The 60,948-nt window shown below is 38.3% G+C and overlaps 1 protein-coding gene across 1 annotated transcript; it reads right to left on the bottom strand.

The window, feature by feature from the left end:
• Positions 1-12,375: 12,375 nt before the first annotated feature.
• LOC136204271 (probable ADP-ribosylation factor GTPase-activating protein AGD14) lies at positions 12,376-34,753 on the bottom strand. Its single transcript, XM_065995503.1, has 14 exons — positions 34,442-34,753; positions 33,906-34,013; positions 30,003-30,064; positions 29,739-29,826; positions 29,593-29,654; positions 29,418-29,514; positions 28,799-29,254; positions 15,083-15,694; positions 14,846-15,010; positions 14,658-14,765; positions 14,468-14,542; positions 13,533-13,740; positions 13,386-13,431; positions 12,376-13,031 (listed from the first exon to the last, which is right to left on the bottom strand). The coding sequence occupies exons 2-14, from the start codon at positions 34,002-34,004 to the stop codon at positions 12,896-12,898; spliced, it is 2,214 nt and encodes a 737-aa protein (XP_065851575.1). The 5' UTR covers positions 34,005-34,013; positions 34,442-34,753; the 3' UTR covers positions 12,376-12,895.
• Between the last annotated feature and the right edge of the window lie 26,195 nt (positions 34,754-60,948).

Below are 60,948 nucleotides of genomic sequence, written 5' to 3'. Positions count from 1 at the left end.
GGTAAACCTCTTTGACAAGTTGAATATTCGAATGTGTGTGCATGTTATATGACCTAATGAACGCTTATATGTAAAATGCAGGATGCACTGTCTAAGAGAGACCAAGATCTGCTGAGCCGTGAGGAGGTGTTGAGAGATAGCCAAATTGAGTTGGCAGCAGTGTGGGTGCAGCTCCATAGGTGGCAGCGTCGATATGGGAGTCGTGATGCCGGAGAGGCTGTGGACTCTGATGAGGATAGCCATTAGGACTAGGATGTAGTTGTTGCCTAGTTCTTTTAGGATTATGAAAACATGGACTTTAGCACTTTATCATAATAAATAAAATACATTAAGTGTTTGTTTGCCATATCCGTTGAATGTCTTGAGTATGTTGCCATACTTGAGCTAAGGTCAAACTTGTTGTTGATTCAGATATGCAGGAACTTCAGAAGCGATTCTGTGAGTATGGAAAGACTATTTCCAAGGTTGAGTACTATACTCAATGTTATCAGAACCGGACCGAATATCAAACCGAATTTCTAACTGGGTCACGGGTCACTTGGTCGGATCGGATGACTCGGATTGGTCGGATCAGATGACATAATAAATAATTAAATAATATATTAATTATATTATATATAATTTAAAATTATATATCCATGTCTATAAACAAATAATATATACTAATTTTATGTATATAATATAAAATTATATGTTACATATTCATAGATTATAAAAAGAGAATTATATATAAAAATCTTAAAAAATTCATGTCAACCATCAATCTATATCTCCTCCTCTCCCTTCTTTTCTTTGCTTTTTTTTTTGTCATTTTATAAGAAATTAAATGACTCAGTAACCAAAAAATAATAATTTAAATAACTCATCCTCTACAGTTTGTAGTGATTCGTTAACCAGACACACCTATCTTCTTACTAGCTTGCTACTTTTACCCTTTTACCTAGAAAAACAAAATATCAAAAAAGACAAAAGAAAAAAGAAACTCAGCCAGTTGATGGAGAAGCAAACCAAAAAAGGGGAAGATGGTGGTCTGCAAGTCAAAGAAGGAGACGATGACGATCCGAAAGAAAAAGTTTTTTTTAAAAACTTTCTTCCATTTTTAGTTTGGATTTGTAAAACTAAAGGTTTTTTTAGAGAGTTTCTTTCATTTTCAGTTTGGATCTGTAAAACTAAAGGTTTTTTTCCAGTTTAGATTTGTAAAACTAACTCAATCTTTTTTAATTAAAAAATCGGGGTCACATTAGTTTCGACCGGATCAGTTTCCAGTTTGACCCCAGTCCATTCCAGTTTTTTACACATAAGGAAACTTGCTATTACCCAGATCGGAGATCTGGCCGGTTCTCGGTTCAACTAGTCAAACCAGTCGGTCCGGTTCGGTTCGGGTTTAATAACATTAACTATACTTATATCAAACTTTGCATGGAGAACCTTCAATGCTATGTGCCAGTGAGTCTGAATGAGAGTTTCTGACAACAGTTGTGAGCTACTGGGATGGGACTGCCCACGTGTTTAGGTTCACCACTCAGGATCTTTTCCCGACTTATGAAGAGTTATGCGCCATACTAGGAGTTTCTTCTGCACCGGTGAAGCCTCTAGCTTTACCAACTATTGACTACTCAGATGCTGACAAGTTAACTTCTTTTCTGAACACCCCAACTGAGCGAGTAATGACATTGATTGAAGAATCGAGATCAAGGCATGGCTTAAAGATGAGTATGATACTGGATCTGTGTATGTCTGTGGAGAGGACGGATGCCTCCTGGCCAAGATTGATGATACTATGTTATCTGATACTGTACCTCTATGTCCCTACGGACTTGATCTATGATTACAGGTTGGTGTCAATTGGTGATCAGATTCTGAGAGGTTCTTATCCCATTGCATTATCTCTAGCCGAGACTTTGATCTGCTTGGATCGACGGCGAACTGGAGTTCAAGACTGTTGGTCAGGATGCTCGGTGCTCCTCTTTATGAGTCCCACTACCTTCGAGCTCTACATTTTTCCTAAATCACCATTTGTGGTTGAATTAGCGAGCTAGCTTGACTTTTGCTTAAATCACCCTTTGCGGGTTTTCAATTTAACAAGCTTTGTGTCTCTTTTTAATTGTAGGTATGGCTCGAAGAGAAATTGGGCATTATTGATCCACCTCAAGCCCCTTGGAGAAAGTATAGCTCACGAAACTTTCTGTCTAGAGGCCTATCTTAGAAGACATTTACTGGATTGAGCCTTGAAGATTTCCATAGCTGGTTCAAGATCGTCACAGACGAGCAAATCTACTGGATGTGTCCTTGGTGGAAGATTACTCACGTGGTGATGAAGACGCATGCTGATTGCGTGCAGCTGTCTGGCTTGGACTAGACATGCTTCTATTCTCCGACCCGGCTGTGTGAACAGTTTGACTTGCCATAGGAAGTTCCATCATAGCTTATCGGGTTTGGTTGTCGGAAGATCCCTGATAGGTATATTACTCATCAGGCTGAGCAATGGAAGACTGTCCACCCCGTCGCGGTGAGTACCGAGGAAGATCACTGCGCCCTAGTGACTGACAGATATAAGATTTAAATCTTGATGCTAAAGAGTGAAGCCGACATTGAAGTTAGGCGGCTGAAAACCCATGATTTGCTTTGTAGCTAGGTCGTGTTGAATTGAACTGTTTGCTTTAGCAAGAAACACTGAAACAACTATTATATTGATACTTGTATTTTCAGAAATTGCACAATTTATTTAGATGCATGGCATCGTATGATAGGGTATTATGAATGCGTTAGCTACCTAGATGAGCTATTCAGTAAAAACAACTCTTTCAATAAATGAAAATAATCTCAGTACAAAGGTTTGTTTACAAAACCTCCGTTATCAGTCTGCCTTTTCAGGTTTTCAAACTGAAGATTTTCTCTCGATGCCCTACTATTGCTTAGCTCGTCCATCTGGATTTTCAAGCTAACAGTCGACTCTTTTTGTTTTGAAATGGCCATTTCTTTTCTTTAGATCTTCTGTGAAGCTCTTCTAGCCGTCGAGATTTCATACATAGTAGTATTTCAAACGATCTCTTGGTTGATCGGATCAGTGAACTTATTTCCGTCCATGTCCATAATCTTAGTAGCTCCTTTTGACAAGACCCTTTTGATAACATATGGTCCTTCCCAACCCGGTTTGAACTTTCCGTGAACATTCGTGTGAGTCTGTTTCAATTATTTCAAAACAAGGTCACCGACTTTTAAGGAAATGCTTTGGTGTCTGACTCTCTTATTATAGGCTCTGGCCATGCGCTGTTGATACATCTGCAATCTATCTAAGGCTTGAAGACGTGTCTCGTTGATCATTATAATCTGCTCATATTTGAGACGAACCCATTCTGTCTCCAAAAGTTCAGCTTCCATCAGTACACAAAGTGATTTGACTTCCATCTCAACTAGTAAAACAACATCCATACCATATAATAACGCACAAGGAGTGTCTCCAGTTGGAGTCCTGATACTCGTTCATTAACCCCATAATGCAAAAGGCAACTTGTCGGCCCAGTCGCGGTAAGTAGCAACCATTTTCTGTGGGATGTTCTTGATAGACTTGTTAGCTGCCTCTATAGCACCATTAGCTTGTGGATGATAAGGAGAAGACTTGTGATGTTCTATCCCATGACGTTCAAGTAGTTCTTTCGTTACTCCTTGCAACTGAACTCCATTGTCAGTAATGATATGATGAGGCATGCCATATCGAGCAAAAATATTCCTCTCAATGAATTTGGCCATCTTTAAAGTGGTGCTATTGGCGCATGATTCAGCCTCAACCCACTTAGAGAAGTAGTCAACTGCCACTATAATGAACTTGTGCCCATTAGAAGCTGACGATCGAATTTCATTGATGATATCTATCCCACATGCTGCAAATGGCCAAGGAGTAACCAGATTTTGAAGCTCAAGTGGAGGTAAGTGTGGATGTCCCGTATGTATCTGACATTCATGACACTTACGAACCCACTCAACGCAGTCTGACTGCATGGTTAACCAGAAGAAACCCTGTCGAAGAATCTTCCTTGATAAAGCAATGTCGTTCATGTATGGACCGCAGTGACCCGAATGAACTTCTTGCATAACCTTCCTAACATCTGATTCATCTAAACAGCGTAGGAGTAACCCATCAATGGAGCACTTGTATAACTGATTGTTTATAAGTCTGAACTGTACAACCAATCTCCGGATGGTGTTTCTATCAGTTTATTCCGCATTATCAGGATATTCATCCTTCTCAAGGAAATTCGATATATCATAATACCATGGGTTTTCATCCACCGTGAACTCCATAATCTCTGGGCAAGAGAAACAAGGTATAGTAGAATGGCCAATGATGATTAGATCATAGGTGCCTTGATTGGACTTTCCCACATCGAGGATAGGGTTGCTAGAGCATCAACCATCTGATTGTCTTCTCGAGCCACGTGGTTGAACTCGTAACTACCGAACATAGCCTTACGGTCCCAAAGAAGCTCTGAATAGGGTTTCAGGCTTTCCTCATGGACTTCCCATATTTCTTGGGCTTATTGGACCACTAGTAGAGAATCCCCAATAATACGGACATTACGTGCGCCCAATTTAATCAATGCCTCCAGTCCGAATAGGCAACTTCGTATTCCGCCTCGTTGTTAGTAATAGGGAACTCTAGACTCTTAGATAAAGGAATGATTTCTCCTTCTAGCGTGGCAATGATAACCCTGATTCTCGCAACGTGTTTGTTGACGACTCCGTCGAAGAACATTGTCCATCTTTTGATCTCAATAACATTCAACTGTTCGTCTAGAAAATCAAGATTCTCTACATAATCCGACTCGATGAGATGATTGGTAAAGAACTCTGCTACTGCTTTTCCCTTGATCACCTTCCTTGTGAGGTATTCAATGTCAAACTGAGATAATAAGAGTAGCCATCTGGATAATTTTCCAACTAGAGCTAGAGTTGAGCACAAATACTTCATCGGGTCAACCCTCGCTACTACTTGAATTCAGTAAGATTGAAAGTAATGGAGAAGCTTCTTCATTAGTCATACCATCATTGCACTAGTCTTTTCCACTATCGTATAACAGGTTTCATAATCTAGCAATTTCTTACTGAGGTAATAGATGGCATGTTCAGACTTGTCATCCTGTTCTTGAACTAACATTGCTCCCATTGAAGTTTCTTCAACAGCCACTTATAGGATTAGAGGCTTGCCCGACATAGGAGGTCGTAATACCGGAGGATTCATAAGATACTTCTTAATCTTCTCAAAGGCCAAGTGACACTATTCATTCCAAACAACTGGTTGTTCCTTCTTTAAGGGCTTAAAGATAGGCTCATATACTGTGGCAAGGCGATAGGTGAATCTACTGACATACTGAAGTGACCCAAGAAAGGACGGGGCCTATTTTTCTATCTGTGGAGTAGGCATTTCAGTGATTGCTTTGATCTTATCTGGATCAATCTCTATACCTTTCTAGCTGATGATGTGCCCTAATAACTTACCAGAGGTGACTCCGAAAACACACTTCTTTGGATTTAATCGGAGGTTGTACTTCTCAATCTGAGTTAGAAAGCGATCCAAGATGGTTGGATGCTCTTTTGTAGTCATGGACTTTACTAGCATATCATCGATGTAAACCTCGACTTCCTTGTGGATTATGTCGTGGAGGATTGTTGTCATTGCACGTTGATAAGTAGCTCCAGCATTCTTTAAACCAAAAGGCATCATCCGGTAGTAATAAGTTCCCCCATTCTGTAATGAAAGATGTCTTCACCATGTCTAGGACATTCATCAAGATCTTATTATACCTAGAGAATCCATCAATGAAAGAATATATAGCAGCTCTGGTTGCACTGTCAATCAAAACATCTATATGCGGGAGAGGGAAATCATCCTTTGGAGAAGCTTTATTCAGATCTCGGAAATCCACACATACCCGGACTCTGCCGTCATTCTTTACTACGGGGACGATGTTGGATAACCAATCAGATTACTGAACCACCTCTGTGAACTTGGCTGCAAATTGTTTGGTGAATTCCTCTTTAACCATTAGTGCCCATTCTGGACGAAGATGTCGTAACTTCTGTTTAACCGCCTTGGTCTTTGGATCTGTAGGAATTCTATGTTCTGATATCTCTCTATCAACACCAGGCATATCATCGTAAGACCAGGTGAAGGCTTTCACATGCTTTTTCAATGTCTTGATCATCTCGACTCTCTATTCGGAAGTTAAGTCATTCGATATGAAAATATTTTTAGGTTTATCTTTTGAACGGAGATTTATTTCAATTAAAGATGAGTTATGAATGCTGAATATGCCACTAGGTGGTTCTAATGCATGAATGATACCATCATAAGAGACATCACACAAATAAGCAAATTGTGAATTCATTGCATTAAACTTAGTGAACAGATCATTGTCAAAGTTGAATATAGAAGAAATATTAACATTAAATTCTTCCTCCATTATGGGAAGCATATATTCCTCTGTCCCAGGCTCAATCTCGTCTTCAAGGATTAGACATTCAAGATCCTCAGAGAGTTCTTTCATCTGGTCTTCGGACAATCTCTGAACCTCGTCCATAATAGGTGGGGTCTGATTAGCATTACTAGGAGCTTTAGCGAACCTCTCTACAACTTCAGCCATGATCTTATTAGCACTTCAGCCTTCTCCCGATTTCTGCTCTTCATATACAGTAGAGCACATAGAATCGGTAATCTCAACATGTCAATAAGAAGTATTCTGATCCGAATTACCCTTAATAACTGACTTCATTCTTTTCATGGCGCGCATGGACGTTTGCAGCATTTTGGAGGCCCTAGACAATTTTACATTTTGTATATTTTTTACATCTAGATTTAATATTATTTTAGAACTAATAAATACCTATTAAATTTAGATGAAAACATTTTAACAAATTAACTAGTTTAACGTTCTTCTTTGATGACTAAACCTAATTTTAAGATGCACTCTAAGTATATACAATGCAATTAGCTAGCTACTTGTTACTCAAAATTTAAAAAAAAAAGCTACATAATGCATCTTGCAATATTGCATGTCCGAAAATATTTCAGAAACTAGCATATATATACATTAGGTTTATTATATCATTTAATTCCTAAACTTGTTAAAAAAAAAAAAAAAGTTGATTGGTCCCTTAAATTTTCAAAGTGTCTCAATAACCTCTTAATTTGCATAAAATGTTTAAATAGCCCCGTCAACTTGTGTAATTTGTAATCAATTAATCACTTTATTACAAAAAAAAGTAAGTTGCATACGAAAGATGTATTGCACGCACATTGGAAAGTGTGCAACACACTTTTGCATGTAAGTTACTATCTTTTACAACCAAGTGATTAATTGATTACATCTTTGGCAAGTTGAGGGAGCTATCTCAACATTTTATACAAGTTGAGGGAGCTATTGAGACACATTGAAAGTTCATGGGGTAAATCAAGCTTTTTGGATAAGTTCAAGGGCAAATAATATATTAAGCCATATACAAATTAGACATAACACTTATTTGGCTCCCCAAACTAAAGTTTTAAAGTAATTAGGACCTTAAATTATTGAAATCATCAATTAGATCCCTAAACTAAGCAAAAATCATCAATTAAATTCACATCTTAAGCAAAAACCATTAATTGAATCCTTATCGAAAATCATTCGGTTGAACAGTTTCAGACTATTTTCCCCAAACTCCTTTTCACCAACACAAAGATCATTATAGTCCATGTCAAATAGTCATAGTTTCTGATTTTAGGATAAAATGGAGACCCACTTAATGATTTTTGCTTAGTTTAAGGACCTAATTGATGATTTTAATAGTTTAAGATCCTAATTGATTTTGAAGTTATAGTTTAAGGGTTCGAATAAATATTATTCCTATACATTTTTTTTTTGTTGATATATCAATTCTTCAAACACGCGGACCACATGCAATTAAATGGCAACACTTGTAATCATAATTTGTCCTCCAAGGCTGAAAAATGTATGTGGCTGAAAAATGATAATTGCAATTTTTGTAGAAATAGGACTGAGGAGAGAAGGCCGCGTGTTAAAAAAAGAGTTTTTTTATTAAAAAATATATACAGTGCAGTTTGCTTATAGGAACTCCCCCTAGAGCCGGCCTTGATGGTGCGGGACACCTTTTCCTCGATCTCTGGATCAAACTCATCCTCATTCATAGGAGTGTGACTAGTAGTCTGAAGTGGAAATGGAGCACTCTGGCTTTTGGAGAAGTCCACAATGTCGTTGAAGATCTCAAAACCCGGAAATACTATTCCATCTATGATTATAGTTCGGCTTCCCCTATGTAAGCTTAAGTTTCTGCTTTGGCAAAGGAAATGAATCTCCTCCCAGCTTGCTTGTCCCTTAGGGATCTTCTCCCGCTATTGGGTTTGAATCCTAAACCATGGTGATTACACTGACTAGTTTCGATGTTAAAAGAGGCGACATCTTGCTGTTCTTTGCCCAACCTTAGTCTTGGGAGAAAGTTCATCTTGAGCATTGCATTGGCTACCCCTGTGGGCATATTGTTGTCAAATATAGTAGCTACTTAGAAGCTCCCGTATGAAGGAAATTCTCCACCTATTGTAGCAATGACAGGTACATCATCAACCTTTATGACCTCAACCCCGTTAGGGAAAGGAATCTTGACCATCTAGTGTAGAGTGGACGGAACTCCCCCAAGCTTGTGGAACCAAGGTCTTCCCAACAGCAAAGAGAATGTGATTGGAATATCCAATACTGTAAATTCTACATGTGTCTCAATTGTTCCCGTCTTAACATCAGCTTTAAAAGTACCGATAACCCGACGTTTAGAGTCATTGTAACCACGGATCACAGTGTGTGACTCTTTCAAACTTTCTTCTGGTAAGCCCAAGGAACTTAACATCTTTTTGGGGCACATGTTGAGAGCTGACTCGTCATCAATCATAACACAAGGGACCAATCTGTCTAACATTTCAAGTCGAATGTAAAGAGGCTTGTTGTGATTCCTCCCTTTGGCTGGTAGATCGCTATCACAGAAGGATACTTCCATAGACTTAGTGCACATTTGATTATCACTTTTTGGTTCTGGGCCGCAATAAGGATGGTGATGACGTCGCACATGTGATATCACCGCGGAAGATCAATTTGGTGAGCTGTGTGAGGCAACAATAGAACCAACGACTCAAAAAATTACGTTGTTAGAAGCAAGACCAAAGGCAATTGAAAGATTCCATCTGATTATAGTGGGTATGCATGGAGGCAGTGGAAAATGGAAAAATTTATCCTTAACCATTTGTTAAAGTTAAACAAAAGTGAAATAAATATACGCTTTTTCTGATAATATAAAATAAAACAAATTAATTTATTGTAAAATTTAATTGATACATGATTTATCATGTAATTTCTTCTATAGTTTTTATTAACTAATTCACATTAAGGTTTTTATTCTTTAGTAATTTCAAATAAAGCTCAACTTTCCATAATAATAATAATAATAATAAATTTTGATATTATTACTCCTATTTAAAAAAAAAATTCACATTTGTTCAAATTACACATATTAAAGAAATGAATGATTTGCATTAAATGTATAAAACATAAACTAAATTACATTTTATCTTTTTGTATTAATAATTCTCATTGTTGTGTCACTCATTAAATTGAATCACTCTCCATTTATTAAAAACTTAACAAAAAGTGTAATTAATATTAAACTCATTAATAAGGATAAAATAATAAAAAGTTACATTAAAAACTAAAGCCGACAATAATATGAAATAAGAAAATTTGATCAAATGTCACAATTATTTTAAAATTGAAGGAGTATATCTTGAAGGCCTAGATAGCAGCCTAGAGGGACTTCCCCTAGAGTCGGCTTTGATTTCATTATAAAGTTTATAAACCCTTCAAACTAAACAAATTAAAAGTATTGACCCTTCTGAATCCATACATCTCTTTCAAACAAGTGTAAGGTTAATCCCTTACTTTCCTACCTTTTCCATTCCTAACTCCCATTTACTAACCCGTCACAACCTTCCATTGAGTCTCTTCCCCTCTATTTTATTTTCTAATATAACAATAGATAATAATTTTAATAATAAAAAAAATTAAAAACTGAGTATAAAAAAGTATCATCAGAGATATGATTATTTATATTAGACTTAATACATTATTTGCCCCTTAAACTTGTTTAAAAAGTTTGATTGGTCCTCAGAACTTTTAAAGTGTTCTGATAGTGCTATGAACTTGCATAAAATGTAATTAATTAATCACTCGGTTGAAAAAATGTAAGTTAAATACAGAAAATATATTATATGTGTCTTAGAATGTTATTACATAATTCATAAAATAGATTAAAACATATTAAAAAGAAATTTGGACTTGTTACTATAAAAAAAAATTTATTCTCTAATATTAGAATCGCATTCCCAATCCATATTCCAATATCTATAACATTTTTAACTAGTTGAATTTTTAGCCTTTAATTATTTGCCTTCAGCGGCTCAATAACCAGACCAGATCCAAAAAGAGTGTAAACATACTAGGCATTCTCATTAGCTACAAAAACAGTCCATCGTCAATGGTCAAGGATTTTATCTTTTCAATGGCATCAGATTTCACACTTTCAAATAATAAAAGAGAAAATTACAAAAATGGATCAAATGGGAGGCCTATTACATATTTAACCCATTTACTCAACTAACTACATATCTAGATTATTTTTATGTAACTTTCCCATAATACCCATAACCTTCCCACTTCTCCTTACACGAACGTTCTCTCCCCTCTTCTCCTTGGGTGCGCGAAACGGCTGTTGGCTCCTCCATTAATGATTCCAAGACTTTTGATCTTCTTTTAAATTGCATGAAATCTACACCATTTCTCCAAATCACAATGAATTTCTCTTTTTCCTCTCTTCATCTCTTGATTCTACAACTTCCTAATCCTAGAAAACGAAGTCATGGTTTCTTTCTTCTTGTTACCATCAAAGAAATAGTTATTCTACGTTATTTTCATCGTTTTTTCCAGTTTATCATATTGTTATTGTCGCTTTTAAGGGCGAAAGGCGCGAAAAATGTAAATATCTGCTGTTTTTTCTGCGTTTTTCCATGAATACACTTCGCGTAGTCAATGATTTCGCGAAGATCTTCGAAAAGAAAGAGCCTGAAACGCGACGATCTACTTCGCGAATCGATTAGTTCGTGAAGTCTGCGAGTAGAAAAGTTCATGATTTCACTCGCAGACTTCGCGAAAGCATCGATATGCGATGTAGATCGTCATGTTTCAGACCTCGCGAAAACATCGATTAACGAAGTAAAATCATCTCTTTCCCTGCACATTTTCATTCGCATACTTCGCTAATCCTCATTTCGCGAATCCAAAATCGTCTTTTTCCCTGCCTAACACGATTAATTTTTTTTAAGGTGGTCGATTACATAACATCCATTTCTGGAAGGCGATGTATTGGGCTACAGGGAAGATAATTCCTTCATGTATATGAAGAAATTTCCCTCAAGATTGGCACATTCACTTTGAAATGACTGATTTGGAGAGATTGTGTCAATCTTGATATGCACCATGGGACACGTCCATCCCAAAAGGTCTGGACTTCCTGTAGAGAGAAATTTCCGCCCAAATTAGTCAGGTTCACTTTGAAATGATTTGTTAGGAGTTTATTGTGGCAATCTTGTTGTAATTTTTGATAATGTTATGAATTTAATGTAGTTATTATGACAATCTTGTTGTAAATTTAATGTTATGATTTTAATGTTAGAATCCGTTGTTGTTTGACATTTTGTGTTATATACCACTTCACGAATTAGCTTCAAAACACGTTCAGACTTCGCATATGCTAATTAAATTCATCAAGTAAACCAAACATTAGCTTCACAGGCTTCGCATATGCTAATTAAATTCATCAAGTAAAACCAAACATTAGTTTCGCAGGCTTCGCATAAGATCGAATCTGCGAAGTCATACAGGAGGGAGACAAACGCGTGTAAAATTGAGGGTATTATGGGAAAGTCACACAAAAACAGTCTAGATATGTAATATGTTGAGTAAATGAGTTAAATATGTAAATGGACCTCCCATTTGACCTAGTTTTGTAATTTTCTCATAATAAAATCAATTCTTGGAAAAAAAAATAAAAAAAAAATCAATTAATAAAGGATATTGTAAGTTCAAACATTTAAAAAAAAAAAAGCCTAAAAATGAATTTAGACTTGTTTTCATCTTTAGAGCACAATTCGTTCTGCCAAATTTATGATTGAAAAACTAGTAATCTGATTACAACGAAAGGAAACTGCATAACAATATCAGGCTTAGAGAAACATGGCAATCTGTAAAAGAAAAATGTGGATTTTGCAGCATAACAAAATGCAAATACCAAACTGTATATATATATAAAATAAAAAATCATCGCACTATTATACAAACCCTGATAATTGATGACAAGCTTTTAAGACTCCAATTGGTTGGGTTGACCCCAGGAGGAAGAATTGCGGAATCATACAAGGGGGTCAATTGATGACATCTAAGAGGGGCAGACAACACACAAAAATGATACACAATTACGGGTGGCCAGGCCAGCAACAGATCACCCAGTAAACAACACATGCCCGATTTACACCACAGGCACACAAAAAATATATTAATAATAAAATAAACCTAAATCATCATGGAGGTTTCTAATTTTCAAATGATATCTGCTCCCTCCCTCTCTCTTTGGCTAATTAATTTTCAGGGCTATTATCTTACATTTGAATCTTACACAGGTATACCAAATATGAACTCGATGCTTGGTGCAGACTTCCACAAACTTGCTACCCTGCAATTTAGAGGAAGCAACAAGTTGATACTTCCTTCAATTAAAGAACACAACTGCATAGTGTTGCAGTTTGCCCTCAGCCAAAAGGGTTTCCTCCAACTGATGAGAAAGGCGAGCGCATAGCAGGGGCTGAGAATCTACCAGCTGCCTGCTGATCCATGTTCAATGCACCAAATGCATTTCCTTCAGCACCGAAAGCACCTACTTGATGCCTGCAAATTTTTTTGGATAGGGTAAATCCTAAAGTATGCACAAATATGCCATGAGCTCAATAAGCAAGACTGAAATATAATCACATCTTCCTAATCCAATCCAGTCCAGTCCAGTCCAAACATTTTAAAACTAGCCTCTAAACTCATCCTAATAGTCTTAAGTTTAAATTCAAAGAAAAATATATATTGCAAAAGCATTCAAGAAATTAGGGGAAAAGTTAAACAAAACCCAAAATAACAACAAATATGACCCAAAATGAATACTCAAAAGTTGACCCACTAGATGAAACACCTTCATGAAGGAAGATCCTTGTGAAGTACTATTCAAATGTTAAATTCATTGACTATACTTACCCAGAAATTGGCATGTTATTTAATACCTGTGGTGCCATGTATGCCCCTGAAAATCCAAAGCAATATTAAGTACATGGCAACCAAATCACAATAAGAAAGGGTAAACATTAGGGGAACATTTGACAGAAATATAAGATGCAACTTTACTTGGAGGCATAGCAGATGCATAAGAAGGTTGCTGGGGAGGCATATCAGATGCATAAGAAGGTTGCTGGGGAGGCATAGCTGATGAAAATGGTAATGATTGGTATGGGACCCATGTTGATGATGGGGCACCAAGGCTAGATGTATGCTGTAAGCCTGAAGACGGTGGCACATTTGGCAGGGCACCTTGCAAGGATGCCATAGAATGAAACTGCATAACAATGATAAAAGTTGTGGAAACTAGAAATAGTAACACCTATGATGTGATCTATATTAATTTCAAGCAACACAAACCAAGTGCTCCACTTTTTTACTGATCAATTAAGTAGACCAAAACAAAACATCAAACTTGGCATTCTTCAATGCCAACGAGTTCACCATTCAAATCATGCAAAAGCTACAACTGCTTCTCCTGTTAACAAAGTCCAGTTCATATTACTCATTCCACAAACTACAAACAAACTAATATAGCATAAAGTTGGCAAGATGTTAAGTTTCATGATGTATTGTCCAAACTGTCTCCAAACTACAGGAATATGAATATGTCAACAACAACAAGTAGTACAGGTATGAAATGATTACATTTTTGGGCTCCGTTTTGTTTCATGGAGACCTTGCCTTGAGAAAATATTTTCCATTCTTTTCAATTTAATGTCTAAATGAGTTGTCTTAATTCAAGGGTTGAAAAACAATTCATGACTCAATATTTACTATTTTAAATCAGAAGTTGAAAAATAACTTTATATACTTAATACAGGAAGGTATTTTCCATTCACTATCAACTTATTTTCTTTGAAGTTCCAAACATTAGAAAATAAAGAAATATTCCGTCAAACAGAGTCTTGATACAAAAACAAAATGTTTCCACTTCTTTTCAAAGCCATTAGAAGAAACATTAAATTCAGATTTTGCTTTTAAGATCAAATCAACTAACGTACAGTTTGGACTTGTGATGGTTCATTGAGATCGAATGGATTGCTTGACTTGGATGGCTGGACAGAAGTTGGCATTGGCTGCAAGACAAATAATATATAAAACCATAGGTACTATTTCATGAAATGGCTGCAAATCAGTAAAACAGAATAAAATAAACTCATTGACTAATTGTGGTTAGGTTGACAAACACACCACTGCAGCATTCATATATGGCATAGCATATCCCATACCATGAGGTGGACCAGCATGCCAACCTGGAACTGGCGCATGAAAAGGGGAACAGGTTGCAGCAAAAAGATCCTGCAGATAATTGAGGGTTAGAGCAAGACCATTTGATATTAGATGGATCCCCACACAATAATGATAGGAATCACCATTACCGCAGGCAGTTCTCTTCTTCCACTTGATTTAACTTCTGCAGCTGGAGGTTCTGATACACCAGCAGAAGCAACCCCTGGGATACGTGTTGAGACAATTTCAGAGGCTCCAACAAATGGAGTACTTCTAGCTCCTTGCACGTTACGAGCCACTGATGAATCCCAAGACTGCCACAGAAGCAACAGCATAAACATCGAATATATGACACCTAATTACTACGTTCTACAAAACCGCTGTACCTGAATGCCTGAAGCTCCATTAAATGGTGACGTAAATTGTTGAGCAGTAGACTGAACACTGGAAGCTAGAACTAGAGAAGGTTGCTGATGCTGCATGTTAGACCATTTCCCAGCTTCATTAACTTTGACAAAATGATTGCCATTGTCAGGCATTGGAGATGCTTGTCCAGGGACAACTAGAGAAACACCAGCAGAATGAAAGTTTAACGAGCCATTAACTGGCATCACTGAAGAGGCAGGAGTTATTAAATTTGACGGATTGCCCACAGAGGCAGCTATAGGGGCAACAGAACTGCCTGGCATTCCAGATATATGACCAGATGCAGATGCTGGCACTGACAATTGCAAGAGAACTGATTCCAATGGATTTGAAGCAGCTTGAGATGCCTTGTTCCCAGGGACAGCATCAAAAGAAGCCCAGTTATTTTCGCAGCTTGTACTTGCTGGTTGCCCAATGGACTGAGACATAGTTGTTTGTTGCACTTGAGGAACTGTGGTAGTAACAGTTGGTTCAGGATCATCATCAAAATCAATTAGACTTGCAGTATTCTCTACTTTAACTTCCGCTATATTTCCATTAGAGGGTCCCAAGCTATTAGAGGATGCAGTTCTCTGCAATTGAATGCCAAAAAACTGTGAGACCATATCTTCCCTCTTCCCACTTGTCACACATAATAAAAAGAAAGGGCAAACATGTATTTAGAGAAAAGAAGAATCAAATAGAAGAATGTCCAAACAAGGAATAATTATATAAGAATCCAGGCCAAAAATAAAATTCAGTTATATGCAGTCAACCTCTTTTGACAGGAATATTGTTAGCACAATTCGTGGAGATGATTAATCAGACAACTAACACCTTAGAATCAAGATGTTAAAGTTAATACAGCAGCAAATTACTCCCTTCACTGATATACAATACTTCAACTACAGCCTCAAAGAAGACTTTTACAGTTGTACATTAAGTTTTTGTGAGAACTCAAAAGCTGTTACGCAATCAAGCTACTGGGCCATGACCTAATTTGATAGTAAGTCGCATTGTGAATGAACATTATTCAGGTTAAGAAGAAAGTAGTGAACCAAATCAATATATTTGAGTTAGGCCCCGTTCTTTATCACTTAATTTCAGTAACAATCAGTTTAGTTCAGCTCAATTCAGTTCAGCATTCAGTAATTTATCATTATTTATTATAGGGAAAAGTACGAAAAAAATGCATGTGGTTTGCCCATTTTGCAAACAGAGGTATGTGGTTTAAAAGTTTACAAATAAAGGCTTGTGGTATGCTTTACTTACAAAACAAAATATTACAATTACACAGTTAAGTTCTGATTACAACTAAAGATATTTTTATCTTAAAAAAATTATTCTTACATATCAGCAAAACATAACCCCCGAAAAAAACAACTTTCTAAATCGAAACAATAAATAATATGGTGGAATTTTATGTTTTTTTCTAATCTGACAGTTTATGAACTAAATTGATATTTAAATTCATTTTACACCGTTTCAATTTGATTTTGGGATCCGTGTTTTGTCAATATATAAATATAATTGAAAAAAAAATTAAAAAATGCGGTTATTGTCATCAATTACTTAAAAGTTTAATTTTAAATACTTTGTTTTGTAAAATAAGCATACCATATACCTATATTTGCAAACTTTTAAACCATGGACCTCTATTTGCAAATAAGGTAAACCACGAGTATTTTTTTCGTACTTTGCCCTTTATTATATTATAATTATAATTATTATTATTTATCTATAATTTATCATTATTTATTATTATTATTATTATTATTATTATTATTATTATTATTTATACTTTATTTTTTTTTTGGTAGAAAAGGAAAAGAAAAACGAACAACAACAAACTACCCAGGAATTAGCCTAGGGAAGCTAACCCCAATTCTATCTTCTAAGAGAAGAGGAGAGATGAAACTAGGGGAAACAGGAAGGGTAGTAACGTCTAACGTCCCTTCATGGCCCGCCGCCGCCAAGCGATCAGCAACACGATTCTGCTCTTTAAAAATGTGTCTGAACTCTACGAACTCAAAGGAGGAGCAAACTTTTAATAGCTTTGATGAGGTTGCGACTGTTAAGACCCATAGAATGATTCTCAGAAATCATTTTGATTGCTTCCAAATTATCAGACTCCACAGAGAGCCTCTTAACACCCAGCCTTTTAGCAAGATTGATTCCAGTAAGAATAGCCCAGAGCTCCGCAGAAAAGGAAGAACCCAACCCTAAATTCTGGGAGAACCCAGAAAGCCAGGCGCCCCCTGCATCTCTAAGCACACCTCCAGCCGCAATCTTACCGTTACTGAGGCAGGAACCATCAGTATTCAGCTTCACAACCCCCTCTCTTGGCCTGCTCCATCCCACGAGATGGACATCACAACACTGAGAGGCTCTGGCAAGGGACTCTCCTTTGAAACTATCGATAATAGAGAAGTTTTTTCGAGAAGAAATCAGTTAAGTTTGTCATAAAAACAATTATCTCCAAAAATCTCCTCGTTTCTCCATTTCCAAACTTGGTGACAGATAATAGCAAAGAAAATGTCACCATGCTCCATGTATGGAAGCAACTTTCCTCTAACACCATCAGAGAACCAGTCGACCTCAGAATGTGCCATGAAGGAAGAGAAAATATGGTGTGGGAGAATTTTCCTCCAAACCTCTTTACTATTAGAGCAATCTCTAAGAGCATGGCACAAAGTCTCAACATGGCCTCTGCATCTACTGCAAGCTCCAGAATCAGCCAAGTGCCTTTTGTGCCTATCCGAATTAGTAAGAAGCCTGTCCTTAACGCCCAGCCACAGGAAACTCCTAATACGGAAAGGAACTTTAAGGGTCCAAATCGACTTCCACACATCCGAGGGAGGATCAGATCTAAAGAGAGAGAAAGCTTCAAAGGCCGATTTGCAAGAATAAACTCCATTGTTAGTCAGCGCCCAGCAGTGCCTATCCAAGTCTTCCTCTTGATTACTCACCTTCACTCCCCGCATTCTAAGGAGAGTCTCAAGGCTAAAAAAAGTATCAAACTTTGACCAGATCCAGTCCCCTTCCGAGTCAACCACATCGGCAATCCTCCAGTTGCGTATATCACTAGGCGGGGGGGAAGAACACACCTCAATTAACGGTTTATCCCCAATCCAGTTATTAAACCAGAAACTAATGGACTTACCATTCCCCACCTCCAGGCCAACTCCCGAGCAGAACTCATCACACACAGCACTAAGTCCTTTCCAGAGGAAGGAACAATTAGCAACTCTCTCTTTCGGGCCCCCGAAGATTTTTTCTTTCCGATACTTACCACAAAGGAGGCGAACCCAAAGAGAGGAGGGGTTTTGCCACATACACCAAAGGAGTTTCATTAATAAAACTTTATTATTGTCCTTTGCTTTCCTAATACCCAGACCCCCAGAATCTTTAGGCTGCCAAACCTCACTCCAAGGCACAAGATGGATCTTCCTGCCCTCCGCAGCTTCCCCCCACAGGAACCTACGGTTAATCTTGTCAAGATCATTAAGCACAGGATCCGGAAGCTTACAAGCCTGCATGATGTGATTGGGAGCAGCACAATTAACAGATTGAATTAACGTGAGGCGGCCAGCGAGAGACAGAGTCTTGGCTTTCCAAGTGGCACACTTCGAATTAGCTTTATCCAAAGTCTCTTTGAAGGAGCCTTTAGACACACGCTCACTGTGGAGGGGAACACCCAGATACTTTCCAAGAGAATCAGTAAGAGGAATACCTGAGAGATCACTTAATCTCTTACAGACTCTCTGATTCATATTCTTAGAGCACATCATCCTAGATTTCTGGATATTAAGCTTCTGCCCAGAGGCCGAACAAAAACAATCCAGAATATCCATAATGACTCTCAACTGCTCCTCATTACCCTCAAGAAAGATAAGGACATCATCTGCAAAGAATAAGTGAGTCACCTGGGGACAGAAGCTGTTGATCGCCACAGGGTGGAAACTCCCATTATCAATCGCATCCTGAATCAGGTGAGAGAGCCTCTCCATAGCAATAACAAAAAGGAAAGGGCTCATAGGATCCCCCTGACGGATTCCTCTGCCCGGGGAAAATTCCTCCGACATATCCCCATTGACCATAACTTGAAACACAGGAGAAGAAATACATACCTTAATTAAACTTCTCCAGCTGTCCGGGATTCTAGCTCTCTCAAGGCTCTCCATCAAGAAATCCCAATTAATTTGATCATAGGCCTTCTCTAAATCCAGCTTCAGAGCCACAATGTCTTTCCTCCCCTTCCTAATCTTCATCGTGTGGACCATCTCTTGGGCGATCACCACATTATCCATCATTTGTCTACCAGGCACAAAGCTACCCTGATTCTGACAAATGATCGCAGGAAGAATGCCACGGATTCTATTAGCCACAATCTTTGTAACAGTTTTGTAAAGAACATTACAAAGACTGATAGGTCTCATATGCAAAAAGGAAGAAGGCTTATCAATCTTAGGAATCAGAACCAGGAGGGTTCTATTAACCAGCTCAATATCCTTCGAACCACTGAACACCCCCAAGACAAAATTATAGATGCCTTCCTTCACGACATCCCAATGCTTATGGTAAAAGCCCGTCGGAAGACCATCAATCCCAGGAGCTTTAGAAGCCCCAATGCTGAAGATAGCTTGGTCAATCTCTTTTCGGGAAATAGGTTGAAAGGCCTCCTGACTACAATCCTCACTGATTAAAGGAAATGTAGCAATAGAGTGAGCCCTCTCCAAAAGAACAGGTTCCTCTTTGAACAGCTCTCTGTAGAAATCCAGGGCTAAGTTCCGAATAACCCCATCTTCATAAACCCAATCACCATTAGAATCCTTAATGGCCTCAATTCTATTTCTCTGCCTTCTGATCAAGGTAGAGAGATGGAAGTATTTGGTATTACGATCCCCATCTCTAATCCAGGACTTCCGAGACTTCTGGAACCAAAGGAACTCCTCCTGCCTAAGCACAACCTCCAGCTCCTTCTGAAGGGTTCTGAGGAGGCCCTCAAGGCTATGATCAAACCTCCCCTCCAACCTGCGTTGAATGCCCTCCATCCTCTTTAATAACTTGTTCTTCCTTCTGATAATATGCCCAAAGACATTCCTATTCCACCCTGCACCTTATACCTGAACCCTTCAGCAGCTTGCAGTACATACGAATGAGGTCTCCAACTCTCATGAACGAACTCTTTAAACTTAGGATGGGACTCCCAAGCCAACTGATACCGGAACGGTCTCTTACCCCTAGGATGCTTATCTCTCAAAAGTCTAAACAAAATAGGACAATGATCCGAATGACGGAACGGGAGGTTCAACACAGAGCACTCGGGGAAGGAAGTTAGAGCTAAAACATTAGCGTAGACTTTGTCCAATCGAACAAAAGTATTATTACGCTTCCAAGTGAATTTATGACCAGAAGCCCCCAGATCGGAAAGCCCACATAAATCCATACTATTCTTGTGATGCAGACAGCGATTAACATAATGATTGGATCCCCCTCTCTGATCACTCATAAAGGCGATATCATTAAAGTCACCCGCCACAAACCAGGGCTCCGAAATGCTGACACTCATAGAATAGAGAACCTCCCAGAGCCGTTTTCGATTAGACAAGATAGGGTCAGCATACACAAGGGTAATAAAAAAGGGAGTATTGCCGGAAATACTCACTTTACAATGAATGAACTGCTTATCCATGCTAAGAATATCAAAATGAATCCGATCTGGCCTCCAAAAAAGCCAAATCCCCCCAGCCCGGCCAGTTGCCTCTGATCTAACACAGTGCCAGTTCTTAAACTTCTTAACCACCTCATCTGCTTTCTCACCACTAATCTTAGTTTCCAAAAGAGCAAAACAAGATGGATTAAACTGCTTAATAAGATCATTAATATGGATACGGGTAGCCTTGCTAGCCGCACCCCTAACATTCCAAAATAACAAATCCATAGAAAGGAGGACAACTGACCACACCCCTACCCTAAGCCAGGTATTTACTAGGGGCTCCTGAGAGCCTTACCGAGGTACCCCCAGGCCCCCTCTTATCTGGAAACGCCAAAGTGTTAAGGCCACTTTTTTGTTTTCCTTTAAGCTTTTTCATATTAGTTTTGTTAACTCCCATAGATTTCCCAATCCCAGGATCAATACCAGGAACAGGAATACTAACCTCATTTGATTTCTTCATCCTTCTAGCTGCAAGGGTCAGGGTCCCCCCTGGGCTTCATCCTTAGAGACAAAAAGCGGGTTCACGGATTCAACCACCTTCTCGACTGGATCTACAGACTCCAATCCTGGAATACTCTGATCCATATGATTCTCATCTTGGTCCGACTCTTGAACTTCCTCAATCATCAGGGCCCCAAATCTGGACCCAGGCAAGGCTACTGAAGAAACCCCAGCCTCCTTTCTAGCTTTGAGGACAGGCTACTCCTTGACATTTGGAATAATAGTAGCTTTAGGAGAAAGGGACTTAGAATTTGTGTTGATATCAGGAGGACGATTGTGAACCACTGCAGGTTGATTCCTACGTCTAGCGGGCCTCTTTGCCACCATCCAGGGACCAAAGTTCCCTTCATACCCATGGTTCCCTCCAGTAATCCGCACACTACTCTCAACCCTCTCCCTTTTAGGGCAACCCTCCTGAGAATGACCATACATGCCACAATCATAACAGATGTTATGTAAACCTTCATACTCAATAAAGAACACTTTATCCTGAACACAGAACTTTGAAAGTAAAGGTTTAGCCAGATCAACATCTATACATACCCTAGCAAACTTACCCCTAATGGCCCCAATTGTAGTCTTGTCCACATGGTGGACCTTACCAACCAAACCTCCTATTTTACTCAGAAAGTTTTCACTGTAGTACTCAATGGGAAGGCCCGGGAATCTTACCCAAGTCAAGATCCAGTTAACCGAACAGTCGTGAGGATTAAAATTAGGAACCCAAGGCCTTAAGGCCAAAACATGATTGGAAATGATATATGGGCCTCCCTTGATAACCGAATTATAATCCTCAACCCTGGTAAATTTAATGACATAGTAGTCATTTTCCAGGTCAGTAATACTGACTTTACCTTTCCTTGCCCACTGCGCTTGTATTCTTTGGGCAAAATAGTTAAAACTAATTCGCTTACCCAGGACAGTAACAATCAAAGACACCTTCCACTTCTCTCTAAGCTCACGCTTCTCTGCAGCGGAAAGTCTAATGACCGGACAGAGAGGATCCTCCTGGCCATTATCTTCCTCATCAGAATCCGAGAACATATCATCAGAATCTCCCACCATTAAAACTTCCTCTAAAACCGGCTCTTCCTCAGCCACCCCCATGACCGTGTCCTTCCAATAGTTTTTACCAATCTTGCTCATCTGAACCCTAGGTCTGGGGGAAACCGTCTTCCCATGAGCTACTCCTACAACACCCACCCTTCACGAATTATTAGAAACATCCAGACCCGAGGCAGCCTGCCTCCCTGTCGTAGCCCCTGCCTGCCCCTCACAGCCCGGAGGAGAGGATCCCGCGCAAGGCACTGCGCCGACAGCCCCAGCCCACTGCCCGGCCGAGGAGCCGGCAGCGCCTGGGCAGTGCCCGGCACTATCGGCGCATAGCCCTGCGCCAGGCACCCCCCGCCCCACTTCTCCCCCCGAGATTGGGGGAGCCTTACCCCCGGCATCAGAAAACCCAGCCACCCGTATCTCCCATTGATCCGCACCCAGCCGCGACAACCTTGCCAAATCTGCCGCCTGTGGATCGCAAAGATCCGTCCCCAGCCGCACGGGCGGCGCCCGCGAGAACCCTGCCGACGCACCATCCATGCCCACGAGATCCCTACCGACGCCCCTGGATTCCCCTGCCTCCACCCCACCAAGCGCCCCGCCCCAATCTACACCAGGCGCACGCTCGCCACCAACAAAACCTGCCTCACCCTTCTCGCCCCAAACCACCAGGCCGCCGCCCCCTTCCTTGCCGCAAATCCCCTCCAGATCCGACCCCCCCTTGCCGGCCACAACCCCCCTCTCCCTAGATCTATCCCTAACACGCTTTACCATGAACCCTAGCCGAGAGAGAAAGAGAGAGAGAGAGAGATCTAAAAGAAAGAAAAAGATCTCTCAAAATTCTCCATCTTCATAAAAAATTCTTCACCATGACAACAGATCTGAGAGAGAGAAGACAGATCTGAAAAAGAGAAGATAGATCTAAAAGAGAGAGAAAGATCTAAAAGAGAAGAGATAGATCTCAAAACTCTCAATCTTCATAAAAATTCTTCACCATGACAACAGATCTGAGAGAGAGAAGACAGATCTGAAAAAGAGAAATAGATCTGAGAGAGAGAAGATAGATCTCAAAATTCTCCATTATTTATACTTTATCATTATCTATAAATTAGATAAAAGTCAAGAAATGATAGTTTATTAATGTTAGGGATAAAATTACACCATATTTAAAAATTAGGAATTGCATTCATATTATGAATTATTTCTAAAATTTACCGAATTTATCAATATTAGGGATAAAATTGTACCATTTTAGACGTTAGGGGTAAAATAACCCCTGACCCAAAACGTTATGTTTGCACTTTAACCCTTAATTAGAATAAAAAGTTTATATTCATATGAAAATTTGTATTTAATTTCATAGGCTTTAAATTATATGTAAATTTGTGTTTGTATGTAATTTGTATTTTTAATTTAAATTAGACTCATTTTTATTTAATTTCATAGGCTTTTATCGAGCCAAGATTTTATCAACCCCAGCTTTTATTTGATATTCAATTTAGTTTTATCTTTAATAATATATTTATTTATTATTGATATTATTAAATTTATTAGAACCATTATTATTATTATTATTATTATTATTATAAGTTTATTAATGTCCAATATTATCATTAAAATTATTTTAAAGTCTAATATCATCATTATTGTTAAGTTCAGTTAAGATCAGTAGCATTTAGTTAAGTTCAGTAGCATTCAATTCAGTTCAATTCAATTCAATTCAATTCAGTTCAGGAAATTTAAAAAGAAAATAAAAATAAAACAAAAACAAAAACAGAAGAAACCAGATTTCGCTACCTTCTGACAGGACCCCTTTCATATCCTAACTGGCTCCATTCGCATACATTGTTCATAACTCAAAACTTTTTCATTATTATTTTATTTATACCTTCTATTTTGTACCTTTCGAGATCCACTGCTTCACTCTTTCCTCATGCATCAACTTTTTGAATTCTACCACTCAAACTAATCCCCTCAGGAGATTACCAATCAATAACACACCTAATTTCTGAGATTCACACTTGACTTGGCTCTATCAAGCCTTTTGCCACAGTAAATCCAGGTATGAGAAGCTGAGTTAGGTACTGGCTTTAAATCATTGGCATTTTCATGGAGATTTCTACAAGCAGCAAAAGCACATCGCTGACCTTCCAAATCAAGGAACCATTGGTGATTTTTTTTAAGCATCTCTTTTCTTGTAAATGATTCTCAGTAGAATAACCGTAGTCTCTGATGCAAAACAAGTTAGGGACTCTTAGATTTTTTTTCTCATGTTTCATTCTTGTTAGGGTTTGAAATTCAGTTTAGGAAAATTTTGTTTAACCGTGAAATTTCCCATAAAAAATTTATACCAAATGCGGATGTTCAAACATTTTCTGCATGTGTCAGATTTTAATGGAAGGTATCTTTGAGAAACTTTAACCTTATTCGTTTGCTAATTTTAAGATTATGATCTGATTATCATATCTTCCAACAACCATAGTTGAGCAGGCGCACCTTTAACAATGTTAGGATTGTGCTCAGATGAGTAAGGAAAGTGCAGATTTAGAAGGAATTTTAGGGGGGAGAGAGAGAGAAGAGGGTAATAGTAGGAAAATGTTATATTCTCATTGATAATAGGTTAACCCAAATCTCATCCTCTAAATAGAGTGATGAATGAGGTGGTTACAAGGTACAGCTAAAGGTACAACTATGAGTCATCATAGCTGTCACAACAAACTCACTAGAATCCAAATTAGGCTAACTGTTTTCCTAGGGATTACCAATAGCTCGAACGGGTACAATCCACCTCATAACTAAGGATAAAACTAACAGCTAACAGTGAATAAAAACAAATGAGATAAGCAGAAATGCAAGATAAAATAACAGATAACTGACTGAAATGGGAAATATCTATTTCAGTCCTTCCTCTGATATGTGACAATGCCTCCTCCTTTAGCACATTTTATCCCCAAGAATGAAAGAATTCAGGGAACTGAGCTGCCAAGTGATCTCGAGCCTCCCAAGTAGCATCTATTGCGGACATTCCTTCCCATAGGATCAGTAATTGGGGAACAGCCTTTCCATGAACAATAGCATTGCATGTATTGATGACTTTCAATGGACGAAAGACGAGTAATCCATCATCAATTGGGGGTAAGATAGGAGGTAAGTGGAGTTTATATGCAACCTTTCCCACCCTGTCCAGGATTTTGAAAGGGCCATAGTACTTAGCTGAGAGCTTCTGAGAGCTCCTGAATGCAATTGTTGATTGCCTATAGGGTTGCAGCTTTAGGAAAACCCAGTCCCCTACTTTAAATTCCATGCTTGTCTGCAAACTGCTTCATGCGGTGAGTGAGGCATTCCTTGAGAGCCAAATTCATTGTCTGTCGTTGCTGGAGCACATCTTCTACTGCAGCAACTGTGGATCCAGTGGAAGGCAGAACTGGTAATTGGGGCTTGCTTCCATAGAGAGCCTGAAAAGGAGTCATTTTCAAGGAACTGTGATAGGTACAGTTGTATCAGTATTCTGCTAGGCTTAAACACTGAGCCCATTTCTTAGGAACTAAAAAGCACATGCTCCTTAAATAGCCTTCAATGCATTGATTCAGCCGTTTTGTCTGTCCATCCGTCTGAGGGTGGTAGGCGCTGCTGAATAACAATTCAGTCCCCATCAACTTCATTAATTCCCTCCAGAACAGTCCAGTGAATATCCTGTCCCTATCAGAAACTATAGGGCGAGGCATTCCATGAAGCTTGAAGATGTGAATGAGGAATTCCTTGGCAACTGTGACTGCAGAGAAGGGTGAGACGGGGTATGAAATGCCCTGTCTTGGTGAACCTATCCACCACCACCAAAATTGTGTCGAACCCAGTTGACCTAGGGAGCCCTTCCACAAAATCAAGAGCAATATCCTGCCAGGCAGAATCAGGTACTGGTTGAAGCAGGCCTAGATAAGGGGCATGATCAGTTTTGCATCAATGGCAGGTATCACAAGCTGTTACCTAGGCGTGACAGTTTCATATATTTTAGGCCAATAGAAATGTTGTTGAAGTCTTGTGAGAGTCCCTTTAATGCCCGAATGATCCCCTAAGGGTGAGCTATGATAGAGTTGCACCAGTTGGTCTCTAAGATGGGTTTGACTGCCAATATAGATCCTGTGTTTATAGTACAAATTGTAATTAGTATAAAAATAGTTACCATTGGGGTCTTTGAAGATGGCATATTGTTGCACTAGCTTAGTGGCTTCAGTGTCCTTTTGATAGGAAGCTTAGACCTCTCCTAATCAAGTAGGTACCACCATGGATATCGCTAGGATCAGGGAGTCTTGAGATTCATGTTGTCTGGATAGTGCATCTGCAACTATTCTCGATGATTTGTTTTGATTATGACAGAGGTGTTTTCGAGATAAGGTCTCCAAGTGGTAACTACTTGAACGATGGCTAGCAGTTCCCTTTCATAGGCTGCAAGTTTTTTATTTCGAGGGCATAAGGACTTAGATAAATAGCAAATAGATCTCTGATGTTGCATAAGAATTGTTCCTATGTCTGTCCCACTTGCATCACACTCCAGGATGAATGGTTGATTAAAATCGGGTAAGGCTAGCACCGGAGCCTGTGTCATAAGCTGTTTTAGGTGGTCGAATGCTTGAGTAGTTGTGTAAGTCCACTTAAATTGATCCTTCTTGAGTAAGTGGCCTGCTCGCTTCTCCATATCCTTTAACAAATCTTCTGTAATACCTTGTTAAGAATCCCCTCAAACTCCTCATGTTTGTTGGCAAGGGCCAATTCACCATATCAGCTATCTTTTCTGGATCTGTTGCTACCAGATCCTTTGATATAATGTGCCCCAGATAAGCAATTTAGCTCATCCCAAATTCACACTTAGAAGCTTTAGCATAGAGTTGGTTTTGAGTCAGTAATTTGAAAACAAGCAGTTTGTATTGGTCTTCTTTGATGACATACTCATATACAGCTCAGGAAGTTTGTATTGGTCTGAGCTGTATATGAGTATGTCATCAAAGAAGACCAGTACAAACTGCCTTAGGAAGGATTTAAAAATAGAATTCATGAGCGACTGAAAGGTGGCAGGGGCATTAGTAAGGCCAAAAGGCATTACCACGAACTCATAGTGGCCAGAATGGGTCCTGAATGTTGTCTTGTATTCCTCCATTCTGATTTGATGGTAGCCAACCCTCAAATCAATCTTAGAGAACATTGTGCCCCCTTGTAACTCATCAATAAGCTCATGAATAACAGGAATAGGAAATTTGTCCTTCACAGTTGACTAGTTGACTTGTTTAATTCCCTGAAATCCACACAAAACCTCCAAGTCCCATCCTTCTTCTTCACTAACAAGACTGGTGAGGCATATGGCTATTGCTTGGCCTTCTCACTCCATTCTCAAGCATTTCTTCCACTAGTCTTTCTATCTCATTCTTTTGGTGATGAGAATACCTATAGGTCTGATGTTAACAGGTTCAGTGGAATTTTTGAGTGGTATGCTATGGTCATGGGATCTTTTAGGGGGCAAGGAAGTTGGTGGATGAAAGAGGTAGTCATTTTGTGAGAGGAGGGATTGAATAGGTGATGGGATAGTAGGAAAATGTTATATTCTCATTGATCATAGGTTAACCCGAATCCCATCCTCTAAATAGAGTGATGAATGAGGTGGTTACAAGGTACAGCTAAAGGTACAACTATGAGTCATCATAGCTGTCACAACAAACTCACTAGAATCCAAATTAGGCTAACTGTTTTCCTAGGGATTACCAATAGCTCAAATGGGTACAATCCACCTCATAACTAAGGATAAAACTAACAGCTAACCTTGAATAAAAACAAATGAGATAAGCAGAAATGCAAGATAAAATAACAGATAACTGACTGAAATGGAAAATATCTGTTTCAGTCCTTCTTCTTCCTCTGATACGTGACAAACAACTATGCCAACAACCAAATAACAGATCAGCCTATATTTTGATATTTCAGCCCAGTAATTTTCTTTTCCTTTTTGTATAGCCTAGTTGAAAATCTTTTTAAAATGTGATTATTTTGGTTTCTAAATCCTTCACTGATAAGGCTCTCCAAAAATTCAATTGCTGCAATGTGGACTAAAAAGGGCGAAATATACCAACAACAAGAAGTTGCATAAAACAAACAAGACAAAAAGAAAAATTATGAACCCGTTCCATGTTATGTGCTACTGGGAGTCCTCATTATTTTGAAGGTAGTAAGTTCATGAAAGATTCACAAGCAACAAAGTTCTTAGAGAAAAATCAGGATGAGGGAAGGTTGACCTATTAAGTTCAAATAAAAAAAAAAAAAAAGCCCCAAGCAATAATGCATGTTAACTCTATAACTAAATACTGTACAAGCCAAAAACAAGGAAAAAAGTTCAGGAGTTACTTATGTAACTGAATGAAAAAAGAAACAGAACCTCTACCTGTGTCTGTACAGAACCATCAGCAGCCCTCACAGCATTGGCTTTGGGAGGTTCACTTATACGAAGAGGCACTATATTGTCTCCCAGAATTTCTCTAACAGGCCGTACAATAGGGGGACTAGAAGCATATGAATCTTTAGGCCGCTCAGGTGACCTACTTTCAAACTTAGAATCTCCATCAGATGCTCTACGATCATCAGTTTTTCTTCCATTTCCAAATCTATCCTCACGACGCCAATCATTGACTATATCAGGACGAGCAGGACTTCTCCCATAATCATTATACTGTCGACTCTCTTGATCATATCCAGGACTTCTTCTTTCATCATAACCATATCTATAATTTCTTTCATCGCTTCTTCCACCGGGACTAGACATTTCACTGTAGCGGCGCTCATATGCATCCTCATATGGTGGACTTCGGGACCCACCTTGGAATGCATCCTCTTTGTCACCCTGGATGACATTTCGTTGAATCAGAGAATTAGAATATTCATAATTGGAACAATTATCAAAATTGGAAACAAAAGTTAAAGTTGCCGGACATCAGGAGTACAAAGTTAATCCCAAGTGAGTAATATCAAAACTAAATGTAAACCACCATAAAAAGCATTCTTACCAACTTTGTAATTGGAGGCTTTCCAAAGTTTCTCTCACCAGTATATCGTCTATCCACATAAATATGTTTAATGAAGTCCCGAAGCTTATCAACATTACTGGAAACAAGAATATGAATCAGAATAGGTATAAAGTTACAATATACATAAAGCTAAACAATAGAACTGATTGACAACCTGCCATCAGGGGCAGACTGACGCTGTGGATCCCATTCTTTTAGGTAAACGTCTCGTGCGTACTGTAAATATGAGAATAAGTCGATCAAAGAGTAATTCACAGAATACAGTAAAGAAAAATCTAACCTACAGGAGCAGTAACATACCTTATTTCCACCTTCTTGAAGAGCTGTAACTTCTTGTGAAGTAAACTTTGCCATTGATACTGACTTTACTCTATGTGTAAATTCCCGACTAGAAATAAAGGTTTTTTTTAGTGAAAACAACTTAATCTTTCTCAGTTTATAAAAACATGCAATTGACAAACTACTCACGAAACACGCTACAAATACAGAGATAAACGTGCAAGGGAGAGAGACAGGCTGTTGAAAGGAAATTGGATAGCAAAATAAACACTCAAACATACTTACTGTATTCCACTACAGGTGGTACACACAAAAGTCCAGAAACTTGTGCAAACATACTGTGGTCCCTGCTTAGCCAATAACAAAGAAAAAACTATAAGAACATAGTGAAGCCTTAGATATCAACAGCAGAATGGTAGCACATGCACTATGATTTCCATGATAATTAATCTGAATACCCCAACAGATACCCAATATACATTTTTTTAACATAAGGGCCTATTGAAGATTTGTTTCACATAATTTTTGTTATATAAGAGCAAAAAGATGACCTTTCCCAGAGTTTGTAGAGTACTTAAATCTAGTAAGCAAAACTACAAATTAAGATTAAATATCAACATTTTCCTTTAAGATCCAAAATCTATATATTTAATCAAATCACCAATGTGACCACTGCAAATATGTAAATATATATATATATATATATATATATATATATATATATATATATATATATTATGCAAATTATCAAACCTTCAATAAGTCTGACATAAAGGATTCAAATCTAACTAACAGTTCTTTTTTATTTTTTTTTTATAGTACAAAACAACAACAACAAAGCCTTAGTCCCGAAATGATTCCGGGTCGGCTAACATGAACCATCATATAAAACCGTGAAATCAAGTCGTATCAGCAACATAAATTCTCTCTTTCCACTCCGTCCTATCCCCTACCATATTTTCCTCAATCCCCAATAAACTCATATCACTCTCGATCACCCTCTTCCAAGTTTGCTTAGGTCTTCCCCTACCCCTCACCATTACATCCCTTTGCCACTCTTCAGTCCTCCTAACCGGCGCATCAAGCTCTCTTCGTCTTACATGGCCAAACCACCTTAGTCGGTTTTCCCTCATTTTATTCTCAATAAATGTAACCTCTACTTTTGTCCTAATTATTTCATTACTCACCCGATCCTTTCTCGTATGACCACACATCCATCTTAACATACGCATCTCCGCCACCGATACCTTATGAATGTGACAGCGTTTCACTGCCTAACACTCTGTACCATATAACAATGTTGGTCTAATCGTCGTGCAGTAGAATTTTTCCTTCAATCTATTAGGTATGCCGGGGTCACAAAGGAAACTCATAGCACTCTTCCACTTCGACCAACCAGATTTAATCCTATGAGCAACATCTTCATCTACTTCTCCATCTGTTTGGATAATAGACCCTAAATACCGGAAGCAATCCGAGGCCTGGACAACTCTCCCATCCAGGGTGATTGTTCCTGCCTCCCTTCTCCTATCGCCGCTAAACTTACACTCCAAATATTCTGTCTTACTTCGGCTCAACTTAAAGCCTCTAGATTTCAAAGTTTGTCTCCATAGTTCCAACTTCCTCTCCACGCCTTCTTTCGTCTCATCAACCAACACAATATCATCTGCAAACAACATGCACCATGGTATACCATCTTGAAGTGAACTCGTTAGCTCATCCATAACGATGGCAAAAAGAAATAGGCTAAGAGAGGAACCTTGATGCACTCCAATTGTAATAGGAAACTCTTCAGTCTTCCCAACACCGGTACGTGCACTCGTGCACGCTCCCTCATACATGTTCTTTATGATGTCAATATATTTCCGCGAAATGTCTTTCCTTATTAAGGCCCACCAAAGTACTTCCCTTGGTACCTTATCATATCTCTTCTCCAAGTCAATGAAAACCATATGCAAGTCTTTCTTCTAATTTCGACAGTACTCCATTAATTGTCTCATTAGATGGATGGCTTCCATAGTTGATCTTCCCGGCATAAAGTCAAATTGGTTTTCCGAGATCTTCACCATCCTCCTTAGCCTTTGTTCGATCACTCGCTCCCAATGTTTCATAGTGTGACTCATTAATTTGATTCCTCAATAGTTGGCACAATCTTGGACATCGCCTTTGTTCTTATACAAAGGGATTAGGATACTTTTTCTCCATTCTGATGACATCTTATTGTTTCTCCAAATTTTATTGAAGAACGTCGTCAACCATTCGATTCCTCTCTCTCCCAAACATCTCCAAATCTCAATAGGGATGTCATCAGGTCCTACTGTGCCATCAGGTCCTACTGCTTTCTTCAATTCCATCTTATTTAATGTCATTTTGACTTCACCCTTTTGAATTCTCCGCATGCAGTCACGATTTATCATATTGTGAGGGATACTTATACCCCCATTGTTCCTTGATATCCTTATCTCCAACTAGGACTTTTTGGTCCACATCCTTCACACATTTAACTTTTCCGAGATCTCGCGTCTTCCTATCTCTCATCCGAGCAATTCTATATGTCTCTTTCCCCTTCCTTCGTATCCAATCTTGTATACAGATCCCGATTCACCTTTGCTCTAGCATCTCGTATGACCTTCTTTGCTTCCCTTTTAGTCTCTTTGTACTTTTCGTAATTCTCATCACCCCTACAATTTCCCAATATTTTATAGGATTCTCGTTTACTCTTTACTGCTTGTCGTACTTCTTCTGTCCACCAAGATGTGTCCTTACCCGGTGGCATGCTACCTTTAGATTCCCCTAAAACTTCCTTCGCTACTTCCCTTATACTATGCTCCATCTTGTTTATATCGAATCTATATCTAAGTCCATATTACAAGTCCAAATATCTTTTGTGGCCATCTCATCCACAAATTTTTGTTGGTTCTCCCCTTGCAGTTTCCATCACTTAATCTTAGTCCCCACTTGTGGTGTTCGTTTTCTTATGCATCTCCTACTTCGAAAATCAAGCACCGCTACTCTATGTTGGGTTGTCATACTCTCACCAAGGATCACCTTACAATCAATATAACTCTTTCTCCAAACACTCCTTACTAGGAAGAAGTCAATTTGGCTCGCATTACTGCCACTCCGATAGGTCACTAAGTGGGAGGTTTTTTCATTAACCATGTGTTCATGATACTCAAGTCATAGGCTGATGCGAATTCCAGAGTATACTGCTTCATTTCTATCCCCAAAACCAAAACCTCCATGAACACTCTTAAACCCATCTCGCCTAGAACCCACGTGTCCATTGAGAGCACCACCCAGTACGAATCTGTTGCACCACTTCCTCCAAGTCCTCCCAAAAAGCTTGTCTTATAGAGACATCTAATCCTATTTGTGGTGCATATGCACTTATGACATTCACAACCTCATCCTCTATCACAAACTTAACACTCATAATTCTGTCGCTCTTTCTAGACACCGCTACTACATAGCTAATTTCTGCTGAGCCAATATTAAGATTAGAAACCAATTAAAAAGGCTCTATTTTTTTAAAAGCTTTTTGTTTTCCACACACCAGGAAACAGTCAACCTAGAAAAGTCCATCATGTTGACAGTTCAATCTCTATAAAAGAAAGTATTGTAATAAATTCTGAAAAAGCAAAATTAAGAAGAACGTTTCATCAAAAGATTGAATTATCTAATTAAAAGAAGTCCTCAATTTTTTCCGGTGCCTCAATATGCAGTAATGGGTCATCACTGCTTGTTACACCGTAATGGGTATTCACTGCAGTAACATATGCTAGTTTCCGAAAAGGTCCAAAATTGTGCCAGTGCATCAATATGCAGTAATGAGAGAACCACCTTTCACTATTCCCTTCACGGCTTCTCACTTATTTTGGTCTGGAAAGTAACATTTATCATGGTTCACTATAGTTAAACACTTAAACTTCCTAGTTTCTTCCCTTTCTTAGCAGGATAGTCACAAGAATAGCTCAATTAACTCAGTGGTTCTCCCTTATTTCAACAAGCACCACTAGAAACTTCCAAATTTAACTTAGCATAGTCAACCAGGGCCAATCATAATGACGATGTCATTTGTGCTTTTTTAACCCAAATAAAAAAATGCCAATGGAAAGATTGAATTGAATAACTATAATGATGCTAACAATCATAAACAGAAACAAGAGTACCAACAAAAGCACTCACCAGACTATTGCAATTAATGCATCTGCGATTGTCAGGAAGTTTCAGAAGTCCCCTAATTATTCTTTCATTCTTCTCATCCTCTCTTACTCGATTTGCCATTTCCACTGCCTACTCCAATTACAAGGAAAAAGAACAGCGTAAACAAAGAGCAATCTACAACATAAACTTAAACTAATCTCAAAACCGCACCAAATCATCAACTAAGATCGAATTTAGAATTACTCAGTTTAATACCTAAAACTTGTAAGAAACAAACTAAAAAATTCAAAGTCAGATCATTGAAAGATTATCTCAGGTCATCTAAGCAATCACATAAAACAAGATTTGGCAAATCTAAGTTCTAATATCATAATTCCATCCAGCACAGTAACTTAGCAACAAAACCTAGCAGACGGGGAGAAAAAGTAAAACCTCAATTCAAAAAATGTAAAAAACGACGGATCTAAGGAATGAAAGTAGCAGCAAAAAGAATTTCAAGAAAAAATCCAAAAAAAAACTACAAAATGAAAAATAAAAACAAAAATAAAAGAAATGACCTGAAATAAAAGTTGGATTTGAACTTTAAACTCAGTAAAAATGGAGATCCAGCAGCTTAAACTGTGTCTTCTCTGAGTATGACAGGCGATAATTTGGAGTGGAAAAAGAAATAAGAGTTGCAGAGAGAAAGAGTGAGAGAGATTGGATGATCTTTGAAAGAGTCGGTAATGTTTGTACAGCTAACGAAGGTCTGCTTTTCGATCGAGAGAGAGAGGATGGCTAATTAATTTGAAGAAAAACAAAAAGAAAAGGATATGTTATGGTGGACTCGGACACAAGCTGGGAAGTGTACACCCTGTCCCTACGGATACGGTGTGTTTGCATTTGAAATGATGGCCGGCTCTGACTCTGTCCTTATTTTGACGGATTTTAGTCTCTTACTTTTCGTTCTAAGTTACAGACACAAAGACTGGTCTAATCTTGACAGGTCGCACAGTGCAACTGCCCTTTCTGTTTTTCTTCTTTCAAAAAATCGGCCTCTACTTTCTGCCGGTTACTCATCTACAAGCCTTTTTATAACTATTTTCTTTTAGCTATTAAGAGCAAGTATGGTAAAACCTGAGTAAAGGCTATGATTACTTGGTTTTTGATAAAGACCTCTGTTAGAGTGGTAAGTTTTGAAATCTCTAACATTAAGAGACCTTGAATTCATCGTTGAGAGAGTCGCTATAAGAGAAAGGGTGGAAAAAAGAGGGTGACCTGCGGGAGTGAAGCCGGAAGAAACGTGTCGTGTGTGAATCCATGGAAGATGCATGGTGTCAAACAAGGATTTGTGCATGGCGTGTGTGTCGTAGTATCCGTGAAAAGCTAAATAAATGGCGGGTTTTTCTCTGTTTTTGGTAGGGGAGGCAACAGTGCGGGCGGGGACGTAGATGTATTTCTCACTCCGTCCCTAATGTTTACGGGAACGGTTTTGGAAAATCCCAATAAATGATTCAGGCATCTCCTTCTCATGCGGATCCCCACGGGTAATGGGGAATTCCCATGCCCAAAAATACTAATAATATTAATTAAAAAAATAAATTGTTTATTTTATAACCAATTTACTAGTTAATATATATAATCGAAAGCATTGGTTTATGAAGGTTATATTTTAAAAATAACATTTCTCGTGTCTATGCAAAATGGCATGACGTAAATACCCGCACTCAAGCATTGGCACTCATAACAAGCAACTTTAATTGAATAAATGGGTTAATACACATATTTGCCTTTGTGTTTTCTCGGAAAAATAAATATGCTCTTATATCAAATAAACCCACTAAAATCTCCATATACTTTCCACAAACCTACAAATATACCTTAAACTAACAGAAGTGTGATTTGGCACAAACGGCGTGCCACGTGTGATGCCACGTGCCTCCACTGCAGTTGCCAACACGTTAAAAAAATCCATATTGGCAAATCAACCCTATAAAAGAGATTTTTTTTCTCCTTTTGCGGTACAATTTCGCGATTTTGGGAAAAACCATCTTCTTCCTCCTTATCGATCTGAAAGAGAAAGGGTTAGGGCATAACTTCTTCTTCGTGTTCTTCATATTTGAAGATGACAAGTGAAAGTTTTGTTGGTTCTTTGCATTCTATGCGCCATAGAATGAAGGAAAATACGTACGATGATCCTCCAAAATTTTGCTACTGTAAATTGAAGGCACCCAGATGGACGAGTTGGAGTAACGAGAACCCAGGAAGGAGATTTTATGCTTGCCCTAAATTTTAGGTATGTTTATTCTGTTTTCAATTTAGGGATTTAAAAAACGGATTATTAGGGTTTTGTTCTGATATACATTCTAGAATTGAAAGTTTATTGTTTGAATTGTGGGATTATTAGTTTAAGTATTGGTTGAGTATGAATTGATTATTGTTTGAGTTCTGAAAATGTGAATTGTGGGATTATTAGTTTGAGTATTGGTTGAGTATGAATTCTTAAAATGTGAATTGTGGGGATTATTAGTTTAAGTATTGGTTGAGTATTTGGTTGAGTATGAAGTGTGGGATTATTGTTTGAATTTTGAAAATGTGAAATTGAAGGTTACTTGGGTTTGGTTGAGTATTGGTTGTATTGGTTTGAGAAGCATTTTTTGTTGTATGGTTCAAACTCAACTTTGTTAATGTTATTAATTTTACAGGACAAAGGGTGTGGTTACTTTGACTGGCATGACGAGAAGCTATCGGATAGAGTAAAAAGTGTGATTGATGAGCTCCGTCAACAGATCAAGCACTTGAAGAAGGAAAATCACATGCTGAGGACAGATGGAGAATACACGTCCAAAGACGATTCATTGTACTGGCAGTCCCTTATCCAAACTCAACCTGACAGGAATCATGAATTGGATACAGGGTTAAAGGGTGCGAACAAAATGAAGAACATGTTAATTGTATTGCTTATCATCACTTGGCATTTGCTCATATACATGTTATTCAAATGAAGTGATTAGGTGTAAACATTAGATTATAACTTAATCTTGTTTTGTAATCTCACGGGATTAGTATGGGATTTTAACTTAGGACTAAGTTATTTTGTATGGGATTGTAGTTTCGTATCACTTGGTTATGTATTTTGGCATTTTGTAATCTCTCATAGTTATGTAATGAACTAGTATCCTTGGGACATGTAATTTACAAAATTTGATATATAATTTGCACTATTGTTTTGTAATGGACCTATAATTTGCATTACACGGACCTATTATTTGCATTACAGAAAACCTGTCATTAGGACCTGTAATTGACACTAAACCATATACCTTTAATTGACACTAAACCATGTACATGCAATGTCTCTTATTACAAACAATTCACTCCCAAACTTTTCTTCCACACAACACGAACATACTCAATAATTAAAAAGTGAACCTATAAATCTGCACTTTCATTCCATACAAATACCAAAATATTCACAAAGTTTCAAAATAAGTCACATTGTAAGTGTGACCAAATATTCACAAAGTTTCAAAAAAGTCACATTGTCAGTACGTGGGACCAAATATTGACAAAGTTACAAAATTGGGTTTAATTACCAAACATCTACCATATCCCATATAATTTTACTGCTTCTTCTGTTGCATCTTGATCCTCTTTTCCCTTTCTGCTTGTAACGCGTTTCCTGTAATTTCTTTTTTGCCCTTCCACTTTAGTCCTCGGCCTTCAAATGGCAGATTTGTAGGCCTGATATCCTCCCCCCTAAATGGTATCATTCTTGAACCAGTTACTTCTCTTGCCACTGTGCACCTAGAATGTCTTATTTCGTGTTCTGAGGGTATAGGAAATATAACTTTAGGATCAGCCTCATCTACTAAATCTGCCATACCAACTTCTGTTGCACCATCTTTTGCAGCTTCGGTTGCACCATCTTCTCCAGCTTCTGTTGCACCAACTTCTGCAACATCTTTATTCATGCGTGCCTATAAATCATACATAAGTCAGACACAAGATTAAAAGGAAAATGATTGTTTTCATGTTTATAGCATCTAAGTCAAATTCCCATAAGATTAAAAGGAATGTAAGAGCTATTAATCCAACAACAGAAAATGACACATGGTAGAACATGTACTTTCTGATGAAATATTAACCCAGAATATGACACATGGTAAAACAGGTACATGAAGCCGTAATAGTTTATAACCAATATCCTTCTACTGCAACTTGTAAATATACAACATAACTCATTTTCATGTTTATAACCAAGTTATGATATTCAATAAACACAATATGCTCAAGGTATGATATTCAACAAACACAATATGCTCCAAGATATTTCATTTACCTTTCCTTTCCAAGTATTATGTCGTTGTCGTATGGTATTATAGAAGCGGTTTCTAAGGTCTTGGTACTGCTGATCTGATGTCAACACACTTGGGTGTGTTGGTAGCTCTGTTCCGATATTGCTTGATGCTGGTGCATGGGAAGGAGGGGTTACATCAGTTGCCGCATTGGGAGGAGGGGTTACTCTATTTGCTGCATTGGGAGTTGATGCATGAGTGCTGGGAGTTCTTGTACTCTCACCCGGTCCACTGGTTGTAGTTGCATCAGTATGTGCCTACAAAAAAATGAGAAAAATCAACATTCCAACTCAATCAATAACAAATGAAATTAAATTTATAATTATACTAACTTACCCTTTTGCATTTAAGCTTGTTATGCCCATATAACCCACACTTACTACACTTTTTCTTGTGTCCACTCCTTGACAATTTCTGTGTTTGGCTTTGTCTGTCAGGCTCTGTAGATTCTCTAATCCTTCTCTTCTTAGGCCTGCCTGGCATTCTCACTATTGGTGGAGGCAGTATTGGTTCAGATTTATCAACATTCCAAAAATTCTTCCCTCTCACTAGTTGAAGTTTGTAACTGTAAGTTTTTCTAAAGGTTGAAATGTGATAGAACATTAAGGGATCCAACCTTTTGTGCCTCAATGCACATATTGCATAAGGGCAAGGGATGCCAGATAGCTCCCACTCCCTACATGTGCATGATAGGGACGTTTTGCCCCTAGCATAGTTGAGATGCGTACTAACAAAAACATTGAGTCAACAACAACCCGGAGAGGAATGGGGTTCGGATTTTGACCTTGACGACTTGGACGACATACCGGTCGGTCCTTCCTTCTCCACCAACCCCGACTTCCAATCGGTTCATGCCCGGTTGGACATTTTGGAGGGGAACCAACGCTAAGACCGGGCCAACATGAATGCCCGGTTCGACACTCTCGAGGCTAATCGCCTCATGGACCAAGCCGCCCTTCGACGCACTCGAAGCATAAAGGCAAGCGGACCGGGCTAACTTCGACGCCTTCACCAACACCTTCTTCACCCATTTCAACATCCACGTCCACCACCCTCCTCAACCATAGTTTTTATTTTTTATTTTTTCGTGTTTTATGTTTTTTTTATGTTTTTCTATTTCTGTTTTTTGTGTTTTTATGTTTTCTGTTTTTATTTCTCATGTACTTTGTTTCCTTTCTTATATATATATATATATATATAATTTCGTTTAAGGTTTCCATTTGTGTTTCACTATGTTTTTATGCCCTTTCGTTTTATGACATTTTGCTTTTTATGCTTTATTTTTTGTTACTCTCAATCTAACTCCTTCTTCACGTATGTTTTCGTGTTCATTCGTCAACGTTTTGATGCCAAAATAAGCTCCACGCGGAGCGCCTCTATCGACAAGCCCTGCGTGGGCCACCATTTAAGTAAAAAAATTAAAAAAAAGGCATGAAATTCGGATCACGAGGAGCGCCCCTCTGGGTACGCCCCGCGTATCTGAGTCTCTGCCCAAAAACTCAACACAACTAAGCTTCTCACGCGGAGCGTACCCAACAGGTACGTCCCGCGTAAGAACAGACCTGTAAGGTCCTCTTTCTTCTTTTTTCACCCTTTATTTTTCCTTTTGTTTTTGTTTTCTTTTATTTTTCCGACGTCTTTGGAATCAACGTCATTTTATTCATGTGGAGGGACGTGCAACCCCGCACTTACAGTTTGTTTTGCACTAACAAAAATAAAAATAAAATAAACAAAAAAATAATTAAACTAATTTATTGGTTCGTAAATCTTTCGACACACTACCTTCCTCAAAAAATAATTAAAAGTTCCGTTATTTGTTTTCAAAAGTAAATACGTGGAAATACAAAGGATCGGTCTAATTAAGAAATTTGAGTCTTGATTTCGAAACTAGGGAATTTATGCATAGTCGAGATGCGTACTAACAAAAGCATTGAGTCCTAACCCACAAGTTATCTCTATAATGAAATTTAAAAAGGCAATAAAGATGGGATTTTTGAACATTTTACGAGAACTTGAAAGTACACAATTTAACCCGAAATTCATGTGAGGTATTTTTTAGCCTAAAAGAGTTCGTACGAGAACTCTATTTCTTTCACAACATTTCGAGAGCTTTGACTTCACTCAACTCATAGAGTTTGCATCTAATACCGGGTTAAGTACACTTATTTTGGTAAGAAGGGCAATAGATGATAAAACGAACCCACTTAGGGTAATTCTTTTTCTTAATTATTTTTTCTCGTTTTTCATAAACCTTTAGGAAGCCCCCTCGAGCCTATTAACCGACTTCTTTGCTAACACCCTTTTAACATATAACCCTTTTTCCTCTTGCTCGAATACCAAAACTCAATTGCATCGGAAATACCTGAAACAAGTTAAATCCCTAGCAAGTAAGCACAAATAAATATTTGAAATCGTTTTTGTGCCACTCTCAAATAAAAAGAAAAGCAATAAAGCAAAAATGGAGAGCAAATAGGCATTCCCAAGCTCCACCCGAGCAATTTCAAAATACATCTCACGTGCTTGCTAGGACAAAACAAATGAAAAAACGATGCAACGACCAAAAATGGTATTCGGACTCGAATTTCTAAAAATTAACCCCTTACCACTAAAAAGCCACCCACATTACAACCCTCCTCCGGGTTTATTTTTAATATTGCCCAACCATAATATAGGTGGAAAAACCCGGATGAACATGCAAACTCAAGGTGACTTTGAGTAAGTACAAAAAAGAGCGTATAAACACAACCCACCAAAGATTGAGCGTAAAGAGTGAAATCCCTTGGTGAGGTACAATCGAGTTCTCAAAAGATAATCAATCCCTGTTAATATTGCCTATTAATTTTGATCATGGAGGTTTCAAATAAGTTTGGCCGCTCATTCGCTTGCGTAAGTACTTGTCAAAAACTTTTCATAAAACTTTAGTTTTGAAATCACGCACTTGGTTAAACCAACCGGAGGTTTTGTTCTTAATTGTCTCAACCCCTTGTCTTTCGACTTCTTTTACTTGAGGACAAGTAAAACTTTAAAGTCCGAGGAGGTTGATAGGGACGTTTTGTCCCTATCTTTTAGCGTGATTTACAGGTTAATTTTGGACTAAATAAGTAAGTTTAATTACAAAAATAGTGTGTTTTCAATAAAATGACAAAATAAAAATAAATTTTACGTTTTTAGTTAATTTCCTTAATTTTCGTTTAATTTTCAGAAAATAAACGTCAAACTAATTCGGTTTTCGAAGGTCGTATTTTGCAGGAGCAAGTTAGAAAATAATCAAGCAATAATTCACAAGACACGCGGGGCGCGAAAGCCGGGACATGGGGCGTACGACGATGCCCCCTAATTCTCGGCAGTCAATTACACATTCCCACATGGTCAACGCCTACCACGCGAGGCGTAATTCATAGCACACGGGGCGTCCAAGGCATAATTCAAGCAAATGAGTTACATGAGCTCAACCACGCAGGACGTACCCCAGTCTACGCGAGGCGTGGTTGAGTCAACAAGTCTGAATTTGGTCCACGCGGAAGAAATTATCAACAGAATGGGTTAATTTTGCAGACACGCGGGGCATACTACCTTCCACGCGGGGCGTGCCTTGTGAAAACTGCAAAAATAGTGTGAATTCTTACTTGTGACTTGTGTATTTACGATTTTACCCCAAGCTTGATGTGTATAAATAAGAGTGATTAGCACTCATTTCCTCATTCAGATTTTGTGTAACAAAACTCTACCCCCTTGAGAGCTTGTACATTCATCCCGTCACTCCGTCAAAGTTACGTTCGATCCATATCCACCAAGCTCGAGAGTTGCACCTCCAAGACCTACGAGACGACTTTGAGTCCGGTTAGCTAGTCCTAAGGGCCGATTCTTCTTCCCTTTCTACTTATTAACTAGCTTGTACTCTTCCTATGTACTAGGCTTGGTTGTATTTCGTATTTCTATTTCCACATTTATAATATATGATTTACGATTTCATTTCCACTATACGTGTTATTACTTATTGCTTGCTTTGATACTTATAATTGATTTATCGTGTAGGTCGTTTACGAGCTCCGAAATCTACTAGGATTCATATAGGTGTTGCCTTACCGGAGTTGACAATCCGGAAACCGTAGGAATTGACAAGCCACAGAACTTACGGGCCCTAGTTTCTGATCCTAAGAATTAGAGTCGCCTTAAGAGGAAATCACGACCCTAGAACCTCACGGAGTTGTTCGGTCTATAGATAGTCATCTTTGTAAGAGTAAAGTATTAATCGTATATATTTTGAATTAGTGATCATATGTTATAACTTATCATCACCCGTAACACTTCATTAGGAGTTTGAATTACACGGGTCTGTTTCACCATAGTTTAGGAGTGGTTTGTAATTGTCACCCAAACTAAACTAAAGTATTCATCGCTTAGATAACGTATAGAACCGAGTAGTTTAATACTTGTAGATATAAATCCTGTGGATTCGATACCCGGTCTTAACCGGATTATTACTTGATACGATGGGGTACAGTTGCCCCTAAGTAGTAGCGTCTAGTAGAGTTAGAGCACTTAGAAAGATCATAACCATAATCATAACACACACATAATATTTTACCGCTCTACTCGGCGGCTCATCAGTGCATACCTCCTTATCCAACATCACAACATGCGTACCCTGTCCTTCACCGACCTTATAGCCATCATCCCCATTCCACTCCACTCTGCACATCTTAGGACTCCATTTTTTCTTCCACTTTGAAGCTTCTTTAGCACAATCCTTTAGTTTTCCCATCACCTCAAGCCTAACTCCATCAAGTAGTTTGTAAATAGACTTCTCTCTTGGTACCTTAATCCAAGCATTGAAGCTCTCACACATGATTGTTTGTGATGATCATGTCCTTACTCCTACCATTGAAGTACGCCCTGCACCATCTCTGTGGGGGATAACTAACAAGATGTTCTACTGCCTCCTTTGCAATGGACCCTAATGTATTTAGGTTGTCTTTGAATTCTTCAGGATAAGTACTCCAACTGCAAGCCCAAAACCACTTACTAAGCTCACCACTCCCCCATCTCTTACTCTAGTTGGCATGGATGTGCCTAGCACACCATCTGTGCTCAGCATCTGGTAGTAATTTAGCAACAACAGGCAATAATCCCTTCATACAATAATAAAATACATTCATCAATATATGGGCATATCAAAATCAGCAGCAATTGTAAATAAACAAATAGAATTGGAACTTGGTAATTACCTTTTGCATATCAAAAATCAATGTCAAATTTTCCCCTTTTCCAAGCTCCAGTTGTAGTATGAGATGTTGGAGGAACCATTCCCAACTGACACATGTCTCTCTATCCACAACAGCCCATGCAATTGGGTAAAAATGGTCCTCTGCATCCCTTACACAAGCTACCAGAAGTACCTCTTTGCAAATACCTTTCAAGATACAGCCATCTAACCCAATGATAGGCCTACACCCTGCTTTCCACCCCTTTTCAAAGCATCAAAACAAACAAAAATCCTCCAAAACACTCTCATACCTTGTCTCAAAGCTTCCCTATTCAGGTCTACTTTCAAATATGACCTTGGGTTTGTTATCATGCATTCACTGGCATAAGCTTCTAAAGTGGCATACTCTTGCTTGTAACTGCTATCTAATTGCTCCAATATCAACTGCCTAGCCCTTACACACTTAGCCTCAGACACATCAACTTTGAACATGCTTTTGGCATCCCTCCTCATGTCACCAGAACTATAAGATGGCCTATCCAACACCCTATCCATATATTTGGCAACTAGCCACTTCACTATCACTCTCTTATTTGCAAAAACCTTATTACACTCATGCACATGGTTTATAGTCTTTACACTCATTGTAGGACCCCCATGATCTTGGCTAACAAATAAATGAAATGGGCAATCAAAACATTGTACTCTAATCCTACTTTTATCACTCTTCATTATCTTAATATCATAGCCCCTAGTGACAGCATAATCATTAATTGCATGGTTAGCCTCTTCTATGCCTCTAAAAGTCATGCCTATTATAAAATATGGTCTCCCTTTCTCTAAATTATACCTTTCCCTTCTCCTAGCTTCTTCAAGTGCCTCTTCCTCACCATCTACATCAGTATATTCCTCACTCTCTACATCAGCATCTTCCTCACTGACCTCATAATCTTCATCTTCACTATCATCATCACCATCTTCTTCTACATTACCCCCTTCCTCTACATTACCCCCTCCACTTTGTACATTTCTATTTTGAACAACATCCCCTTCTACTTCCACATCACCCCCTACATTAACTTCTACTTCCTCTACATTACCCCCCTACATTTCCTACATTACCTTCTACTTCCCCTACATTTCCTACATCCTCACATTCCACATTAACATCTCCTGCTTCTACCCTATCCTCACAGTCTACATTAGCCTCTTCCCCTACACCTCTTGCCCCCTCACCATCAACATTATCATTCACACCATCCATCTCATTATAAGGAAGAGCTAGTATATCATTAACAAGAATAGGCTCATCTACCTTATGGGATGCATATATGTGAATGCCATTGTTTTTCAGACTAATACAAGATAAAAGCCTCCTAATGTTATCATCCCCATCCAATTCAAATACCCTACCAGACTTCAACAAACTACCGGGTTCTAGACATAATATTTCACTGACATTATGGAACTTCAAATCATCACGATATAACTCCCTAAGCTCAATTAAATTTAAAAAGTCAGGATCAAAATTATCTTTGATTACAAACTCCCCGTTTATATAATCTAGATGTGGATCATTGATCCATTTACCCCCAAAATGCAAATAAATCTTCACCGATAGCATTTTCAATATTCTGCAACAACACAATATGCTCAAGTTCAGCAACAACACATAACAGCAACAACATTCTACGCAATAACTCATAAGCAATAACTCATAAACAATAACAACAACAACATTCTAAGCAATAAATCATAAGCAATAACAGCAACAACATTCTAAGCAATAACTCATAAGCAATAACAGCAACAACAACATTCTCCAGTTCAAAGGATAATTCACAGAATTCCATCAATCAAATAAAGAGGCGAATCCAAACAATAAGAACAAAATTCAGGATAAAAAATTCAAAAATTGACGATAGGAACAAAATTCAGGATAAAAAATTCAGAAAATTATGATGAGAACAAAATTATTCAGGATAACAAATAAAGAGATTGACGATAACATATACATTTCGACAACATTCACAAACACATACCCATCAAACAACCCATACCCATATCCATAAAACACGTACAGAAAACACATACCCATATATCGATATTGCATGCTGCCAACCTAGAAATCAAATTGATAGAAAGAAGAAGTTGAAGACTTACCTTTCTGAGTTCTCCATTCCAAATCGATCTAAATTTCAATCGCGTGTTTCATCTCCCCATGTATCACGTGTTTAATCTCCACATGCGTTCTCTGCTCGTTAGAAAGTTAGTGATATTAGGGTTTTGCCCTTTGTTTTTCTCAATCCAGAGCAAGAAGAGGAGGAAGATCGTACTTCAATCGAGAGAAAGAAGAAGAAGAAGGGTTCTTTTTTTCTGGGTTCAGTGAACTGAAGGTCGAAATAATGAAATAAGAGACAAATGGGTTTTCAATTTAACCCTTCATATATTAGTTGCCACGTAGGTATATTTTTAAAAACTATCTAATTATGAAAATAGGGACGTGGCGTCACACGTGGCATACCGTTTGTGCCAAATCACACTTCTGTTAGTTTAGGGTATATATGTAGGTTTGTGAAAAGTATAGGGAGATTTTAGTGGGTTTATTTGATACAAGGGCATATTTATTTTTCCGAGAAAACACAAGGGCAAATATGTGTATTAACCCTTGAATAAATAGTAAGCACATCACAAGATTCTATAATATGATTATATCTAATTTTAGATGTCATTATTCTGTTATTTGAGAAGAAATATCCCGCAACAATTTGGAAACTTACACTCTTAAGGACTGAATATAAAATAAGGTACCAGATGATAAGCTGCTTCAACAATTCTATACATATTCAGCAAAATGTATAAAATTGAAAGCATTAAGCAAGCATATTTAAGCATTAGCCAATATTTTACATGATAGAACAATTAGCAAGCATACTTTAGCGTTAATGAGTAAATATTAAGAGGAGTATTAATTAGTAAGAATGATACAAAAAATATAATATAATGTATTAGTTAGTAGTGAGTTCTAAATTTTAATAATCCAACATTTTTTAATTTTAAAATAATCAGTAGTGAGTAATTATTCGGGGATCTCCATGAGATTTTTCGGGATCCCCACGGGGATTTATACTGGAACAGGGCAGGATCCATACGGAACGGATATAGTAATCCATATCTCCATCCTCATTTAGGTTTCAGGAAAAAATGTCACGCGTCTCCATCCCCATCCCCACTTTATTCGGTTATTCCACGTCCCCGTCGATTCGGATATCGTGATTTTTAGATAATCCCCTCCTCGTTGTCATCCCTAGTTTTTTTTTTGTCTCTAACGGTCTAGATTCAACAAGTTTAATTTTTTTAATAACAAAAATTAATTTGTCTTAAGATTTTAAATTGACAAAAAAATTAACATAAAATATACAAAACTTGATAAATTTCCAAGTATAAAAATAGAACGGTTATATTTCGTGATACGGAACTTCTTGTAAACGTCACTTCCGATGGCACTCCGGAGACCTGAGATCACAAAGAATGTCATAAAAGGGGGCCAGAGTTCCGGTGAACCCTCTCCGATGCTAAAGTCAGAAGATATTAGAGATAATATCTAGCTAATCGATAACAAGAAATGAAGTAATGAAACAGTTCAAGTAAGATACCTGAGTTGTAAGTATCTCTACTATTTATAAGTGAAAATTGAGTGTACCTGGACACGTGGCAGCACCTGATTGGTCTTCGGACCCTATCTTTCCGTACTATAATATATTTGAATGTGGGGAGCATGCTTTTGGAATCCAATGTGCTCATTGGTCCATGTGTTTCCTTAAGCAGCTCTCGAAGATAATTCTTTAGACGTGAGGTGGCCGAAGCCGTATCGCAACTATAGGCTTTGGTGCAATTCGGCCCATTTGACGACTTTGGATAATGGTTGGGGCCTGACTGCTAAAAGCCCAAATAACTCCGTACCGTATCAGATGTCCCTCGTAGTGCTATAATGAAATTCTTTAGGTTTTCATCGATCAGAACATCAAGGGACATGTCTGACGCAAATGACGTCACCCGAAATCATTAACTATCCGCCTTCTTCATAAAGTCATAATGATGCAAACACATTTCATTCATCCCAAGATAAATAATGGTTTGGCCTTTCACATTTCCTCCTTCTCCTATAAGTTGAACTTTCGACTCCAGACCCCATCTTCTCCGTCTTTTGCGAAATCCACCATTATTGAAAGTTGTAAGTTTCTGGTTTTCTTAACTTTTCTTCATCTTAAGCTCTTTTATTTTCTTTATCTTTTGATATGGCTTCCTCCTCCAGAAACGGAACTAAGTAAAGTCCGTAGATCGATCCAAAAAAATACTAGTGAAATTGCTGATGAAATCCTGGAAATCTCTAATGAGATTACTAAAATCTCAGAAATCCCTAATGAGACTGCTACTGTTGAGAAAGTGGCTAAACCTCGCAAAGTTAATCCCCAAGTCTTTGATCAGCCATCAACCTTATTCGCCTTTCGCCTAAACACCCTTCAAGAAGAGTATTCATGGCTTCGGCAGATGATGATTTCTTTACCTAAAGAAGATAAAAAGGCCCATCTTCCCCCATCCACAACCAAATTAGGCAATTTTACCCAATACTTGGAGTGAGGAATAAAGTTGCCTCTTCCCAGAGGTATAGAGGTCGTACTGAACGAATTCAACATTTGCCCATGCCAAATAACTCCTAATGTATGGTTGGAGCTACTCAACTTTGACAAGATTTGCACAAACCTTAATATCAAGCTAACCGGAGCCTTGTTTTGCCACTTCTAGCATCCAATAAAGAAACCCGAAGAAGACATGATCTATTGGACTCTTTGCAAGAAAATATGCCCCTTTTTGAAGGAAAAGGTGCAAAGCATCAAAGACTTTAAGCCGAAGTGGTTTTAGATAGAGTCAAATGGCGTAGATCCAAACAACCCATATGTCTGGGGATTCCCCTTCGCCACTACCTGGAATGACAAACCAAAGGAATCCTCCTCATGGAAACCCCCAATGCCAATTACTCCCAAAGAAAAAAAACTCATGCGAAACGAATCAGCTCTTATGAACTCAAATGGGAATATCCAGCGATGTTGAGAGTCATTCGAAGAGGAGGATACGCCGGATTCTTCAACAAGAAACATAGGATTGTCTATCCTGAATCAAAACACTTTGAAGCTGTAAAAGTTATATTTTTTCCTTCATTCTTAAATTTATACTTTTCTTTTTCTTATCGCATGAGATTCTGATCATGCCTAAAATTCGTGAAAACATGATAGCTCATCTGAAGAAACTGAAGCGAAAAAGGATGGCTACAAGGGATGCGACACATAATCCCACCATCCAGATTGGTCCTGAAGATTCTACCCCGCTCTAGCCTTCATCCGAAGCCCAACCTTCGTCTAAAGCTCCTCTTTCATCCAAAGCTCAACCCTCACAAGAAAAAACTCCAAGCCCTGAAGTTGACCTTCAAACCTCTTCCCCAATAAAACACTAGAGGCCACATCACAAAATGAAGAACTACCCTTTTGCTTAACCACCCCAACAGTGGCTATAGCCATCTCCGTTGATGGTGATCTTTCATCTCTTGGCGGATTCGGTGAAAATCATGAACACTTCTTCGAGAAGAGGTTAGATAACTCAGTTCATTCCATTCCTTCATCTCCCAAAGTTCAGCTGGCAGCATGTGCTTCAACCAAACACTTAGGTGAGAGCTCAAGAACTACCGAACCAATTGCCTCGAAGAGAAAACTATAGAAAAAAAATCTAGATCCAATGGACACTGAATACTCGGACTCAAACATTTCTGATACCGAACGTGAGATATGGAAGAAATGAGTCAACAATTGACCAAAAATTCTCGTTTGAAGAGAATTCACACACTAGTGGCTGAAGATTCTTGTTTTGCAAGGAAGAGTACTTGAGACAACAGATCTCCAAGAGCCAGCTCCGAATAGAAGAAAAGAATATAGGGAAAAGAAAGCACAAATAAGAGCGAGCCAGAAATATTCTTTACCTCCTGAAGTCAACCCTGAGGTTCTCAATCAAATTACTGACATAGTTGACCCATAGATGTTGGCCAAATTTACTCAGTATGATAGACCACATGTAAGATTGTGCTCTTTATATAGTCTTGAAAAAATCTTCGTTCTTCTTATCTATCTAATTTTTCCTAACTTTTATGGTATGCTCTATTCGGAGATCAACTATCACTTTGGATTCCTGTTATTACGAATGACATCGCACGATTGTCTGTTATGCCAGGTGATGCTGAACTTTTTAAGCATTGGAATGCTTTTGAGTCAGCTCGTGAAACTCTCGAACGAAAAGTTTTAGTAAGCTTGTTACCACACACTTGCCTCTACACTTCCCACCCGAGATCAACTTTTTTTTAAAAACTGTGCTTGTATTTTGCAGGATCTGTCTTCTAGTATTTTATTTATGGAGCAGTTTCGCAATTTGGCTGCTATGTATCATGAGCAATAAGAAAAAATAGACGATCAAGCCTTCTCAACTACCGAAGCTCTTAAAGATCTAGGCAATCTGAGAAATGAATTGACGATAGCCAAAGAAGAAGTTGACAAGGCACGTGAGAAAGTGCCCGAAGCTCAGAAGTCTGAAAAACTTGCTCTTCAGAAAGCGTAAGGTATTCCAAGACTTGGAGGAAGTGATTGCCACCAAGGAAGAACTTATTTGCAAACATATGCACACTCTTCAAGTGCTTCAGGTCGAACATAACACTTTACTCATTAATTCTGAAAAGTATCTGAAGGCCAGAAATAAGTTTGAAGCAGACCTTGGCTCCTTAAAGGATAAGATGATCGAAATAGAGGCTTTGGTGGAAGCCGCCAAAGCTGAAGCGAAGGGAAAAAGAAGAGAAAGCAGAAACAGTTAGGAAATCCATGCTAATGGCGCAAATGATGAATGTTGAGCTTCGAAAGAAACTGGCTTCCTTAGAGGAAGAAAAATCCTCCAATGAAGCCAACTTCACGAAGTCAATAAATGAGCTGAAGGAGCAACCAGTTTCTACCATTACTCGCATTACCGAAGAGTCGAAGGAACTGAGCAATAAGAGAACTTTCAGTATAGAGTTTCGTTCCTTCAGACGTTAAAGCGGAAGTACCCTGATGTCGATTTTGACTTTTGGGTACAGCTTTTTCCGCCTGAAGATCCTGATTATCCACAACTTCTTGAAAACGGTGAATTTCCCAGTCCTTATTACAACTTTTTTTTTTGATTTTCTTGTAATTTTATCTCTTTTAATTCAACCAATGTATAAGCATTTTCATTTTATGAAAATTGACTTGTTTATTTAGTTATATGAATGTTTAGACAAAATTCAACATCCTTTTAGAATGTTTCAGCCTAATGGTTGTGACTAAAATCCTTTTAGCATGCATATGATTAGTCTTTAATATAATAAAAAGGATTCTAAGTAAGATGTTGAAAAGAAAAGGATTCGTCTTTGATTATTTTTTCGACTGCTTAAAAGCAGGAATTTACGAGATGTCGAATTACACTTGATTGAAAGCCAAAATTACAAACTACCGAAGGGTAGATTTAATGGTTAAAATTTCCTCAATGAAATAGCATTCCATGTTCTAGGAATTAATCTGCCATTTAGCTCTCAAAGCTTGTATGTGTGTGTTCCCACACATTCGTCTACCTGAAGAGGCCCTTCCCAATTTCTTCCAAGCTTTCCCTTATCAACTCTGGATTGGGAAGCTTCGACATTCCTCACTACCAAGTCTCCTTGGAAAAATTGCAGAGGCCTAACTCACTTGTCATGAATGGATTAAATGCGTTGCTTGTACGTAGCCGTTTTGATCGAAGCATGTTGCCTTCTTTCCTCCAAAAAATCAAGTTTTCAGCGCACGGCCTCTTCATTCCCATCAGTAGAGTAATATGTTGCTCTAGGGCTAGAGGAGCCAATCACAATGGGAATGAAGGCTTCGACACCATATGTTAAAGAGAATGGCGTTTCTCTCGTCGCAACTCTTGGGGTGGTTCTATATGCCCATAGGACATGTTGCAATTGGTCCATCCAAGACCCATTTGCTTCCCTAATCTTTTCCTCATCCCATGAACGATTGTTCTGTTTGTAACTTCAGTCATCCCATTAGTTTGTGGATGAGAACCCGAAGTAAACCGAAGCTTGATATGGAGACTTTCACAAAAAGATCGAAAGGCATTACAGTCAAACTGTTTGCCATTATCGGTGATAACTATGTGTGGAATTCCGAAACAACAGATAATCATTTTTTCCCATAAAAGTAATGATTTGTGTTGATGTGATGGTGGCAACGGCTTCAGCCTCCACCCATTTGGAAAAGTGATCTACAACCACAATCAAGAATTTCTTTTGGCCTTTAGCTGTGGAAAAGGCACCCACAATGTCAATTCCCCATGTTGCGAACGACCAAGTAGGCTGAATTACCCGCATAGCTATTGGTGGAGACTAAACAGTTTGGGCAAAAGACCAGCATACCGAACACTTTTATACGAATTTCGCTGCATCTTTAACCATTTTTTGCCAATAGAATCCCTGCAACTGAGCTTTCTTTTCCAAAGCATCCCTACCTTCATGAGCTCCACACAAACCCTCATGAATTTCCTATAAAAATCAGTTTCCCTTCTTCAAAACCTACACACTTCAGTCAAGGTCTGTCAAAAGATCTCTAGTATAAAATGCCTTCAACTACTAAATATCTTTCCGCCTTTCGCAGAATTTTGATCTGTTCATTCTTCTCTTCGGGAAGAGTACCTGTAGTAAGGTAAGGAAAAATGGGAAAAAAGCATTCCTTCGTGAGATCAATGACAAGGACTTCCTCCTTGTTAATATTGCCTACAACGATTCGCTCAATGTGGCACAAACATGATCGAGACCCATTTGGGGTTGAAGCCAATTTTGCCAAATAGCCAGCCTCTTCGTTCTCCTCCATAGGGATTCCGTGAACTTCAAGACTACAACCTTCAGTCTTTTCTTCCTGCAAAAGTAGTTTGACCATGGCCAGATACTTTTTCATCACTTCCGAACGTGCTTCAAACTTTTTAGTAAGCTGCCATCTACCAATTGAGAATCACTATTGAGTGAGGATAGTCTTATATGGCTTAATGATGTTGAGCATCTAAAGACCCAATAACGCTTCATACTCTGCTACATTATTGGATGCAACGAAATCCAAAGTTGCAGCGTACTGAAGCTTAATGTCATCAGGTCCTTGAACGAAGACTCCAATTCCAGATTCTTCCCTGTTTGAACTGTCGTCGACAAAATTTCCCAAACTTTAGGAGTCATCGGAATAAGACCATTGTCCTCAGGAATTTCTATCAAAAAATCAGCCAAGGCCTGAGCTTTGAACGCTCTTCAGGGCTCAAAACGAATGTCGAATTCTGTTAATTTTAAAGCCCACTAAGCAATACTCCTTGAAGTCTCATGTCTTTGCAGGAAAATAGACAAGCATAAGCGCCGCAGAATAATAATTTTTTTTTTATCTATTTTATCTATTTCCCTTTTCCAAGATCTGTTAATTGTTATTTCATACAAAGAGGGATAGAATGAAATACCTTGTCTGACGAACTATCTACAGTTGCAAACGAAGTGCCCACAACTTCTTAGATTTAATCCGTGAGCCACGAACAATTTGATTAACACAGAAAGGAAGAACTGTTAGTAATCAACCTTAATAATAGCAATCGCAATGACTGCCTCTAAAGGAATCGATACGAGATCAAAGAGAGAGTAAGAAAGATTGTAATTTAGTCGGGATGATTTCAGAACGGTTCCTCTAGCCACATTCTTTTGTGTTGGCCAAAATTCCTAGGGTGAGGGTCTATTTATAGACTCCTCAAATCCTAACCGTAGTTGTATTGTTTAATTAATTAATTAGAATTCAATTCGGAATAGAATTACTAATTAGATAATTAAATAAATACTTATTTATTATCTAAATAATAACTAATTATATTTAGACAATAACACTAATCTAATTAGTTATTTAATTTAGGTTAGGGATAATTAATTAGAGTTATAATCACATTAAAATCTCTAGTTAATATTATCAGATAATCTTTTAATTTAATTCACAACTATAATCTAATTATAATTATTAATCAAATTAATTATCCCTAATAATACACTAAATTTCGGCCCATGCAGTGTTGTCCCACTAATTATAGTTTCGTCCTCTGGTTTCAAGTCCCATATGTGACCCATTAGGTCCTTATTGCTACTAGCTGTATATATCCTTTGAAATTTAATTCATCTTGATTAATTCCAACATATATATAATGGAATATCGTCGCGAGCTGTTACCATCAGAACCTATGATATTCCCCCAGAGCAAATAAGAAGTCAGGTTGATAACTGACGTTAACCTTTCCGCATTAGGTGCAGTATAATTCGATCCTTCATCAACTATATCCTTTTGGTCAATTCCTTATAACCATGAGACGTGTCAAGGTTACATATAATGAAGAGTCTGTTTTACTTGTACAGGTTGAATTTACTCTGAAAGATAAGTTAAGTGAAATTTCTATTTCTACTCTTAACTGTATCACCTTGCAAGGATTTCAGTCAATTCACCATAAACGGCCATTTGGATATATCTCCCACTTATCAGGAGTGATGAATGCTCAATCTAATATTAACTATTCTGCAATTACTTTATGTGATACCCAATCCTTCTCTCACACACCCCAGGCACTCACCTGTAGTGGATCGTGTTCGCACAAAATCAAAGTATCACACTCCAAATCCAGAATCACTGATTAATGAATGTTTGAGTCTAAGGATTAGTTATACCTACTAATACCAATGAGATGAACAGTTGACACATTAGATAAATCAATCTATACTGTTATCTCAAGTCGGGTCCCAATCCTAATGAACTCCTTCACCGGATCCATGTAACTGTCTAGATATCTCTATATCTAAAGCTTGTGAGATCAGCTCTCTATCTCGACAGAAAACGCTGTTACATGCAAGTCTCAACAGTAATATGTCAACCCCTATAACATATTACTTGACTTGGGTTGATTTTAAGTTTATTGATCTATTATAAAGTACAGTCTCACTTCATGCTTGTATGAACACTTTATAACCACTTAAACAAACTTAGGATTACTTTCTTTATGAAAGATTAGTGCCTTTATATATAGTTACATCTTAATGCTATATATCTGATTAAACAAATGACTAAATAAACAATTTATTCATTAATATTTATATCCTAAAACAATTGTCTTTAGGACACTAAACTCCAACATTCTCCCACTTGGACTAAAGCCAATTGTTCCTGAAACTAATACCAGAAGAACTAAGATGTCTATCATGAGCTCTTTGTGGTAATGGCTTGGTCAACAGATCTGCAACGTTGTCCTCAATAGGCATTTTTTCTATTATCACATCTCCTCTGGTTATTATCTCCCTAATGAGATGATATCGCTTGAGGTAATACTTGGATGCATTATGAGATCGTGGTTCCTTTGCTTGTGCAATGGCTCCATTGTTATCACAGTACAAAGTAATGCGATTCACAATGTCAGGCACCACTCCTAGTTCTATTATGAACCTCCTAATCCAAACTGCCTCCTTTGCCGCTTCTGCAACTGCGATGTACTCTAATTCAGTCGACGAGAAAACAACACTTCCTTGCTTGGAACTCTTCCAACTAACTGAACCTCCATTCAGGATAAACTGGTATCCTGATTGGGATCTATAATCATTTTCATCAGTCAGATGGCTAGCATCTGAATATCCTTCAATTTTCAATTCTCCATGTCCATATATGAGGAACATGTACTTAGTCCTTCTTAGGTACTTAAGAATGTTGTTGACAACAATCTAGTGATCAAATCCTGGATTCCCTTGCTAGCGGCTCGTCATACTCAATGCGAACGCCACATCAGGTCTAGTGCAAAGCATGGCATACATGATCTAACCAACCGCACTAGAGTAAGGAACTACAACCATGCGTCTCTTATCATTCTCCGTTTTAGGACATTGATCATTAGATAACTTGATACCATGGACCATTGGCAAGTTACCCCTTTTCGATTCATGCATGTCAAAACGCTTTAGGACTTTGTCAATATAAGTAGACTAGGATAGTCCAAGCAGCCTTTTCGATCTATCCCTATAGATCTTAATCCCTAAGATGTAAGCTGCTTCTCCCAAGTCTTTCATGGAGAAATTATCGGATAACCAAACTTTCACCATTTGAAACATTGCAACATCGTTTCCCATAAATAGTATATCGTCAACATATAGTACTAAGAAAACTACTGAGCTCCCACTTATCTTCTTGTAAACACAAGCCTCTTCATAGTTTTGTTCGAAACCAAATTGTTTTATGGTTTCATCAAAACGTTTGTTCCAGCTTCTAGATGCTTGCTTGAGTCCATAAATGGACCTTTGAAGTTTGCAAACCTTGGTTGCATCCTTTGACGTGAAACCTTCAGGTTGCATCATGTATACATCCTCAAGCAGGTTTCCATTTAGGAAAGCTGTTTTCACATCCATTTACCAAATCTCATAATCAAAATGAGCAGCAATTGCAAGCAATATTCTGATGGATTTAAACATGGCTACAGGAGAGAAAGTCTCGTCATAGTCAACTCATTGCCTTTGACGATATCCTTTCGCTACTAACCTAGCTTTGTAGGTACTAACCTTTCCATCCATGTATGTCTTCTTCTTAAAGATCCACCTGCACCCAATGGGTTTTATCCCTTCGGGTGGATCAACCAAAGTCCACACTTGGTTGGTATACATGGTGTCCAATTCAGAATTCATGGCTTCAAGCCATGCTTTAGATTCTGGACTAGCAAGAGACTCTTCGTAGGTTTCAGGTTCGTCGTCTAACACGGGAACCACTTCGTCATCTCCCACTAGAAAACCATATCTAACTAGGAGTTCACGAACTCTTTGAGACCTACGAGTGGGAAATGACACTTGTGTTTCATCTAGTGAAACAGGTTCGGGTTCCACTTCCTCTTCCACGGTTTCAACATGTGTTTCCTCTTGAACTTCATCAAGTTCAACAAAGCTTCCATTCTGTGTTTCTTCCAGAAACTCTTTCTCTAGAAACACTGTATTTCTGGATACGACTACTTTCTGATCATCTGGATGATAGAAGTAATATCCTACAATTTCCTTAGGATATCCTATGAAGAAGCATTTATCAGATTTAGAATCCAACTTATTTGATACTATTCTTTTAACATATGCTAAACATCCCCATATTCTTATGAAGGTGAAAACGAGTTTCTTTCCAACGAACAGTTAGAATGGAGTAGCACTAACGGATTTGGTGGGTACCCGGTTCAAGGTAAATAGAGCAGTTTCTAAGGCATAGCCCTAGAATGTCTTTGGAAGAGATGCGGTCCTCATCATGGATCGTATCGTACCATATTTAATAAGGTTCGATTTCTCCTCTCTGACACACCATTGTGCTGTGGTGTATAAGGAGATGTCCATTGTGAGCATATTCCACATTCATTTAGATAACTTATAAAATCTTCTGAAAGATATTCTCCACCTCGATCAGATCGAAGTATTTTAATAGTCTTTTCGGTTTGATTTTCAACTTCATTCTTAAAGCATTTGAATTTCTCAAAAGCTTCCATCAAATAGATATAACCATATCTAGTATGATCATCTATAAAGCTAATGAAGTATCTGAAACCTCCTCTTGCTTGGACTGACATAGGACCACATACATCCGAATGTATTAATCCTAGAGTGTCTGATACACGTTGGCCTTTATTGTTAAAGAGTGTCTTTGCATTTTTTCTTTCAAACATGACTCACACGTTCCCATTGATTCATAATCAATTGAGTCTATAAGCCCATCTTGATGTAGCTTAATCACTAGAAATTTGGCTTTCGAGTGCCACTTAGCTAGCCTATCACCAATCGTAACATTCATTAATGCTCTTCCCAAGAGGGGAATGGAATGTCCCGAAATTCGCACCAAGGGTGATAAAGTTGGAACGAGCATATCATGATCAAGTCCCAACGCTTCATAAGCCTTGCGATTTATTATGTTAACAGAACTTCCAGTGTCCATAAACACTCGCTTTACCTTAAACTCCTCCAATAAAATCTCGATGATAAAGGCATCATAATGTGCTTGTCGTACAAAATTACCGAAAGAGAATTCAGATTTGGATTCAGCAACCCTTTCATGATCCTTCTACACCCTTCTTCTCTTTACCGGACGATCCTCATTGGCCCCCCATCAATAACATTGATCACTCCACGAGGAGCCTTTTCCTCATGCTGCTTCCCCTTCGATTCTTTCGGCTTGATAGCATTTTTCAAGAACTTATCCAATTTTCCTGCCATCCTATTTAACTCTGCCGCAAGCTGTCCGCAATCCTCTGTGTCATGACCCTCACTTTTGTGGAATTCATAATATTGGATATTGTGCCTTCGGCTAGAAGATTTTAGCTTCAGGGGATATTGGATATGTTGCTTATTCGATTCCACCTAGTAAAGGACCTCCTTTCGAGGAGCGTTCAAAGGGGTATAATTTCGATCCACATGCTCTTTTGATCGCTTATTATCCTCCATACTCTTGTCGATTTTAGACTCATTCGGCTGGTGAACAAACTAAGCATATCCTTCAGCAATGGGTTCAATTTGTGACTATGCCACTTAAAAAAAGTCACAAGCTCTTCGCATTAGGTAAGGAAAGTTTTTTGGCCTTCGGGTAGTGAGCTCCTTTGATAAGTCCTTGCTCCGGCAATTGCTTACCATGGCCTCTACTGCCCGTCCACATTAAGATGGTTGATTTGAATTTCCACCCTTTGAAATCACTCAACCCACTCCTTGAGAGATTCACTAGGTTCATGCACCAAATAGTTGAGGTCTTGCATCGTCTTGCTTTGTAGGATTGAGGTGATAAAATGGTCAGCAAATTCTTTTGACATTTGCTTGAAAGACTGAATTGAACCTGGTAACAACTGATCATACCAATAGGCAACCGAATCCCTTAATATGGTTGAAAATAAATGACACATCAAGGCATCGGTTGTTGTAGCTCTCAAAAAATTCTTCACATGCAAAGTTGGATCAGTCATGCCATTGTAGTCCTTGAGCAATGGATACTTGAAGCCTCTTAGCATCGGCTGACTCATAATTTCAGCACTCACCGGGTGTATCCACGTCCGTTGTTTCTGGCATTCCTGACTCCAAGCCTTCGTCTTTCATTGCATGTCGAAGCTCACTTCTAATGAGGTTGTAAACTTCATCCTTTAAAGAAGATCCATTTTCCTTTCCCTTCGGTTACCAAAGATTGTGGTACTTGGGAGAATCATTAGCTCTTAACATTTCCTTGTGAGCCTTATAACACCGAATTAAGGACTCGGTGGAATCATGATGAGCACCCTTTCATCATTTCGGGGACCTAGACCCTTCTTGCTTTGGAATATACCTTTTAAACGAAGGTGAGTGATTATGTCTGCGCTGGGAAGGACTCTTAGGCCTCTCCTTAAGATTTCAGGTTGAGACTCCTCTAAAATCCCTTGTTTCCTGGGACATGTTTGAGCAATATGATGTCCCATAAAACAAGCAATAGAACTCTTCCTATCACCATGTTTGGCAGCATCTCTAGCTTCCTTCAATTCTTGGCACATCACCTCCATTTGAGCAGCATGTTTCGCTCGAAGAATATTCATTGATTCTTGAACAGACCCCATGTTGTAAATCAGTTGCCTTGTAACAAACTAGTTCAATTGGATAGGAGTTTAAAAAAATTTAAAATGAGCCGCTAGATGAGCTTCGAGCTCGAGCTGAACTTATATCAAACTCGAGTTGAGCTCTAAAAGAGCTTCAAGCTCGAGCCGAGCCTAGTCTCCACACTTTTCAAGCCGAGCCTAGTCTCCACTCTTTTCGAGCCGAGCTGAGCCTGCTCCTGTTCGGTCTCGGTTCGGCTTATTTGCACCATAGTCTTGTTAAACCATCAACGAAAGTGCATTGTTCCGACTCCCAAGATCCCAAACAAGCTTCAATGCATTGGTCCAGAGATGGTGTAACCATTCAAGGTGAAAGTGGATCATTGCATGAATCCACCAAGCCCTGATGATGAGTGGTTGAAGTACTAGGAAAGTCCACAACCCATTGATTAGATTGAATTCCAGACTGAATTGCGGACTGCTCCAAGGGTTGATTTGCGAGATTAATGACTGAACTATGAACTTGAACCATATTTCATGAAGAACTTCCACGCTCACCGGACCAAATGATACAGAACTTCTTGTAAACATCACTTCCGATGGTACTCCGGTGACTTGAGATCATAAAGGATGTCAAAAAAAGGGGGCCAAAGTTCCGGCGAACCCTCCCCGATGCGAAAGTCATAAGATATTAGAGATAATATCTAGCTAACCAATAATAAGAAATAAAGTAATGAAACAATTGAAGTAAGATACCCGAGTTGTAAGTGTCTCTATTATTTATAAGTGAAAATGAAGTGTACCTAGACAAGTGGCAACACCTGATTGATCTTCGGATCCTATCTTTTCATGATGTAATATATTTGAATATGGGGAGCATGCTTTTGGAATCCAACATGCTCATTGGTCCACGTGTTTCCTTAAGTAGCTCCCGAAGATAATTCTTTGGACGTGAGGTGGCCGAAGCCACGGCTTCGGCCAAGAATAACGCAACTATGTGCTTTGGTGGAATTGGGCCCATTTGATGACTTCAGATCATGGTTGGGGCCTGGCTGTCGAAAGCCCAAATAACTTGGTACCATATCATTTTATAATTCGTATAACTTTAACTTTTTTATAAAATACATCTAATTTAACTTACAACAAACTACATTAATTTTCAACCTTTTCTGTTCTTAATATTTATTTTTGAAATGGATCCACATGATGAATACGGTCAATATTACTCTTACGTTGCAAATTCTCAAAACATATGAAATACAAACTCTAAAATCTCGATCCCAAATACTTATAATTCCCAAAGTTCTCTGATCCGGCTTATTCCACATAATTTTAAATATGATCCTCATATGTCATATTCATCGAGCCCTCCGATATACTAAATTCAGACGGTCAATTAAAATTGGATCTAGTTGAACACATTTGGAACTTCTTGGAATCACTAACGTTACTGATTGATCATCGGCAAATTTCGTTCTTTCAATCATGTTATCATTTTAATTTAACGCATTTAGTTTGTTCCTCACATGTTATAGGTAAATAGCTTGTTCGATCTTTTTTCAAATGTACGTTTCAATAATGTATTTTCTGTTTTTAACATATTTTGCACTTTCGTTAATTGTTGATGTCTTCAATACTGAATATACTATATGATCTGCCTTTTGGTGACCTTAATCAATAGTAATCAGTGAGGGAGGGGCCAGAATCCAGCGTCCCCTCTTTATTGCTTAAGTTAGTAGGATACTTAGGAGTAAGTAATAATTTGACAGCATTTAATGTCAGATTTTGAATAGACAATGTACCTAGAGCTCAGTTTCAAGGCTAT

The sequence above is a fragment of the Euphorbia lathyris genome, chromosome 8, assembly GCF_963576675.1.
Source record: "Euphorbia lathyris chromosome 8, ddEupLath1.1, whole genome shotgun sequence".
In the NCBI taxonomy this organism is placed as follows: domain Eukaryota; kingdom Viridiplantae; phylum Streptophyta; class Magnoliopsida; order Malpighiales; family Euphorbiaceae; genus Euphorbia; species Euphorbia lathyris.
Note: the sequence above shows the minus strand (reverse complement) of the source record. Positions and strands in the feature narration are given on the sequence as shown.

Coding starts and splice junctions, on each gene's coding strand:
- LOC136204271 (XM_065995503.1), bottom strand. CDS start 34,004: ATGGCAAATCGAGTAAGAGAGGATGAGAAGAATGAAAGAATAATTAGG. Junction 30,065..33,905: donor GCATTAATTGCAATAGTCTG/GTGAGTGCTTTT, acceptor TTGGCTAAGCAG/GGACCACAGTATGTTTGCAC. Junction 29,515..29,592: donor CAGTCTGCCCCTGATGGCAG/GTTGTCAATCAG, acceptor TCTTGTTTCCAG/TAATGTTGATAAGCTTCGGG.